Source organism: Molossus molossus, unplaced genomic scaffold (genome assembly GCF_014108415.1).
Source record: "Molossus molossus isolate mMolMol1 unplaced genomic scaffold, mMolMol1.p scaffold_m16_p_1, whole genome shotgun sequence".
Classification (NCBI taxonomy): domain Eukaryota; kingdom Metazoa; phylum Chordata; class Mammalia; order Chiroptera; family Molossidae; genus Molossus; species Molossus molossus.
Genome location: NW_023425344.1, coordinates 17118976 through 17179923, shown reverse-complemented (window position 1 = coordinate 17179923; position 60948 = coordinate 17118976). Strand labels below are relative to the sequence as shown.

The following is a 60948-nucleotide window of genomic DNA, read 5'->3' as shown; positions in this document are numbered from 1 at the left end:
GGTGTTTCAGGCTTCTTAGGGTATATTCCTAGAAGTGGAATCACTGGGTCAAATGGCAGTTCAATTTTTAATTTTTTGAGGAAACACCATATTGCATTCCCACCAACAGTGTACTAGAGTCCCCTTTTCTCCACACCCTCACCAGCACTTGTTGTTTGATAATTTGTTAATGGCAGCCATTCTGGCAGGTGTGAGGTGATACCTCATTGTCATTTTAATTTGCATCTTTCCGATGATTAGTGACACTGAGCATTTTTTCATATGTCTCTTGGCCATTTGTAACTCCTGTTTGGAGAGATGTCTATTTAGGTCCTCTGCCCATTTTTTGTTTTTGTTTTTTGTCTTCCTTTGGTAGAGTTGTATGAGTACTCTATATATTTTGGAAATTAACCCCTTAACTGATGTATCATTGGCAATTACGCTCTCCCATATAGTAGGTTCCCTTTCCATTTGATGGTTCTTTCTTTTGCCGTGTAGAAACTTTTTAGTTTGATGTAGTCCTATTTATTCATTTTTTTCCTTTTGTTTCTATTGCCTTAGGCATTGTATCAGTGAAAATTCTGCTGCGTGTGATGTCTGAAATTTTGTTGCCTACATTTTCGTCTAGGATTTTTATGGATTCATGAGTCACATTTCAATCTTTTATCCATTTTGAGTTTATTCTTGTGTATGGTGTAAGTTGGTGGTCTAGTTTCATTTTTTTGCATGTAGCCGTCCAATTTTCCCAGCACCATTTATTAAAGAAGCTGTCTTTACTCCATTGTATACTCTTGCTACCTTTGTCAAATATTAATTGAGCATACTGTCTTGGGTGTATTTCTGGGTTCCCTCTTCTGTTGCATTGTTCTATATCCCTCTTCTTGTGCCAGTACCAGGTTGTTTTAATTACAATGGCTTTGTAGTAGAATCTGATATCCGGTATTGTGATCCCTCTTACCTTATTCTTCTTTTTCAAGATTGCTGTGGCTATTCGGGGCCTTTTTTGGTTCCATATGAACTTCTGAAGTATTTGTTCTAGTTCTGTGAAGTATGTTGTTGGTATTTTGACGGGGATTGCATTGAATCTATAGATTGCTTTGGGTAGTATGGACATTTTAATGATGTTAATTCTTCCAATCCATGAACAAGGTATGTGCTTCCACTTTTTTATATCTTCCTCTATTTCTTTTTCCAGTGTGCTGTAGTTTTCTGTGAAGAAGTCCTTTACTTCTTTGGTTAAGTTTATTCCTAGGTATCTTAATTTTTTTGCTGCAATGGTAAGTGGGATGTTTGTACATTTTGCATGTGATTGACCAAGCAGCTTTGAAGTCTTCTACAAAGGAAAAGTTGTAAAACTAGTTGCATTTTGGGGATAAGATCTCAACTTATAAGTTTGAAGGCTAATGCTTATTTTTTTAAAATAAGCTAAATCCTCATTATTTTTGCGATTTATCTTTCTGTGTAGTTATACACAGTTCTCAAATTGTCTACATCATTCAACAAATATTTGTTGAACTTCTATTACGTATTCAGTGTGTGCTTTGAACATAGATATGAAATATAGCCCTTTCTAGCAGGAGCTCAGAGTCTAGTTAAGGAAGACATAAAGTTAACAACTGAAGTGCATTTTAACAAGTACCATGGCTGACAAATAGCAGGATGCCCTGGGAACATGAAGTAGGAACACTGGTGAATTGGTACATGTTAAACCACTGACTCCTGGTAGGGTGAGGATAGTAAGGTAAGGGACTGATGTTTAGTGTTTGCTTATTTCCATGGTGTAAATACTCCCACCACAGCCAATTTCAAGCTACCAACATAATGCCTTCAAAAAGGAAGTTGGATAGAGATGTACAGCCGCACACCATTATATCCTATTTCCACTATACAGATATAATCTATGTAAATAATGTCAAAAGCAGAGATAATAGTAAAATAATTAGGAAGTGATGAATTTGAGCATTTATTCCTTTGTTTCTAATATGTTAACTTAACTGTAAACTTATCTAATTTGTTGTTACAAAGCAGCTGCATTTTAGAACCAGCTCACAAAATTACTGAACATTTAACAATCAGCTCTTGCAAAGGGGTATGAACCAGTGAAAATGGGCTTTAGCACACACTTGGACAAGAGCAACGTCATGAATTACTGCAGATTCACCTAAGTTGAAGATTCCAAGGAAATCAAAGGCGATGATCCTGTCTTCTCATTTCTGCATCTCTGGCATCGAGCCCTAGGTGTTGAATGGTCAACGTAAATCATTAATGCAAAAAAAAAAAAAAAAAATTAGCCCTTACTGTATCCTGGGCATTATTCTAGGACTTTGGGGGTGGGGTGGGTATGGCAGTAAAAACCCCGGCCCTGTCTTTAGGGAGTTTACATTCGTGTGTGTGTGAGAACAAATGTCTATCACATAGGTGGTGGGTTGTAATAAAATTCCGCAGTGCAAAGGAGTGGAGAATTGCTGTTTCACATGGGGTTGTGAGACGTTTGGATGTAGGATGAATGTTCTGGAATCTGAGAAACACGGTATAAGGAAGGCTGGAGGACAGACTCAGCGCAAATCTCACCATTCCACAGGAACACAGAGTAACGTGGCAAACTTTTCTTCAGAGAACCCCACTCAGCGGGCCTCTCCTTTCCCTCAGCTCTTCCACAGAAGCACAAACTCCTACCTGAAATCCGCCTCGGAAACGCTAGGGATTAACTGGACCAATCAGAGGCAGCGAGGCGGGGCTAATTTTCAGTACCCTCTGAGGCCGGCTCAACGCGCTGACACCCCTGCGCATGCTCAAATTCTTCAGTTTCTGGTGCACCGTCTGGAGCGGTTCGCGCATGTGCGAGAGCAAGGCGAGCTATTTGACCCAAGGCCTCCCCGTACCTTCCTAGCTGTCTGTTGCGTCCTAATTCTGTCGCGTGTCGTTCTCGTGTCGACTGTTTTCCCGCCACGGTTGCTACCGCCAAAATGAACCGGGAGAGTTTCGCAGCCGGCGAGAGGCTGGTGTCGCCGGCTTACGTGCGACAGGGCTGTGAGGCCCGCCGCTCGCATGAGCACCTCATTCGGCTGCTTCTGGAGAAGGTACCGAGTTGTCGGGCCCGTCCCCAGCCGCCGCGCCCCCCGGCTGCGCCCGGTTCTCCTGCTGCTGCTCAGTCCCCCCCCCCCCCCCCCCCGTGTGATGGCCGAGACCTGTCCCCAGAGGCTGTCCCAGCTCGGTGCCGACTCGCCAGAGCGGGCAGATCCCAGAGAGTGTTGTTAGGAGGTGTGTGGGGTCGAGAATTTGAGTCCCCTTTTGTGAAACTTCGGGATACGGAAGGGAGCGGAAGTCCCCGTTGGCTTTTTTGTTTGCGGAGAGGGCAAAGTTCGCAGCTGCCCTCTTGCACCCTTGCCGAGGACTCCGGGCACACGTGTTTGTAAACCCGGGTGTGCCAACTCGAGCCTGGCGCTGCCCGGGAACAGCGCGGGTCACGGCGTTTCCGAATTTTAATTCCACTCAAGTTTGACAGCTTCTAGTTCTAACACTGAGGTTTGAAGACTCTTCACTGAAGATAAGATTTTATTGGGTTTCAGTCACCTTCACTTACCGCAACTTTAAACCTAAGGACATCTCATCTTCATGTATCCTTTCTCGCAATCTGAAGATGATTGTAACGCAGTGTAACACACGTTTCGCCTATTTGAGGTTTCTTCGTGGAGCTCAGTTTCTGTCTGAATTTCAGACAGCAAGGAGCATGGCAAAATAACGCATTAAACAGTTGTAAAATGCACTGAAATGGGTTCTAAGGAACGATGAAACCGTCTTAAATATAATTATATTATAATCTAATATCATTATGTGTTTTTTGTTGGTTTTAAGGGCAAATGTCCCGAGGATGGTTGGGATGAAAGTACACTGGAACTCTTTCTGCATGAACTGGCAATCATGGATAGCAACAACTTCCTGGGCAATTGTGGTGTGGGAGAAAGGGAAGGGAGAGTGGCATCGGCTTTAGTTGCTCGGCGTCATTACAGGTATTTTTTTCAAATAGCATGTGAAAACATTTTTCTTGCTCTTTTTCTTTTTTTGCTAAAAACAATGGTGGCAGTATTCATCATATGAGATCATAAAATGTCTGTTTGGAACCTACTTCCCTGGTCAAATGGGCATGTAAACTGGATGCAACAATTTAATCTGAATAGCTGCTTTTCAAGATAATAGGGTGAAAGTACTTGGAGTGGTTAACAATACTGGCTATACGTTCTGTTAAGAATAGTTAACTTAGCCCTGGCCAGTTTGGCTCAGCGGTTAGAGCGTCGGCCTGCGGTCTGGAGAGACCCGGTTCGGTTCCCGCTAAGGGCACGTACTTCGGTTGCAGTTTGTGCCCGGCCCTGGTTGGTCGTGCGGGTGGCAGCCACTCGATGTGTCCCTTCACGTCGATGTTTCTGTCTGTCTCTCCCTCCCACTCTATCTGTACAAAAAATGGAAAAATATCCTCGGGTGAGGATTAAAAAAAAAAAATACTTAACTTAATAAACTTATTATTTGTAAGAGTTTAAAATATGTTAGGGTTGCCCTGGTCAATTTGGCTCAGCGGTTAGCCTGCGGACCAGTGATTCGCCTAGGACACTACCTCAGTTGCGATTCGTCCCAGCCCTGGTTGGGGTCGTGCTGGGGCAGCCACTCAATGTGTCCCTTTCACATCGATATTTCTCTCTCTCTCCTGCTGTATCTGAACAAAAGTGGAGAAATGTCCTCCGGTGAGGATAAAAAAATAAATATGTTAAGGTTATTTATAGTTTTCCAAGTTTCTTTTGCAGGATTATTTAGAGAATGATATATAGGTAGAGCTTGAAATCATTGTTCATCTGCATCTAAACGGAATCCCATTTTATAAGCACCTTGCTTTGTTTCAAGAGATGTAGGAAAAGGTATATTACATTTAATTTTAGATTAATAAGTCACTCTTTTGTATTTTTTGAAAAGCTTTTCATCAATTCTGATAACCATTTAATTGACAGTGGTTCCAAATATAATTTATTCTTCAACCTTTCTGTGAAATACAGATAAACTCTTAAAAACTCCTGTCTTCCATGATTTTAAATCATGATGAAATTTCCCATACCATTGTAGAATTTTATTTCAATCAAAACCACCAAACCTGTAGTTCAATAAAAAGGTACAGACTTCAAATTATAAAATAAATAAGTCATGGGATATAATGTATAGCATGGTGCCTATAATTAATAATACTGTATTGCATATTTGAAAGTTGCAGAGAGTAGATCTTAAAAGTTGTAATCATAGGAAAGAAAAATTTGTTACTGTGTGTGGTGATGGATGTAAACTAGACTTGTGATCATTTTACAATAGATACAAATACAGAATCATTATTTTTTATACCTGAAACTAACATGATGTTATATGTCAATTATATGCGTCAGTTAAAAAAAAAAACCCTATTGCAGTTAAAACTAGTGATAATGAATATATAACTTGGGTGAAAAATTAATGTTAAAAGTGGGTTGATAATGGTTGATATTAATCTATAAAAAAGTCTTTGTACATGAGGTTTCAGTGGTAATGAAGTGTGACACTAGTATTCTGTAATAATTCCAGTGTGCAGAATTTCCAATCTATTTAACTATAAATTACAAATAGATTTTTGATTTTGAAGAATATTCAAAGGTATTTTTAAATAGTGTATAACATCTCATTTAAAATGAGTGGATTTGCACATGAATTTTCAAAGAATGGATAAAGGCAATATTTGAAATAGCAATTCATTCCCATTGGAACTTAGCCCCCTGCTGTGGTTAGAGGAACAGGAAAGAAAGGAGAATTTAATGTTGCATTTATTTTGCTTTTCTACTATTGCACAACAAACCACTCAAAAACTTAGTGACTTAAAACAATCATTTATCGTCTCATAGTTCTCTGGGTTAACGGCTCATCAGGGTGATGATTGCTTTGGGTTTATCATGTAGTTGCAGTCAAATATTGGCTGAGGGTTTAGTCATCTGAAGGTTCAACTGGGCAATTTATTCAAGGTGACACACTTAAATTGCTGGGAGCTCAAGTGGCGTCTCCATGTGGCTTTGGCTTCTCCCAGCATGGCATCTGGATTATAAGAGGGAGTCCCTCAAGAGCAAGCCTTTCAAGAGGCTTGGTAGGAAGATTTAAGATTTCTTATGCTCTAACTTAGATCATCCAGACCATCACGTCTGCTAGATTCTGTCTGGCTGATCAAGTTTCTAAGGCCAGGCAAGATTCAAGTGGAGGGAATTAGACCCATCACTTGGTGTGGCAGTACCATATGGGCATAGGGAGAAAAGGAATTAATGGTGGCCAACTTTGGAGACTAGATATCACAGCATAATTGATGAATTTGTTTCAGTAGGATATTTTTATATTATTAATACTTTATGAAATATACCTACAATAGTCAAGTATTGCTTCTGGTATTTTTTTGGTTATTGTATTTGTATAGTTATATAGTGGATTACTTAGAACACTGAATATTTTTGTCCAGTTGTTGGCCCATTTTTTGCTTAGGTTCATTCATGGAATTGGACGATCGGGTGATATTTCTGCTGTGCAACCAAAAGCGGCAGGTTCTAGCCTTTTGAACAAAATTACCAATTCTTTGGTCCTGGACATCATAAAGATGGCTGGTATGTACTGTGTTAATCATAATACTTTTGCCTGACCAGCCACACATGCCTTTGTCTAATTTCTTTTATTAATGTCTCTTTTAAAAAGGATATCAGTGACTTTTGAAAAGACATGTGTGTATATAAAAAAAACACCTTTAGTGTAAGATAGAAAATCAGAGCCATAAGCATGGAGGATGAATTTGGCAATGAGCTTCCTGAGAGTGAATACAGAAGAAGAAGCACTAAATCAACAATTCTTATTATTTGCTAGAAGTATATCATTTCTTCAAGAAGAATGCTGGTTTTTCCAAGGAATAACTAATTTCTGTTTTACTTCTTATCCCTAGGTGTCCATACAGTGACAAGTTGCTTTGTAGTGCCTATGGCAACTGGTATGAGTCTAACTCTGTGTTTCTTGACATTACGACACAAAAGACCAAAGGCAAAATATATCATATGGCCGCGAATAGACCAGAAGTCCTGCTTTAAATCCATGATCACTGCAGGTAAAAGAAAAGAAATAGTGTATGTAATGTCTTCAATATCATAGTTAGACATTTCAAACTTTTTGTGTAAAGAGAGATAAATGAAAAGAAACTAAACCTGTTTCTATTTCTTCTTTTTATTATGATAAAACTTACCATTTTAACTATTTTTTCTTTTTTTATATTTATTGTTGAGAATATTACAAATGTTCCCCTTACCCTACTCCAGTGCTCCCTCTTCACCCGGCTCAGCTCAGTCCTTCACCACCCTGTTGTCTGTGTCCATGGGCAATGCATATGTGCATATAAGTTCTTTGGTTAATCTCTTCCCCCCCCACACACGCACACATCCCTTCTCTCTGAGATTTGTCAGTCTGTTCCATGTTTTCATGCCTCTGTTTTTTTTTATTCTTTAGATTCCACATGTAAATAAGATCATGTGATATGTGTCTTTCTCTGACTGGCTTATTTCACTTAGAATAATAGTCTCCAGGTCTCTCCATGCTGTCTCAAAGAGGAATAGATCCTTCTTGTTTCCAGCTGCATAATATTCCATTATGTAAATGTACCACAGCTTTTTTTATCCACTCATCTGCTTATGGACACTTGGGCTGTTTCCAGATCCAAGCTATTGTAAATAATTCTGTTATGAATGTAGGGGTGCACATATTCTTTCTGGTTGATGTTTTGGGATTCTTAGGATATGTTCCTAGAAGTGGGATCATGAGGTCGAATGGCAGTTCCATTTTTAATTTTTTGAGGAAGCTCCACACTGTTTTCCATAGTGGCTGCACCAGTGTGCATTCCCACCAACAGTGTATTAGGATTACTTTTTCTCCATATCCTCACTAGTGTTTGTTATTTGTTTATTTGCTGATGGTAGCCATTCTGGCAGGTGTGAGGTGATACCTCATTGCCATTTTAATTTGCATCTCTCTGATGAAAGGATATACCATGTTCATGGATTGGAAGAATTAACATAGCCATACTACTCAAAGCAATCTATAGATTCAATGCAATCCCTATTCAAATACCAATGGGCCCTGGCCAATTTGGTTCAGCTGTTAGAGCGTTGGCCCAAGGACCAAGGGGTTGTGGCTTCAATTCCTGGTTGGGGGCATGTGTCTGGTTTGCAGGTTCAATCTGCAGCTGTGGTTAGGGTCATGCTGGAGGCAGCCAGTTGATGTGTCTTTCTCACACTGATGTTTCTCTCTCTCCTCTCTTTCTCTCCTCCCCTCTCTTCTTCTTTCTTCCCCCACCTCCACTCTATCTAAAAATCAGTGGAGAAATATTCTTGGGTGAGGATTAACGACAACAACAACAAATACCAACAGCATATGTCACAGATCTAGAACAAATACTCCAGAAATTTATGTGGAACCAAAAAAGATCCCAAATAGCTGCAGCAATCAGAGAAAGAAGAATAAGTTGGAGGGATCACAATACAGGATATCAAGTTACACTACAAGGACACTGTAATCAAAACAATCTGGTACTGGCACAAGAACAAGCATATAGATCAATGGAACAGAACAGAGAATCCTGAAGTTGACCCAAGACAGTATGCTCAATAATATTTGACAAAAGGAGGCAAAGCATACAATGGAGTAAAGACAGTAAAGGGTGTTAGAAAAATTGGACAGGTACATGCAAGAAAATGAAACTAGACCACCAACTTATACCATACACAAGAATAAACTCAAATGGATAAAAGATTTAAATATAAGTTGTGAAACCATAAAACTCCTAGAAGAAAATGTAGGGAGCAAAATCTCAGACCTCACATAGCAAAATTTTTACCGACACATCGTCTAGGAAACAAAGGAAAAAATATCAAATGTGAGTCGTAAAGCCTTAAAAATCCTGGAAGAAAACGTATGGGAGAACATATTTGCCATTGATACATCTGATAAGGGGTTAATTTCCAAAATACACAACTCAACAAAAGGAAGACAGACCAATTAAAAAATGAGCCCTGGCCGGTTTGGCTCAGCGGTTAGAGCGTCGGCCTGCGGTCCAGAGAGACCCGGGTTCGGTTCCCGCTAAGGGCACGTACTTCGGTTGCAGTTTGTCCCCGGCCCTGGTTGGTCGTGCGGGTGGCAGCCACTCGATGTGTCCCTTCACGTCGATGTTTCTCTCTCTCCCTTCCTCTCTCTCCCTCCCACTCTATCTGTACAAAAAATGGAAAAATGTCCTCCGGTGAGGATAAAAAAAAAAAAAAAAAATGAGCAGAGGACCTGAATAGACACTTCGCCAAACATATAAATGGCCAAGAGACGTGAAAAAATGTTCAATGCCATTTTAACTATTTTTAAATGTACAGTTCCATAGCATTAAGTACATTCCCATTGTTGTGAAACCATCATTACCATTCCTCTTCAGAACTTTTTCATCCCCTTAAACTGAAATTCTGCCTATTAAACAGTAACTGCCCCCTCCTGCTACTCCCAGTCCCTGGCAATCATCATTCTCCTTTCTATTTCTATGAAGTTGACTAGAGTATTTGTCCTTTATAACTGACTTATTTTACTTATGTCTAAGATTTAATCCATGGTATAGTATGTGTCAGAATTTTCTTTTTTAAGACAATGCGTGTGTGTGTGTAACCTACATTTTATTTCACCCATTAATTCATTGATGGACACATAGGTTGCTTCTACCTTTTGGGTATTGTGAATAATATGGATGTGAACATAGGTATACAAATACCTGCTTGTGTCCCTGCTTTTAATTCTTTTGGGTATATACTCAAAAGTGGAATTTCTGGATCATATATCTCTGGTCTTTAAAATGTGGTTATGATTAGCTCCTCCCTAGATTGTTTTGAGAACTAAATGGGGTGACATAAAATGCCCAACAATAATCCCTGGAGCATGAAAGGTGCTTAGACATGTTTGTTGTATATACATGAGTGGAGTACACCCTAATTGTTACCATGAATCAAAGTGCAAGGATAACAGGTGTCATTAAGTATAGATGAGACAAAACTTTATATTGGTATTTTAGTATTTGGCTTGCTTAAGTCGAGTCACATTTGAGAATTTAAGGTTATTTTTGAATGGCTTCAGTCTATTGTACGACATGAACAATATTGGGCTGTAATTAAACTGCATAAATGATCCTAAAGAAACTCCTGTAAATGGATTTATAATAAGGACATAAAGTAGAAACTGATAGACTTTTAAACATATACTGATTTATTTTAAGTGGTATAAAGTTGTCAAGTCTGTTAATTTGCATCCTATTTACAAAGAATTGATAACCAAATTCTTGGAATTTGGAAACCATTGCCTTAGTGAAAAAACTGGAAACTTTTTTTCAAAAGATGTTATGATTTGGACTATGATTTACAGTTTATTCTTTTTTAGCAGAGCATCTATTCTTAGGAGGCAAGATCGTTGTATTCTTTTTTAAAAAAAAAAACTTGTATGTTAACTGTTTGAAAGCCAAAATATGATTGGATATGGAGAATTTGAGAAATAGTAGAAAATTAGCTGTCCTCAGGAGTTTACTTATTAAGTTTTGTATGTTTGCTTTAATAGCTGTGAAGGTATGCATTAAAAAATCCTGGACATCTCTGAATCCCATATTTGAAATGATGATTTTATAGTGGCCAAGGTTTTATATTTCTGTAGAGAATGCAGACAACTTGATGTGGATTCTAAACCACCAAAGAAAACTACACGCTTGTAACTTTGCTATAATTTGCTGTGTAACCTTGGGGAAACCACTTAATCTCTCTGAACTTTGGCTCCCTTATCTTTGAAATGAGTGAGTTGAGCTAAATGGTTTCTAAATCCTTTAGGCTTTTAAATCTATGAATCTAGCCTGCTGCTAGATTTAGTATTTGGGAAGACTGAAGATATGCCTACATAATAACTTAATATGCAAAATTTCCCAGGTTTATTTTCTATCTAATTTCTGAGACCTAAACCCTTAGGTTTTACTTTTATCCTAAGTACTTAACTAGTATCACAGAGTACTTAGTTATATAAGTATTTTGTACATTTAGTGTATGTATTGCTTGTACAACTTTTAAGTTTACAAATGCCTAAATACTTGCTATACAAGGTTACATAGTTATTATTTGGGTGGACCTTTGATCACATGCTAGTTAAGTGTACTAATTCAATTGAAAATTGAAAAACAATTTTTTTTTTTTTTGCATTTATCTTCAGATACAGTGGGAGGGAGAGAAGGGGAAGAGAGAAAAAGAAACATCGACATGAGAGAGACACATTGACTGGTTGCCACCCACATAACCCCAACTTGGGTGGGGACAAACTGCAGCCGAGGTATATGCCCTTAGCAGGAACCGAATCCGAGACTCTCTGGTCCACAGGTCGACACTTTAACCACTGAGCAAAACCGGCCAGGGTTGAAAAACAATTTTTATATTTAGTTTATAGAAGGCCCTTGTAAGTAAGATGAGTCGGTGATCCCTAGGCTACTTAAATTCATTACCCTTTTCTTTAGAGGTAAAACATTAAGTTGATGATTGTGATTTGTTTCAATACTTGAGTTATTTTTGTTCATCTCTGAGATAAAGTGAACTTTAAAATAAAACTTAAGGATTGCCAGAAAATGTGTTGATTTACTTTTCTGTGGACTGAAATTGAACTGAATTAAGTGATCCTTTTTGTCATCAATGACTTTTACTACTTTTATAGGTAACTAACATTTGTTCTCCTTACTCCCCATAATTGGTCTTTCTTGCCATATCAAAGTGCTAAGTAGATTTGTGGTCCTAATTGTGGTCTAATGGTCTTTCACATTATTTTGACCTTCCTTTGACTCATTCCAGTACTGAGCCAGGTCTTTGTTGCTGCTAGAGGAGGATTTATTGACCAAAAGAAGTACTTTAGAGTTCCTGTGTAGAACAGTGCTGCTTCCTAGAGTTCCAGGATCTTCTCTCATTTTAGTTTTACACTAATATTTTGATTTCTGGTTGGCTTGGTTAGGTTTTGAGCCCGTGGTGATAGAGAACATTTTAGAAGGTGATGAGCTGCGCACAGACCTGAAAGCAGTGGAAGCTAAAATCCAGGAACTTGGGCCTGATAACGTGCTGTGTGTTCATTCTACTACATCCTGTTTTGCTCCAAGGGTACCTGATAGGTAAATGATTCGTGTATATTATCCTTTAGGTATTCGTCAGACTTTTAAATAAAGTGTACATATACTAATTTTCAAAGATGCTTAGGTAACATTTGGCGGTAAATAGTTGAATGAACTGTTCTAAGCGATAGATTGACCTTGTGGAGAAACAACATCATCTCTTGAGAAAACAAAAATTTGACTTAGAAGAAGGAAAAACAACTAATACTACCAAGTGGAGATTCTCTTATCACCCGACTAGATGCAGATCATTTGTTTTTTTGCTCTTTTTCTGGTTCTGATCTCTTAGCATCTTTTCTCTTGTTACTTAATAGAAGTTTCTAAGTTAAATATTGGGTTTCCTTATTTTCATTGCTATTTCTACTTCTTTGATCTTACAGTTAGTTTTCCTGTGTAGGAACTATCAGTAGTAACAGATTTTAAACAGAAATTTTTAGAATTATTTACTGTCCTTTGGATATTTGTAAATTAGAAGATTAATCCAGATGTACACTTAGGTGTACATAGTGGTTGTCTTTGCATTCTGAGAAAAATGCAAATGTTTAAGAAAATAAAAGCAAAAAGGAAAAAAAAGCAAATGTTTACTTTTCTAAAGGATGGACACATTTTTATTCTGAAAATGTAATAGGCTGAGTTATAGGGATACAGATTTCTAGTTTTGACAATAAGTCTTTGTTTCATTTTTAACATTTTGAATTGTTAGTAATTTGCTAAAATTGTATTGACTTTGTACTATTTTTGTAGCATCACGTTATACTTTGGTTTCCATGGAATCACATAATTTGGCAGTAACGAATGCATCTTAGCTTTTACTATTTCATAGACGGACTTTAAGAGACAGTTTTAAAACCATGCTCTTGAAAATTTACCTTGCTTCAATCACGAGTCTGTGAATTCTATTTTGAGATTATATTGAAAATAATAACAAGAATTAATAAATGATAATACAAGAATAAACTCTGTTTCACGTACTCACAACTGTAAACCTAGTCTTGTCCCACCCTGTATTGTAGATGCTTTATTTATTACCAGTTATATTTTAAATTTACATGGAAATATTAAACATCTCTATTCTTTCTTCATTGATGGTTTGCTATCTAGAAAAATTTTAATGTGATAGAAATAAATCACATTTCCAAAACAGCACACAGATATTTGTTAGTTAGATTATTTATCCTTGAGGATAGTATTGTTTTTGTTTCATCTTGAATAACTCTCCTTGGATGTTTATAGCGTGCCTGGTGCAATATTAAGTATTTTACATGTATCATGAAGCTTTTTTAATTAGTAAAATTCTCATATATCACTTTCTAGTGGTATTATATGATGAATGTTTCTTCTAAGAGTGAACTTTAGGAAAATGGTGATGTATCATTATTAGTAACATATTGAATTTCTGATTTTATTAAATTTAAAAATACATTTTGATTACATTAAGCTTAATTCTTTTGTAGTCTTAATTTGAATGGGTAGCTACTGTCTTTATTAATTCATTAATTGGACAGAGAGCATTGTGGGACAAAAATCAGCCAAGGGAAATGTTAAAAAAAAAAGGAAGGGTATCATGACTTTAATTGACAAACATTTTAAATTGGCCTCTTAAGTTAGAATAGAGTTTGATTCTCATGGAAAATATTTTTTCAGTATCTCTTTGCCTTTTACTACATACCTTTATATACACTCTAAATATTAGCAAATTTGATTAATTCAGAATATTTAAAACTACTCATAAGTGATTTATTTTTATTTTTTTATCCTTACCAGAGGACATTTTTTCATTTTTTGTTCAGATAGAATGGGAGGGAGAGAGAGGAAGAGAGAGAGAGAGAGAAACATCGACATGAAAGGAACACATCAAGTGGCTGCCACCCCAACCGGGGCCAGGGACAAACTGCAACCAAGGTACATGCCCTTAGTGGGAACCGAACCCGGGTCTCTCTGGACCGTAGGCCAGTGCTCCAACTGCTGAGCCAAACCAGCTAGGGCATAAGTGATTTTTTAAAAAATAATTGTGCTTTTGTTATTATTGGTGCCTTATTCTCAAGGAAGTTTGTTCTTAAGGAATGCTTTTGTTAGAACACAAACATCTGAAAGTGCCTTTTTTGAAGAAAATACTGTGTATCTCAGAAAGTCAATTTTGTTAAAAACAACTCAGATTAGTTTAAGTAAGGTGTTCTGTGTTGATTTATGAGATTTATGAAAATGAGTGATAAAATGAAATTTTAATTCATAAACTCTAAGGAAATAAATTGAAAACTTCTGACAGGTGAACAGAATAAAGTTATTTCTATTTGTAGTTTAAAAACATTGATGCACATTTATATAAAAAAATGAATTATGCATAAATGGATAATAAAACTATATAATATATATTTGAAATACATCCGGTGGGAAGGGGCATTCATGGTATAAAAATGTTTTGCTTCCAAATTCTTTATATAGTAGAAAGAATATTTTTTAAAAGTTAATTTTATTAAACCATAGCTTTATAGTGTGAACATATTTTTGTTAAAGGTAACTTCAGTCATAGTATTTGATTTTGTAATGGAATATCATTTATTCTAATTGAAATTTAATGACCTTATTTTGCATAAAGTTAGACTCTCAAATTGTCTTTTTTTATGTTTCTGTTTTTAATTGAAATTTTATTTTTCAATTACAGTTTACATTCAGTATTATTTTGTTTTAGTTTCAGATGTGCAGCATAGTGGTTAGATAATCATACACTTTACAAAGTGCTCCCCCTGGTTCTTCCAGTATCACCTGGTTCCATACATAGTTATTACAGTATTATTGACTATACTCCCTATGCTGTACTATACATTCCTGTGTCAGATTGTCTTAATATAAGGAGGGTCAATTTAAAAGTAAGAGTGACTTTAAAACCAAATTCTTTAGTATACAAGTTGTTGGAAAATATTATTTTGGTACTGAAACATTTTAATGTTCTGTATTTATTAATACATTGAAGTCTGTTTGAAAATGTGTTTTTTACATTATAAGCTGTTTAATGTGAGCTTTATTAAGATTTCAAGATATGCTCATTATTTTGTAAGTACATATATAGTTTTTAATTCTCACCCATTTTTAAAAATTAGTTTGAAAGAGAAAGGAATGGAGAGGGACAGAGAAAGAGACATTGATGTGAGAGAGAAACATCAATTGGTTGCCTCCCATATGCACCCCTACTGAGGATCGAACCCGAAACCTGGGTATGTGTCCTGACCAGGAATTAAACTGGGACCTTATGGTTTATGGGACAACACTCCAACCAACTGAGCCACCCCAGCCAGGGCTGCAGATATTTTTAGTATGGTGAACAACCAAAAAAGCATTTAAACATGAGCATACTACATCATAAAGGGTCATAATAAATAATCTGCTTCTTGTTTTTATATAGGAAACTTCTGTTGTTGTTAATTCTCACCTGAGGATATTTTTCCATTGATTTTTTTTAGATGGAGTGGAAGGGAGAGAGGGAGAGAGAGACAAACACTGATGTGAGAGACACACATCAATTGGTTGCCTCCCACATGACTCCAGCCAGGGCCAGGGTTTGAACCTGCAACCCAGGTACGTGTCCTTGACCATGAATCAAACCCTCGACCCTTGAGCTGATGCTCTAACCATTGGGCAAGACTGGGCAGGGCTATAAAGGAAATTTTAAAGTGACTTAAAAGCTACTATCTATACAGATTTTTATAAATACACATTTTCTTATTTTTTGGTAACATTATAAATTTAAAAGCTTTTAAAAGTTTACCCTAAAGTGCCTGCTATAGCTTGCCAAACTGCCAAATCATATGCTAAAATACTGCTGTAGAAATCTGAGTTGTCATTTTTTTGCTTGTGTATATTAACAATAACTATTAAATTAGTTTTTACACTAATTTATAAAAGCACAGTATGAGTGTCTCTTTATTGCATATTTATGTTTATAGATTAGAAGAACTGGCTATAATTTGTGCTAATTATGGTGTTCCGCATATAGTCAACAATGCTTATGGATTGCAGTCTTCAAAGTGTATGCACCTCATTCAGCAGGTAAGAGAGTTTAAAAAGTATGTATGTCAAGAAAAATATATTTTAACATATAGGATTATTACTTTGTTTTTATTGCAATCTAATATAGTAAAAACAGTTATCTAGCATCTTCTACTTTATGGAGCATTAGAAATTTGCAATATTCCCTCAGTAAAAGTTGTATTTTGGTAGTATGGTGGTAATTGGACTAATAGCTTTGGTCAGAACCAACATAGAAATACTTTAGGAGTTTAGTTATTAACTTTCTGAGAGTGTTTCATAACCAGGATTCTCATTTTTCTAATATACTGGATTATACTATTTTTAAAACTTAAATTGATGATTTTTTTCTATATATACTATTTAAGAAAATCACTTTACCTTATTATCCTAGACTGGAAATGACTTACTTCATTTATAAACATTTTAGCATATAACTGTGGAGTAGGTAAGTTTTAAAAAATGTTATGACTTATTATTTTATTTTTTTATTTTTTCTGTTAATCCTCACCCATGCTCACCCAAGTATGTCTTTCCATTGACTTTTTTAGAGAGTGGAAGGGAAGGAAAGGGGGGGTGGGGAGAGAGAGAGAGACATCAATGCGAGAGAGACACATTGATTGGTTGCCTCCCCCATGACCCCGACTGGGGCCAAGGATCGAACCTACAACCCAGGTATATGCCCTTGACTGGGAATCTAACCCTGGACCCTTTGGTCCAAAGGCTAATGCTCTAACTGATGAGCCAAGCAGGGCAGGGCTTATTTTATTTTTATAAGCATCAGCTAGATCCTGTTCATCTGTTTTAGATTCTTTTTTTTTTCATCCTCACCCGAGGATATTTTTCCATTTTTTGTACAGATAGAGTGGGAGGGAGAGAGAGGAAGGGAGAGAGAGAGAGAAACATCAACGTGAAGGGACACATCGAGTGGCTGCCACCCGCACGACCAACCAGGGCCGGGGACAAACTGCAACTGAAGTACGTGCCCTTAGCGGGAACCGAACCCGGGTCTCTCCGGACCGCAGGTCAACGCTCTAACTGCTGAACCAAACCGGCCATGGCTGTTTTAGATTCTTATTTTGAAAATGTGTTTGGGTTTCCCATCCCACTCAGAATAAAAGTCACAGCCATGGCCTGCTAGGCTTTGTGTATTTAGTCCTCTGCAGCTTCTCTGATTTCATTCCCTACTGTTCTCCTCTTACCCATTATCTCTCTCTTGGAACGTGCTTTCTTTCTCTGTCGTGCCACATGTGCACACCACCCGCCTTTTGCTCTTGCTCATCCCTCTCACTGGATCGCTCTTGTAGAGAGTTGCATGGCTTCTTCGATCACTGGCCCTGGTTGGGTTGCAGCTTCTGGCCCTGGCCGTGGTTATGGGTCACTCTTCTTTAGGTCAATGTGACCATCTCAGACACCCTATCTAAAATAACACCTTCCTCTTCCTTGCCAGCATTTCTACCCCCTTTTCCTGTTTTACCATTTTCATTGATTTTAAGGTGCATATTTTTTCACTTTATAACATGTTGAAATTGGGATGTTTTACAATCATTGGTATCTTATAATGTTAATTGGCAGTTCTTTTCTTACCTAGTTAGTGGTGGCTTTTTTTTTTTTTTTTTTTATCCTTAGGATAAAATGTACCTGAGGACATTTTTCCATTTTTTGTTCAGATAGAGTGGGAGGGAGAGAGAGAGAAACATCGACGTAAAAGGGACACATCGAGTGGCTGCCACCCGTACAACCCAACCAAGGATAAACTGCAACTGAGGTACATTCCCTTAGCGGGAACTGAACCCGGGTCTCTCTGGACCGCAGACCGACGCTCTAACCACTGAGCAAAACTGGCCAGGGCAAGCTTCTTAAAAATTGATAGCCTCATGTTCTTTTATTCCATAGGACTTAGTACCATTAAATAGGTTATTTATTTATTATCTAGTTATTGACAGTAATTAGAATTAAGTTTCTGTTAGGGCAAAGACTTTGTTTTGTTCTTGCTATGTCTTCAGTAATTAAGAGAGTACCTGGTACATAATTGACACTCAATAACTAGTTACTGAAAAAAGGGAATGAATAAATGAAGTATTATATTTACTTACAATGATTAATTATTCATACTGTAGTAGGATATGGATAGATATTATCCCTGTATGACATGAGTTACATAATTTGTGTGCATAATCACATATTCAATTTCGAAATACATATGATTTATATCATGTGGACACAGGCTATTTACAGATTATCTGTGGTCTTCTCCAACATGGTGGTGAAGACTCCTTAGCCCAGTAGATCTTTTCTAGTAAATTTTTGTTTTTTATCATTTGAAAATACTAGTATCATCTCCAATATAATGTAGTTTATATGATAGTAATGACTGGTTGGCTGATTTCTTTACTCAAAGGTTATACAAGTGAGGATGTAATTGGCTGCAGGTAATAGAAATTCCAACTCAAATTAGCTTAACCTATAAGGAAGTAGACTTGTTTACATAAGAATTCAAGGGCATAGTACACTTTAGACACTGTCTGTCAGCATTTCATAAGATCTTTGGAGGAGAACTACCATTTTCTTGGTATTCTTTTCTATTATTCCCTAGCTTTGTTTCTTTTTAATTCTCACCTGAGGATAAGTTTTATTGATTTGAGAGAGAGAGGAAGGAGGAGGGGGAGAGAGAGAGAGAAACATCGACGTGCGAGAGAAAGATGGATCCACTGCCTCCCTTACGCACCTCCACTGGGGATTGAACCCACAACCCTGGTGTATGCCCTGACCAGGAATTGAACCCGTGGCCCTTTGGTTCGTGGGATGACACTCCAACCAACTGAGCCACACCGGCCAGGGCTTATTTCTTAACTTTTAAAGGCTACATCACAATTCTAAACTAGATTGTATCTCATTTAAATGGTAGCAGAGGAAGGTTGTATAATTCTCTACTCTGGAAATCTTAAAAATAATTTTATTTCAGTGATTCATTTTTATTCCATCTCCCCCTTCTCCTCCTCCTCAATTTTTAGCAACCTCAATACTTTTAAAAGTAAAAAACATCAGCATTACTAAAAGTTTAGAAAAGTGAGGAAGGAGTAGAAGCTCATTCATGACCCTGTTACCTTAACAAATACTCATAGTAATTTTTGTATCCACTTTTCTTTTATATACATTTATTGCTCTTTATATAGTTGTAGTTATTGTGTACTAGATGCATTAACTTTTAAAAACAGTAAACATGTATTTAATTTTAAACTTAAATGTAAACTTAGATTATAGTTTTATACTCTCCACATACCTGTAAAGTTTTTTTTTTTTAATCCTCACCCGAGGATATTTTTCCATTTTTTGTACAGATAGAGTGGGAGGGAGAGAGAGGAAGGGAGAGAGAGAGAGAAACATCGACGTGAAGGGACACATCGAGTGGCTGCCACCTGCACGACCAACCAGGGCCGGGGACAAACTGCAACCGAAGTACATGCCCTTAGCGGGAACCGAACCCGGGTCTCTCCGGACCGCAGGCCGACACTCTAACCGCTGAGCCAAACTGGCCAGGGCCATACCTGTAAAGTTTTATAATGATTGCTTTAATGGTTCCTTTGCATTTACCCAAATGTTGTTTACTTAACCTGGAAGTGCTCCATGTTTTGGTGCTCACACATATTTTTGAATACTAGAAATCTGGTGGCATACTTGAAGAGATTAAGATGAAAAGAAAATGAGCTCTAGGATATGATATGGTATGAGCCCTTGTAGTTGTGTATCAGGAATATCCTACTGTGTTATCACCTCTTTTCATTTATGAGGTGGACTTACTAAATATTTAAGTAGAAAATAACACTATAAGATAGGTGAATTAATTTTTTAAAATGTAGTTATGCTGTTGTTGCAGATACTGTATTACCTTCTAAATTGTCATTTATTCACATTCAGAAAAAGCAGTACAAAAGCATTTCATTTTTAAAGTGCCCCTCGCAAATAGAGGTGGTGGCACAGTTGCTTTAAGTCAAATAAGTACTTGGGTCGTATTGTGTGCTGGTTGCTGTTTCATGACATTCTAAAAAAATTAGTTTTAATTCTTCCCAGTAGTTCTTATTAGTATATATATCATTTACTGAGCACTCTCCATGTGTCAGTCATCCTGCTAGACTTTTGAAGTTTATTAACGCAACCCTAACAATTTAAGGAGTACTTATTGTTTTCATTCTACAAATGAAGAAACAAACTCAATAGGATTAAGCGAGTTGCCTAAGATCCAAAGCTACAAAATGGTCCATGTAGTTCATTGTGACTCCAAAGCCCTATATTTTACTTTAAAAGATAAAGTAATAAAACTGAAAATACTTTATTGGGGAGCTTATGTTATAATAACGAGTCAACCAGTGATGCAAGAGCTATAACCAAAATGTGTCAGGCTTTGCTTTATTTATTTTAGTTTTTGCATTTTTTTTTATTAATTTATGTTTGTTATAAATGTTTGTACTTTTTCCACCCTAGACACTCTCCTCCTGATCCCGCCTCCACCCCCAGAGGATTTGCTCTTTTTTAAAGGGCAGTGCCCCAAAATGACTTAATGCTGAACAGATAGCTCATTCTCTATGTACATGTAGTTCCCAGGAAGTTAGCTTTGAAAAACCTATACTCTGTTTATATGCTGAACTGACTAATTTAGGAGAAGCAAGGAATATGGATGTTAGGACAGCTTAATGGAAGGAGATGTAGTAGAATTACAAAAATACATAGAATTAATTATTTTAGAGTTAGAATGGATCGTAAAGATTCAAAATGTAGGAAGCAGCAACTTTACTTATTAAGAATTTGAGAGAAGTAGGTTTTATACTACTTATTCACAAACCTAATTGTCAATTCCTTCAGCAGATATTTGCAGGGCTCCCACTGATGTGCCAAGCACCAGGATAGGTGTTAGGAAAGCAGTAATGAATACAACAAAATCCTCTCCTCATGGAGCAGAAGCAGACAGGAAACACTAAGTATGACAGGTGTTAGTGAAGGCTCTCATATTTTGCGGGGAGGGGTGTCGGAGTAGATGGAGTGATCCACATCCTCTCCTGGAGTCAGGCAGTTGGGAATCTGCGTATGTGGAGGACCAACTTAAGTTATTCGCAGATTTTCAACTGTGCAGGTGCTCTGTACCCCTCTTCCCCACGTTGTTCAAGGGTTAGCTGTAAGTATTATTCACAGCTGCTATCCCCAGAACCTTGAACAATGTTTGGCAAATAAGTGCCCACATACTTGTTTTATGAATAAATGAGTAAATGGATGAACTGATAAATGACAACTCTTTACTTCATAGAACATGCTTCTGTGTTTCCTATTCTGTTTAAGCACTTCCATCCTTCAGGTTTTTTTTCCCCCCTGCTCTTTGATAGCCTCTGACTTCAGTGTGAGGAGTGAGGTTTGTTAACTCTTCCTGAGATTGGGTCCAGCCTCTGTTTCTTGCCACAGAGTGTGCTGCCTTCTAGTGCTTTCTGTGTTTTAGTGATGAAGCAGTTTAACAAAGTCGGGCACTGATTGTTCTCTTAGTAATCGTGCTCCCAGTTTAGGTTCAAGTTTCTCTCAGGAAGCCTTAGACAGTAGTTAATAAAAGGCAATTGTAACTGTTCCACCTTATTTTTATGTGCTACTACTTTGCATGTTTTTCAGTTATTTATTCTACCAGTCATGTATGCTTCTGTTTTCCTGTGATATGGTGAGATTTTCTCTGATCACAGTTCATGAGGAAATTAGAAGAATAATGGCAAGGTTGAGATTTAAACAATCATGTGATAGCCGCCAGCCCTTGCTGCTCCTGCCTGTTGCCTGGATCTGGTCTCTTAGATTAGGGCAGCTCTCTGCCGCTTCCATTCTTTCCGAGATATGGACGTGGAGAGAAAGTGTGAAGCTGAAGGTCAAATGCGGTTATCATATTAATAGGAATGTAGATTCTGAATACAGATTGAAAATCTGTTACCACAGATAAAGGAAAAAAAAACTATCATCCTTGAAATTTAGATAGTATCTCTATTTTTAAGAGGAGAAAATTGAAGCACATTAGGTAGAAGGTCATAGACTGTGTTGGATGGGGACTGGAACTTGGTTTTATATTTCTGGTAAGTAAGTATTCAGTTTTTCACTAGAATATTAGATTTTCACTTGAAGTTCATTTGCAGTGGAGTGAGATCATCTAAGATAATAACATTAGGAATCATGAGTTAATGTAGAAACATTGCCAAGAGTATACAGAAAGAAATCTCCATTAGTTGATGTTAAAAATAAAATTTTCCCTTTTCTTATCTGAGAGGTGGTAGGAGCAAACTTATTCCTTTAAGTGGTCGTGCAGGTGTAGTAGATTATCCAAGAATCAAAGAGAGGCACTTAAATGTGTAGCTAATTGATTTGGCAGCTGGGTGACTGCAGTCCATTAGATTATGGTGGCCACTCTTAACCTCGCAGAGGGTGTTTACAATTACTTAATAGTTTTAGGGCCCACTGTTGACATTGCCAAATAGAAGATCACAGATGAGAGGCACAGGAGGAATCCACTCTCTTACCCAATTTTAAGGTGAAAAGCCCTGTTTCAATATAGTTCACCTGAACTGATACTGAAACCCTGCCTTTCTCACAGGGTTGTTGTGAGGACTAAATGATTGTTGTGTGAAAGAAGACTGTAAACTATAAAGTGCTTTTACACATACAAGGAGGAGCATTTAAATACTCAGTTTAATACTTAAAAATATATTACTAGCACTGTTGCAAGGAAATAAAAATATTTTATCTGTTTTTGATTTTCATATGTTATTTTAATGGTATTTATTTGTTAATAGCTATTGTTGTCTCTTCTAGAAACGAATATATAATACTACATGTTATTTCATTCTAGGGGGCTCGGGTTGGTAGAATAGACGCTTTCGTACAGAGCTTGGACAAAAATTTTATGGTTCCAGTAGGTGGCGCTATAATAGCTGGCTTTAATGATTCCTTCATTCAGGAAATCAGCAAGATGTATCCAGGTAAGTAAATTAGTTGCTCTTCAGAAAAAGTAACTAACAAACAAAAATCCATTTGTACGTAGGCTACTATAATAAATCTTAATTTCCAAAGCTTTTTAACCATCTTTGTTCTTATTTCAGGAAGAGCTTCAGCTTCACCTTCTTTAGATGTCCTTATTACTTTATTATCACTTGGCTCAAATGGCTATAAGAAGCTATTAAAGGAAAGAAAGGTAAGCTTTTCCTTTAGGTATAAAATAATACTCCTGACTAGAATGGTACTCCAAATTACTGGCGTTTTTGCCCGTTGGTCTATCACTTTGGATTATAGATATCTAGTACAGTCCTACGGGATATACTCTAATCTGGAAGCACCATATGGGTCTGCAGTTAATGCTTGTCATCTTCTTTATACAGATATTCTGAGGAATCTTGGACAGGTGATTTTGCTTTTTTTGTTTGTTTTGAGAAACTCCTACATCAGGGATTCTTATTAGTTCAGTAAAATTCAATTCATTTATCACTTAGATAGAGGTTCTTGAAAGACAAATGGCAAAGGCATTTCTTTTTAGTTTTTGGAAGCCTGGAGACTTGTTTAGATGTGAAATATTAGTCAAAGAAGGAAGAACCAGGTCAGAGGTTGGCCAGCTTCTCATTCGAAAATAATAAACTTATCCCTTGCCATTACTGGAATGTTGAACTCATCGGTTATATTGACTATGAAAAGAAAAGTAACATTGGTGCTTGAAAACTGGGCTTTGTCTCTAACACTAAAAACTAGCTTAATTCAGGACAGCTCCAAAATTGTAGATAGAGATAGTGTTGGCAGGGTGAGTCAGACTAAGATGTTTTATTCATCTGGGAGAGCTGGAGATCCCTGGTGCAGTGTTTGTATCCATATAACTTTTTAATACTTAGTAGCAATTATAGGACCTTGGATTTTCTAATAGTACTTTACATATTTTAAAATATTTTTATCTATATTATCAGATGGATCCTCTCAACAGCTTTATAAATATGAATACGTTTTAAAAATGTTATGCCTTATTTTACCCTATTTCCCCTACCCCCCAGTTATTCAGTCTATAGGAAAGTAATTATTTACTTTTTATTGTGAGGATATCTTTTTTTTTAAAATCCTCACCAGAGGATATTTTTCTATTTATCATCAGATAGAGTGGGAGGGAGGGAGAGAAACATTGATGTGAGAGAGACACATCGGCTGGCCACCTCCCACACAACCCGACCAGGGCTGGGGATGAACTGCAACTGAGGTATGTGCCCTTGACTGCAATTGAACCCACAACTCATTAGTCCATGGGCTGACGCTCTAACCACTGAGCCAGACCAGCCAGGGCTATGAGGATATCTCTTAAGATTTTCATGATATAGGAAAAGATGCTCAACATCATTAGTCATTAGGGAAATGCAAATTAAACCCACAATGAGATACTTAAACACCTCTTATACACCTATTAGAAAGGCTAATTAAAAACAAACAATACCAAAACTATGAAATATTGGCCAAGATCTCAAGCAAGTAGAACTCAGACATTGCTGGTAGGAATGCAAATGGTACAGCAACTTTGGAAAAAACTTTGGCAGTTTCTTATAAAGTTAAACGTACATACACTTACCATGTAAACTAGCCATTCCAGCCCTTACTACTTACTCAAGAGAAATGAGAATTTATGCCTGTACAAAAACCTAGACATGAATGTTTATAATGATTTTATTCATAATTGCCAAAACCTGGAAACAACTCAAATGTGCATCATCTGGTGTATAAACAAACTGTGGTTCATAAATACACAGTAATAAAAAGGAACAGACCACTAATATATGCAGCAGCATAATGACTCTCAAAGGCATTATGCTAAATGAAATAAACCAGATTCAAAAGTTGTACATATCTTTTATATGATTTCATTTATAGACCAAGCTAGAAAAGGCAAAAAATATCAGGACAGACAAAAGATGAATGGTTGCCAGCAACTTTGGTCGGGAGAGGGAACTGTTGTGGTAAATTCTGGGAGTAGTTTCATGACTGTTACATGTTTTTTAAAATTCACAGAAGTGGACACCTGAAAGTGCACATTTGAAATTTTATTATGTGTAAATTATGCTTTGATCATTTTAACCTGAAAACTGTTTTAGGCTAAGGGGAAAGTACCTGGGTGGGGAACAGATATTATTATGAATGTATGTGGTATTCCAGAAACTCTGCTAGGTTTATTATATTCATTATTTTACATTAATCAGTGTAAGTTTATGAGGTGTACGTATTATTCCCATTTTACTGACGGAATTGAGGGTCAGAAAAGTTTAACTACTTACCTAGGGGCCACATGTAAGTGCCAGAACTGCCATTGAAACTCAGGTCACTGTGAGGCCGAAGCCTCTGCTTCCTGTCTGACCACTGCTCTCCCTGCTCCAGTGCCGAGGGAGTTCACCTGCTCTGTGCTAGGCGTTTGAGCCACGAACATGATGGTCTCATGACCACCCCATTTGTATCTAGTGGAGGTATGTAAAACCCCAAAGGCTCTGTTGTATTAATGGGTTTTATTTAAAATCCTTCGTATAGAATTTACTTAGAATAGAGACTGTCTGCGGTAGTAACCTTCAAAGTATTAGAATGCTCGTTTGAGAACTCTGTCACTGTAAGTGAATAAAATTGTTCTTTAACAACTTCATTCAACAGGCAAGTCTTTTCACTGAAAAATGCCGATGTCCTCCATAAACCATAATTGCATATATGTAGCATAAATATTGTTTTTTATTGGATTTGTTGCAGAAGTAAGGGCCTCTTTTGTTTAAATGGACTTGCTTTTGAACTGTGAAAATTTAATCGTGATAGTTTATTGGTTCAGCTCTGGAGAAGCTGAGGCAAAGCTATTTTGCTCCAGCCAGAGCTATTTATATACCATCACTGAGAGCTCCTTTTTATATTATTGGTGTTATTGCGTACTAAAAAAAGGAGTGTTAAAAGAAAACTTAGGATATTTTTATTCTGTGCCTTTATTCACCACAATGATATTTTTAGAGGTTATTTCATCTAGTCTATCTCTTCAGAGAAGGCTTTATCTTTTTCACAGTAGAGGCAGACAAGAACTCAGCTTGAAGCCATTCCTTCTCAAGCTGTCTTTTTTGAAGGGTGAAAGGATCAGAGGAAGGGGAACTATGTGTGTGAATTGAACCTCTCTGCCCTTCGCCCCTTCCTGATCAACACAGCTGCTTCATCGAGGGGAAAAATGACCATGAATTTAACTGATGAAGCCTTTAAGAAAAGGGGTCAAATTTAAGAGACTGTTTCTTTGAGTTTCTCTAAGCAAAAAGAAAGATCAGTCTTAGGAGTCTATCCTTACCTGTTTTGCTTCTGGAGAAGACCATTATTCTGCTTAGCTTTCTCTTTAGAAGAGTGCTTTGTTGAACAGGGCAGGCAGGTAATCGTGGTTGCAAGTATCTGCTGGATTAGGCAAGTGCAGAAGAGGATGACAGCGGGACGGCTGCTCCAGCGGCTGGAGTTTGTTAGCTGAAGCTCGGAGGACAAACTACGTTCTGAAAGAACATCAGACATTTACTTCAAACAAGGTCCGATAGCAAAGCCGGGTTGGAAACAAAGTAGGTCTGCAGCCCTAAAAGTGGAGTGGTTGAATCTCAACAAAAGCATGAGATTCCAGGCCTGGATGTGGGGCCTCAACAGAAGAGTTTGAAAGCAGTGCTTTAGCCTGTGATGCAAAGGCTGCCGAGTGTGCCTGGATTCTGTAATCTGGCCACAGTCATAGAGAGCAGCACATTGCATTTGTACTGTTATCTTCAAATATGGACATCTGTGCATGGAAATGTACCTGCAGTTTGTAGTCCAGCCATCCTTTCATGTTGTCATTGAGATATTAGATTACTCGTTATGTTTCCCTTTTGATTTATTACCCACTTTAAGGGGCATACTGTAATACTATGTGAAGTTCTATTTACATCTTATCCTGTAACATGAAACAGCATTTTTCAAAAAACATGATTACATAAGACCTTTTTTCATTAGAATTTAGTGAATTATGCACATTTTGGGTTATGGGGAGGGACAGGCTGAATGTTGGGCTTTATGACTGCAAATCAATTTGCAAAAGGCCATAGGGAAGGTGATGCTTAATATAATTCAAGTTTTCTTCCATTAACATCTTGAACTATGGTATAAAGTTTTGTATTTTTATTCTGGGAATATAGCTGACATTAGCATTCAGGTATACAGCTCAGTTTATCTCTAGTGAAGAGTCCTTTAAAATTAAGTTAAATACAGCAAAAATGACATAGAAAATCAATAATATTTCATTTCTTTTAGTAAGATATTTCTATATATATTTGCTTGGGGTGCTAATAAATTTCTCCCTTTACAGAAGTATTTTATAATAAATGTCAGTTATAGATTTAACTGTAGCAAAAAAACAGGCAGGTTCTGTAGTGCCTTTAATATATCAGGCAAAAAATTGCTTAGCTAAGTAAGTATTAGTGTAGGAAATAGTGGTACAGTCTCCTAAATGATGTATTTTAAATGTAATGATATTAATGGGAGAGCATGTGGAATATTGTAGGATTCAGTATATTGTGCTTTCAGATAATTTAAGCTTCTTTGCTTATTGGATTACCTATCATAACCCTTTACACAGAGTAGAGATACTATAAATATTTGCAGATGGATGTGAACATCACTCACAAATATTTTCTTTTTTGTCTGATTATTCTCATAGTAGTGATATGAGACTTATCACTTATGAGAGTTACCTTATATTATGTTTATTGTCTAAAGATTTTTATTCTAATGTTAGCTGTAGTTAAAGCTGAATTCTAGTGGCATTAGCAAGTGATTAAAAGAACTAATTTGGTTAAAACTAATTTGTAAAAGTATTAGAAATTGAACATTGGGAAAAATCTCAGTTTTATAATAGACATGTATATAGTAGTAAGTTTAAAAACACTACTAGGGGTATTACTAAGGAAACATATCCTCTCTTTTTAGGAATAGCTAAGTACAAATTAAATACAATTAACTCTAGAATAACTTCGGGGTTAGGGGTGCCAACATCCTGTGTAGTAGAAAATCCATGTATGTATAACTTTTGACTACCTCCAAACTTAACTATAGTGGGCCCTTGGTATCTGTGGTGGATTGGTTCTAGGAACCCCCCCCCCCCCCCATTGGTATCAAAATCTGCAGTTGTCCAAGTCTCTGTATAAAATGGCGTAGAGCAGTATATATAGTAGGCCCTCCATATCCACAGATTCTGAACCATGGATCAAAATTATTTTTTTCAACCCGTGGTTGGTTTAATCATAGATATGAACTTGTGAAATAGAATGCCGACTGTATTTATTGAAAAAAAAATGCGTTTAAGTGGATCCACACAGTTCAAACCTGTGTTGTTCAAGGGTCAACTGTACTCTACAAATGTGACCACATTGATTGTTGTGGCAGCCATACTAGATAGAGTAATATTTTAAATTGGTTGTCACCTCTGAAAAAACTTTTTTGTTGTTACTATTGGGGGGGGGGGGGGACGTAGGAGTTTGTAAAAGGTATTTCTGAGCTATCAGATTTATTTCTGCTTATAAGAGGTTGATGGATATGAGAGTAAGAGAGAGGTGCAGATTAAGACTCTGGTTTATAATATAGATGAAGAAAAATCAGCAATCAATATCTAAAATGTGACTTAACACTGGTGTGGTACTAAAAGATTACAAATTGTTTCAGTTGCTGGAAAAACTCTTAATTCCTTTATTCCATTTGATTATTGATTCACTTTCTGAAGTGGATATTGAAATATTAATTAAAGAAGGAGTGGTCAGAAATCTTTATATATCTAAGGAAAGATACCTGCACAACTTTTCTTTTTCTGTTTCTGGTGATACTATTTGTTTCCTTAAATATTTTTGTATACTTTTTTTAAATGACTAAAGAAAAAGATATCACATGTATTAGTAGATTCAATAGGTATGACAAATGGAGGTTAACTTTTTAAATATAAAAAATCAATTTCTTTTAGTGATCTAAGTTTTTATAATTCTGACATGCTAAGATTGATTTTATAAAATATCCTAAAAATTCAAAAACAACAATTAGTTAAAAATTTTTTCAGGTTAGACTATAAAATAAACTGTCCCAACATGGGTAAAAATGTTTGTGGTCTTCAGTCGACTCGTTAATAATTTATAAACTGGGTAGGAATTTTTCGTCTTTTAATCTTTAGTACCTAACAAAAGATGGAACTAGCCATCAATGTGCTTTAGACATGAAAAAGCTATTCTGTGTCCCAGTGTGGGATCAGACTCTGCAAGCCTTACTGTTCAACACCGAAGCAGCTTTTGTGGCCTTTGAAGTTGGAGAAGTATCATTTCCTGCTGTTTCCACAAACTCTGTTGGCCCTTGTCTCTTAGGCGTATCTTTAGAGATTATAGGTTTTGACTACGGCTGGGTTGTTCAAGGGCAGATTTTTGCGGGCAGATTTTTATTTCAGTACTTTTGAAAGGGCTTACTAGGAGAAGAAAGTATCATTTTAGGTCAGACAGTTGCCAACTTAATATTTATTTGTAAGTTGATTAAAGTCAACTTTTACATGTGAAATGAAATATTATACTTATAAAATATATTTTTATTTTATTTTTCTATTAGATACATTGTTTTCTAGGGTAGGATCATGAATACGTTTTTAGTTTTTAGTTGCCATAATTTTTAAATTGAGTTTAGAGAATTGTTAATTTTAAATTTATATAATTTAAAAAGAAGTGCATTAAATTTTTTTTTTTCTTTATTGAGTTTTAAAGAGAGAGGAAGGGAGATGGAGAAAGAGATAGAATTGATGAGAGAGCATCGATTGGCCGCCTCCTGCATGCCTGTCATGGGGATTGAGCCCACAACCTGGGCATGTGCCCTGACCAGGAATCAAACTGGTGACCTTCTTTCTGGTGCATGGGTCAACACTCAACGACTCAACCACGCCGGCCAGGCAAGAAATGCATTTTTAAACTACCTCTTCCTAAGTTACTTACATTCTAAAAGCCTAGCGTATTTTTTCTTGGTGTTGAGAAAATAGTGATAAAGACAAAGTCTCTCCTTTCAAGGAGTTTTTCTGTTCTGGTAGAGTGTCATAGGCAACATTCCTATAAGCAAATAAAGGAGATAATTTTGATTGTGATGAGTGTAGTGAAGGAACCAAAATAGGTAATGGTATTGGAGATTGAGAGCTGGGAACAGAGTCATAGAGCTACTTTCATAGGGAAGTGATTAAGGAAGTTCTCCTTAGTCTGTGCCAAAGGGACCACTCATGGAATGACCTGGGAGAAGAACTTTGAGTCCAGCCAGGGGTAGTAGGCATACAGGTTCTGACAGGAGAATGAGCTTGGGCTCTTCGGCTGCTGGGAAGGAGGCTGGTGTCATAATAGGTGGGGGTGAGGACAGTTGCTGAGTTGGGCTTGTTGACTGGGCCAGATCATTTGGGGCCTTATAAGATAAAGAGTTTGTTTTTTTTATATAGTAAAACCTTGATATAATGGGCTAATTTGGGTGAGGGAGTGTCTGTTAAAGCAAAAAGTCCATTATATAATAAAGTAGGTTTTCCGAATGCATATGTTAAAAAATTGACAAATTAATTAGTTTACCTGTTTTTACTTATGTAGACACACATTTGTATAGTTAAAATTAAATATGTATGAAAAGTTTAATTTCACAAAAATGTTTTCTGTATGTATTACTATAATTTTAAATTTATACTGAATAGATCTAGTAAATGTGTGCATTTACCAGTCACCTCCAGTAAACACATGCACATGACTGGGGCGTGGCTTAGCACACAGATGAAATATCAGCTGGCATATGTTAAAACTGCTGCAGAGCCCTAGCTAGTTTGACTCAGCAGTTAGAGTGACAGCTCGAGGACCAAAGGGTCCTGGGTTCAATTACCGGTCAAGGGCGTGTACATGAGTTTCGGGTTTGATCCCTGTCCCTGGTTGGAGTCGTGCAGGAAGCAACTAATTGATGTGTCTCTCTCACATCGAAGTTTCTCTCTCTCTCAGTGGAAAAATACCTTCAAGTGAGGATTAACCCCCAAAAACAAAAACAAAAACAAAACTGCTGCAGAAAGTCACGCCGTGCAGCTACAGTGCACAGTGCAGTGTGATCACTTATTAATTATTCACCAAACATTGTTTATGAGCAGTAACTCTTGGGTTTAAATATGCGGACTATAGTTGTAGATATGTAATATTTATTTATGTCAGCAAAATTACTACAGTTTTTCCAACATGTGGCTTCGAGGGTTTACTGTACTTACAAGAGGAAGTCATTGGGAGGGACATGATCTGATTATGCTTTTGTGGCCTCTATGTGTAGATCAGATTGTAGAGGGGCAGGAAAGGAGGCAGAGGAATCATTTAGAATGTATTGTTGTGATTCAGGGCAGAGGTTGACAGCTGCTTGGACTAGAGCAGTAACCCTGGAGGTTCTGAAAACAGGATGGATTTGTGATAGATATGTAATAGCCCCAAAGCAGGAAATGTGCTGGTTCCCCTCCTTCTTTACCTAAATCCCGTGGTTTCTGATAATTGTGGCAGCTTTGAATCGCACTATAGTGCAGCAAAGGAAAGAATTGCTCCAAGGGCACATGGATGAGTTTAATTTAATTTACATTACAGACTTTACACCAGTCAGATTTTATCTTAATAATTTGGCAAGTTGCAATACATATTTATTTGATTTTCTTTAAGTGTAACATTTTGTTATTGCAGGAAATGTTTTCATATTTGTCCATCCAACTAAAGAAGCTGTCAGAAGCCTACAATGAAAGATTGTTGCATACACCTCAGAATCCCATATCTTTAGGTAATTTTTTTTTCTTTTAAAAAAAAATCAGCACTTCTGAACCATCCCCAACAGGAAGCTAGTATTTCTAGAACAAGTATGAATTCCTTCTGGTTACAGTGATATTTCTGAATTTATTACAATATTAATTTGTAGATTTAAAAGGTTTAGTTAGCCTTTAAAAATGCTTTAATGTATTTTTAAGATAAAAAACTATATACTGAAAGAATCCAAATCAATATTAAGTATTATAACGAATAGACAGAAAATAATACTTCAACTCCTGCTTCTAATAAAAATCATTTGGTTACTAGTAAGGACTCTATAAATATATATATTTTAAAATATGTTTTTATTAATACCAGAGAGAGAGAGGGAGAGAGATAGGGAAACATCGATGAGAGAACCGTTGTTCGGCTGCCTCCTGCACACCCGCTACTGTGGATGAATCCTGCAACCCGGGCATGTGCCATGACTGGGATCAAACCGGTGACCCTGGTGCACTGGACGACGCTCAACCCACTGAGTCACAGTGGCCTGGCCAGACTCTAAATATTAAAAAATTTCTGCCAGTTAATAGAACACCACAATATTAGAAGTTAAAGCTATTCTTATGTTGCTTTTAATGCTATTACTGTTTGTTTTTGTGAAGGTCCCTATGTTAGAGAATTCTGTATTTATGATAATTTCCTTTGTTTGTATAAGGACTATGATTTTTGTCATGTAGATGAGAACTGCTAAATAGGATAAATTGAATATTGACTTTTATGCATTTAAGTAACTTTTAAGCTTCAAAATTATCCCTTCTAATTTGTGAATATATGCAGTGTAATATGCTTCATATTTCATGTATAGCTGAGGAAAGTAAGTAAATAGCAATTTATAACTGAAACTTTTTTCAGGAATGGCCTTCCATGGAGAACTATTTGGCTATTAATGTATCATAGAACCCATTCCAGCCAGTCCTTTGCTGGTTTATAATCTGTGTAGACGTTGTAGAAGGCGATATGGTATGGTTTGAATCCCAATTCTGCCATGTACTAGCCCCTAACTTCCTTTCCCCTATCTACAAAGCAGAAATAATGATCCCTCACATGCAGAATTGGTAAAGAATGGTTGAGATTATATTTGCAAACGATCTAGAGTGGTAAATCCATCCTCAGGAAATGGTACCTAGTATCGGTTATTTGTTGGTACAGTTTACCCACATAACCTCAGAAAGTAATTTTCATTTCCATTTACAGAAGTTGATCTTATGTAATCTTATATATGTGCTGAAATATATCTCACATTCTCATTTTACAAGTTGTTGTATTTTTTAGAAAGGCAGAGTGCCCCAAAGGCTACTTAATTGCCAAACCCCATATCCAATCCTCAGCTACTTGAAGGCTTGGGAGCATTTTTTTTTTAGTTAATTTATTTTTGTTACAGATGTTTCTCCTTTTTCTCCCCAGACACCCTCCTTCCTATCCTGCCCCCGACTCCCACCCCACAACCATCATTTTATAAGTTCTTAAAACATGGTTGAATTTGAATAAACTGCTGTATTGATCATGTCATAGTTGCATCTGTTTAATTAGAAAATTCACTCTTTAGAGAGGTAGTACGGAAATTCTGTCCGATTCTGAGTATGTTAATTTATATTAATATATTTTTGTCTGTTATACAAATAAATCCTTACTATAATATATTAAGTGTGTTCAAGTAAAATCATGCCACTTGACAAATAAGTAAAAATAATGTCTCTGTGAAATAAGCCAGTTAAAAAAAAAGACAAACACTGCATGATTTCATTTATATGAGGTACTTAGAGCAGTTAAAATCATAGAGATAGGAAGCATAATGGTGGTTGCCAGGGGTGTAGGGGAGGGGAGAATTAGGAATTGTTTTTTTAATAGGTATACAGTTTCAGTTTTACAAGATGATAAAAAGTGTAGGGATGGATGGATGGTGGTGATGGTTGCACAACAATGTGAATGTATTTAACAGCACTAAGCATACCCCTAAAAATGGTTAAAATGGTAAATTTCATGTTATGTGTATTTTAACACACAGAAAAGTATTGTCTCCATTATTAAGTGTTGTTTTTGAGTGAGTTCTGTGCGGGCGAACCAAGGCTCATTGGGTTACTTTTTTCTTCTTCAGCTGTGACACTTAAGACACTAGATGAGCACCGTGACAAAGCTGTCACTCAGCTTGGCTCAATGCTTTTTACCAGACAGGTTTCTGGAGCTAGGTAAGTTTGTTTAAAAGAGGCTCAGATGTATTGGGCTTTTTAAAGTTATTTGGCCAATAAAGTACCTTTCTTTAACAACAGTCCCCCAGTTATATACTGAATTACCCCTGAGAATTTATTGTGCAGTAAATAATGACAAGGTAGAGAATCTGTAAGTCCATTATATGCCTACCTGTGGACTGCCTACACTTGAAATAGACACAGAAAGATAAGAATCTTATTTATTTTAATAGACATACAGAAACAAAAGTTCATTACCCCTCTCTACAAATGTTTGTTTTATTTCCTTTTGTTAGATAATCTTCAGTGATGTCACTTAATGGTGTTAGAAATAAGTCATCTTCATTACTAAATTTAAGTGAAAGTGTTTTTAAGGAAAACCCATATTATAACCTAAAAAGGTTACATAATTCTTTTCTAAGTTCTGCCTTTGAAAAATGTACATTTTACTCTTTTATGTACATGGTTTAAAAATTAATTTCGCCCTGGCCGGTTTGGCTCAGCGGTTGGAGCGTCGGCCTGTGGTACAGAGAGACCTGGGTTCGGTTCCCACTAAGGGCACGTACCTCGGTTGCAGTTTGTCCCTGGCCCTGGTTGGTCGTGTGGGTGGCAGCCACTCGATGTGTCCCTTCACATCGATGTTTCTCTCTCTCTCTCTCTTCCTCTCTCTCCCTTCCTCTCTCTCCCTCCGGCTCTATCTGAACAAAAAATGAAAAAATGTCCTCGGGTGAGGATAAAGAAAAAAAAAAAATTAATTTCATTGCCCTGGCCGGTGTGACTCAGTGATTAGAGTGTTGTCCCACTGACCAAAGGGTCTCCAGTTCAATTCCCAGTCAGGGGCACGAACCTGGGTTAAAGATTTGATCCCCAGTCCTGGTCAGGGTGGGTGCAGGAGGCAACCAGTTGATGTGTCTCTCTTACTTCTATATTTCTCTCTGTCTCTCTCTCTTCCCCTCCCTCCCTTCTACCCTCTCTAAAAATCAATGGAAAAAATATCCTTGGGTGAGGATTTAAAAAAATTTAATTTTTTAAAAAATTTAATGATGTCAGAGAAAAATGACTTGAAAAGAGATATCTTATTCTAAATATTCCTATTTACATTCTTTTATTATTTTTCTCTGACTACCAGAGGTTAGAGATTTCACATCAAAGGACAGCTTTTTAAAAGAAAAAAATCTTAGATTAATTTGGATTTTACCTTGATGAACTATGTGCATATAACAGCATAGTTTGGCCTTGTTTTCAGTGTTGCCACTATTTGTCTTTATGTTTAAGTTTATCTTAATTGACTTCTTTGAAAAAAATGGACTCTTAGAAATCTGCTTATTTCAAGTATGCCAATGAAATCAAGCTTAAAAATTCATGTGCCATTGCTGAATGTTACTGATTGCTGACTACCCACTGTTAGGAGTTACATAATTTCTTCTCAATCCTTGCTTTAAAACCCTTATTGCGTAACACTGATCAGATAGGTATAATTTTAGTTTTTTGATTATTTGAGGTGACACATGGTAATTAATCAAAGTGGTTTTGACTTAGTAGTTTCACCATTCCATTCAAATTCATATATGTGAAGTTTGATTCCATATTTGGTACAAAAACATTTTTCTTTTTATCTCTTTGAAGATGTACAGGTGTTTATACCTCTTTAATAGAGCTTATACCTCTTTAATAGACGATAAGTAAATGGTAATCACTTCTCCAAATGATTTTTAGTTTAAGGACAACTTTTTAGTTTAAGGCTAACAATCTTTTTTCATAGGCTGTGATTTATGGCTGTTTATAAACTTCTTAATAAGTAGATACAAGGCTTAGTAACACAGATATCTTTTATTTATGGGTGATATTCTAATATCACCAGATTATATTAAATGGGTAATTTTTTTTTCATTTTAGAGTTGTGCCTCTTGGGTCTGTGCAAACCGTGAATGGCTACACTTTCCGAGGCTTCATGTCACATACGAATAATTACCCCTGTGCTTACCTCAATGCTGCATCAGCCATCGGAATGAAGGCACAGGATGTGGACTTGTTCATAAAGAGACTGGACAAGTGTTTAACGACAATAAGAAAGGAACAAAATTGTGAGAGTGATGTATCTAGAGCTGACAATGATGAAACTGAAGATGTGGATATTGAAGAAATGGGTTTAAAACTAGAGAATGTAATTCTTGACACACCCCAGGATTCTTCTTCATGACATGTTACGGGTTTCTTTTTGATAATTTGGAAGAAATGATGAGGTGACAGTATAAGCATAAGCAGTTTAATAGACAGGACTTGAGATTTTTGAATTGAGAATGTCATGGAGAGTGTTTGGTCAGGGAATAGAATATAGTCTGATTTAGTCATTGATGGTTGTTACATTTTTTTATTCTTACACAGCCCCAATCATTATGATCCTTAACATATTATAATACACAATTAGCATTTTTTCTAATTGTGAGAATATTTGTCAGTTAAGTATTATGATTCAGATAATTCTAACTAATATAAGGGCAGCGAAGTTACCACAGTTCTCTAAATGTGTGGACTGCTTCCTAACCATTCTGCACCATTCACAAATTACCTATGTTTCTGGTCACACGGAATTTAGAAAGATCTCTAATGTTACTGATGACCAGATGTTTGTTGATGAGTGTAAGTGACAGTGTGCCTGTAATGTGGACATTTCCCAGGGAAGCGTAATCAAAGGGTAAGCTTTAATTTTCTCATAACAGCAATGGTTCTTGGCTGGGGATGATTTGCTTAAATCTAAGCAACATCTGGGGCATTTTTGTTGTTACTACTGGTGGGATGCTATTGATATCTAACATCCTACTGTGGACAAGACAACTTCCCAAAACAAAGGATTATCCAGCTCCAAATCTCAGTAGTGCTGAGGTTGAGAAACACTGCTGTAAAGTAAATGAACTCAAGTGAAGAGTTTTCCGGAGCAACTCTAATTATTCAGTTATGCTTCAAAGAAGACAGCTCTGTAGTGCTTTCTCTCTCTCTGGTGTAGACTCTTTGGTAGTAACCAGGGTTACCAGTTCTAAATATGTAATTGGAAATTGTGTTATATGGCACTTGTGCATTTTCCCATTTGGGCAAGTGAAATCTATTCCACTGTTTTTGCTTTAAACAGCCTTTGTAAATTGGTTCGTTTGCCCAGGTGTGCACAGCCATTGGCAAGAATGGTTAGCCATGGGTATTTTTCAACACATTTTGCTAGGGAGGTGAAACTGATCTAGTATGATAAACAGGTGTATTCCCCTCTTCCTGCCCCCATGCTCACTTTCTGAGCCTGAAATTCCAGACCATTGGCTGTAACAATTATTTTCGTTGTTAATTTTAAGAAATAGACTGATGTCTCATAGTCTGAGGAATTAGTGATGCTTCTGAATACACCAATGGGGAAGCTGTTTCTCAGGACCTGCTCTGTGGAGCGTTGTTCCCAGGAGGTGCTCGTGAGGGTAACAGATCCTGTGGACAAATAACCTGGGGACTTCGCAGACCTGCCTGTTGGCATGTTAAAGGCTCTAAGCCATTTCCTTGAAACCAGCGTGAACATATCCTTGTCTAAAGACTCATTGCCATCACTGAACATATGTCTGAAAACACTACAGTAGAGAATGTTGCCTTGATTTCTGGGTTGTGTTTTTCTCTTGATTTGGCAGTATGAACTGATAAACAAGAGCACAGACAGATCCACTCCTATTGATGTGTAAATTCGTGTACTTTTTAGACTCTGGTTTGACAACTTTGGAAGTCAAGACTATTGAGATAAAGTACTCAATTATAAATATCATAAAAATTACTTTTTAATTAGCATTATATCTTCAGAGTTCAAAGATTTTAAATACCTGTTTTGTAAAAATAGCTTTAATAACTTATTTTAAAGGAGTAAATCCTGGATTAAAAAGTCATGTAATGTTTTCTATATGAGTTTAGGACTGAATTGTAGAACCATAAAACTGGTCTCCACAGAACCTTGAGAGTCTCTGAAGGGTAATGAAGTGACACTGCCAGTGTATATGCTGGCGGTGCGCTTGCTGTCCACACAAGCCGGAACTGGTGTGTAGAACAAGTGATCCCTGTCGTGTGATCATCATTTAAGAAAGGCCAGAGCTGAGAGACTAGCAAATGGCTCATCTGCAGTGTATCAGCAGTTCTTGGGCTTCAGCTGCTGAATAGATAATCATTCTAATTGAAGATAAATTACATGAACCCACATGTGAATGATAGATATAACATTTCATTCCTGGTGCATAAAATTGGCTGCAGTTTTTATTATTAGCACTTTCTTTTCAGAGGTTTTGGAATTCCAACTCTGTTCCTGCTGGTTTAAGTTTGACCTTGAGATCATAGAATTCCTAAGTTTCTTTGAAGGGATGTTGTAAGTTCTGTATATACAAGCTGTCCTTTGCCCCCACCCCAGTGTTGTTTTCCATGCTCTCTTTCATTTCTGCATATAAGTATAAAAATCTATTTACAGTACTTGTTTATTTAGCTATCTAGTACTGATTGGTGACCCTCCTCTAATTGGCCTTAATTATCCTGGAACTATGGCAGAGAGACAAAGGGTGACACATTTCCCAATCAATGACTAAGATGACCTCTTCTGTCTTTATGATCTACCTGCTCTTCCTCAGGCTATCAGGTAGAATTTGGGAGTTTGGTTTTAAAGTCATTGGGCTGTGGTAGTCTGCCCAGGAAAGAAAATTGAATAACATAAGATATCCTTTAGGTCACTACACAGTGTGTTCCTTATACGCACAGAAGGGAAAGGTATTTTAAATCCAGCTCTCGATTTGGCTCTTATGTTCTTGGCTGATGAATTCTCACTCTATCGGGGAATGATATGTGATACCAGCCTTAGGAGCTCGGTGTTCAACTATAAATCTTTCTAGTTAGCTTTGTGTATTAGTTGAATGAAATTATAGAATATGAATTATTGAATACAGTTCTGTTCAACCAATAGGCACTTGATATACTGTATGACACATTTAAATATAAATTAAAATTTTTCAGCATTTTGTCCCAGCACATAACCACATAACTCTACTGTGGCTCTATTCCTTTAACCACCTGTAATAAGAGCTTTAATGATACCTAAGCTTTAGGATGTGCTGTTATTTTCAGACTATATGCCTAGGATAGGTTTTAGTAAAATCTAAGTTAAAGAAAGGTAATTTTTTTTAAACCAGTGATGTTATTTTAGTATTGAAATAGTAGCTTATCGTGAGAGTTATGTTAAAATCTTAGGGTTTCTCATGGAGGGAGCTAGCCAACAATTGACAACACCAGCAAATGCCGATGAGTCTCATTCATGTTACACTTAGAGAAATGTTTTTGAATACACATCCATTTGGTGCATTTAAAAGCTATATTTTCTTTTTCCACTTTCTAAGATGTACTGATTTCTGCCAAGCCCTTAAATGGTTTTGCTATTTTGTGCATTTCATGAGGCCAATCCTATTTTGTAAGTAAAAAATAATCCAGTTTATGTACACAGAAATTTGGTCATTTCAGAAGTTTGATACCCTCTGAATAATTTGGTAAGAACAATTGAATTTGCGGTTAACAGTAAAAAAAACAAAACACCCGCCTGTAAACTGTTTTTTTCCTTGTTGGTCACATTGTGTTGATTAAATGTCTTTTATGGCCCCTCATAATATACAGGACTAAGACTTATCCACTGCATCCTTTTGTGCCTTTTTTTTTTTTTTTTTTCCTTTTATGCTCCTTTTGGCCGTTATGGTATATATTCATGTAAGATGATGAGTTCAAGACTAACAAATAGCCCGGGCCGGTTTGGCTCAGCGGTTAGAGCGTCGGCCTGCGGTCCCGAGAGACCCCCGGTTCGGTTCCCGCTAAGGGCACGTACCTCAGTTGCAGTGTGTCCCCGGCCTTGGTTGGGTTGTGCGGGTGGCAACTACTCGATGTGTCCCTTTCACGTCGATGTTTCTCTCTCTCTCTCTCCCTCCCACTCTATCTGAACAAAATATCAAAAAATGTCCTCGGGTGAGGATACAAAAAAAAAAAAAAAGACTAACAAATATATCTTTATAATTTCCCATCTAACCTTCTACAGTTCAATCTAAAGCCTTAGGCAAAATGGAAATGTTTATACTGTATTGTTTTTATCAAGTGGTATCAACGTGAACTTTTAGAGAAATGTAAAGAAAGGCTATGTTTAACTGTTTAATTATGGGGGATTTTTAACCATTAGAGAAACTGATGTCAGCCTGCTAACCTATTTGTTTTACCAGGAGAGAAAATGTTTCTAAGAATATTTTTTTGCTGTAGACTGTTTAAAAATAAAAATGAATTATATAGTTTATTACATGAAATAAACTTTTAATAAATCATTGACAGTACATTATATTATTTTACCTAATCATTGCTACAGATAAAATTTGAAAGTACAGATTAACTAACACAAAATTACTTGTCCATTTTTTTTTAATTCAATCAATATCACTTTGCCTAAATATCAGCAAGAAAAGTCGTACCTATAATGAAAATCATGATTCATAGGGAGTGGGGAATTGATTTTAGAGAGAGAGAGAGAGGGAGAGAGAGAGAGAACATCGATTGGCTGCCTCCTGCATGCCTCCCACTGAGGATCAGGCCCACAACCTGGGCAAGTGCTCTGACTGGGAATCAAACCAATGACCTCGTAGTGCATGGGTCGACGCTCAAGCACTGAGCCACACGAACTGGGCTGATTTTTTTTTTTTTTTCTTTTGAAGAGGAAGGAGCCCTGTCCCGGTTTGGCTCAGCAGTTAGGAGTGTCAACCCGTGGACCAAAGAGTTACGGGTTTGATTTTGGCCAAGGGCACATACCCAGCCCTGGTTGGGTCATGCGGGTGACAACCAATAGCTGTGTCTCTCTCACATCGCTGTTTCTCTTTCCCTCTCTCCCTTTCTTCTGCTCTATCTGAAGATAGATGGAAAAATATCCTCGGGTGAGGATTAAAAAATAAAGAGGAAGGAGATGACATTCCAGCAACCATTTTGTAAAGAATCAATTGACTATAGAAAATTGGATTCATTGATGTTAATCTTTTCTGAAAGAAGCACTTGGTCTTTTATTTGAAAATAAAATAGATTAGTGTCACCTTCAGATTTCATTTCTAAATTGTGCTGTTTGAATTGTGTAGGTAGTTCTCATATCATTTGGAGTTAGATTTCTGCACTGGTATTATTAACCATGTGAGCTCACATATTTAACCTCTCTGAATTTCAGTCTCATCGTAAGTGAAATGGGTACAACCTTATAGGATTGAGGACTAACTGAGATGATAGTATATGTAAAATGATTAGCTCAGTGCCTGAAACAGCACTTAACTGTTAACAACTGCTACAATGCTCTGCATAGAGTATACTGTACCAAGTGGTGCTAGATTTCAATTAAAATATATTCATTGTCTAGTTTAGTAAAACTTTTATTTTAGATTTGTTTTGAGAAGGAGTAATCAGTTTTATCCCTTCTCCAATGGAAATTAAAACGTATGTAGTTGATTTTACATGACATTTTTTTTTTTCAGAGTTTTTCAATTTCGGTTTCTATGATTTACCTTTTGTTTTGCATTTATATTTGAGAATATTCTAAAGAAGCCCATATTTAAAGTGCATTAACTGTTTTATGCACCTGAAATGTCAGATCACAACCTAGGAGGGATGTACAGGAACAATGGGCTTCCACATCTATTGTATTATCTGACCAATGTGTTTGGTGTAATAAGAACTTCTGCAAATATGGTTGTGGTTCATTATATTTAGCCCTGTTCTTAGATGACTACAGTGGAATGATTGATCATGGCTCCCAAATTTACATCTTTAGCAGACCTCCTTCCTGAACTCCACACTTGTGTGAAACTGCCTGATCGTTTCTTGGGTGTCTGGTGAACATCTCAATTTCTCCTTGACTCCTTGATCTTCCTCCCAAGAAACCTGTTCTGTCCACAGCCTTCCCCACTTGAGTTGGTCACATTTCTGTTCTTTCAACTGCATAGGGTGAAAACCTTGGACTTATCCTCAACTACTGTCTCATCCTACATCGAGTCCATCAAGCAATCATGTTGGATATACCAGAATCAACCACTTCTCAACTCCTGTGCCACCAAGCCGGTCTGAACTACCCAGGTTTCCTGTCTGGGTGGCTAGAGTAGCTCCCTCCCTGCTTCGTGCCCTCAAACACTGCAGGCTCTTTCTGCCTTCAAGCCCTGATTGCAGCTGTTCCCACTGCCTGCAGCATCTCGACCCAGATGCTTGGCCAGCTCCCTCATCGCCTTTGTGTTTCTAATCAGAGTTTCCCTCTCCAGTGAGGTCTACCGAGACTACACTTTTTCATATGATAGTTAGTTCCCCCACTTTAATATTGTCTAAAAGTGGTTTTAAAATTGGGAGTGGAACCTCAATCTCACTGTGCATAAGAATCACGGGGGGCTCTTGGTAAAATGCCGATTTGAATCCAGTAGGTCTGCGTGAGGCTGGGGTTTCTAGCAAATCCCTGTGGGGTACTGTTGGCCCATGGACCACACAGGAGCAAAAGTCCAGCATACAATGTAGTTCACATATACCTTATGTCCTGTTGTTTGTCTCCCTCTCTGTAGAACATAAGCTTCACAGAACAGGATCTTAGCTCTGACCACTCGTGTGTCCCAAGCAACTAGACCCCTGGCACATGACCAACACACAAGTGTTGTGTGAATGATTCAATAGGCATTATTGAATATTCACGTAACTATGAAATTCCATCTTGTCTGATTAAAACTATTCAGTGGTTTTCCACTGCTTTTAGAACAGAGCCCTAAATGTTCTGTTCCATGGGGCCAACACAAACAGGTACTGCTCTACTCTCCCTTCAAGAAGAGACCTGCTACTCATTGCAAGGAGTGTGCTTAGCTGACAGCCTCCCTGTTGTTAGCTCCTTCAAGTTTGGCTCAAAACCATGTTTGAGCCAGTCAAGCTCTTTGGTTAATTCCAGAGCAAGGTGGTGGTATAGGGCCCTGACTGTTTCCACCTGATGCGACTCCTCCAACAGGTAGTCTACTTCAGAGACCCTGGGGCTGGCCGAGCTTTGTGGGGTCTGCCTCATGGACTGATGGCACCCCTGCCCCCTGCCCCAGTCTGCTTCCCCCTTTTTATAGGGTCTTGCTCCCCCATAAACCTTTTGTACTCTATTTATTTGCTTTAAAAATTATTTGTAAATTATAGTTGATATACAATATTAGTTTTACGTGTACAACATAGTGATTAGACACTTACATGCCTTAAGAAGTGATCATCCTGAGAAGTCTAGTAGCCATTTGTCACCATACAGAGTTGTTATGATCTTATTGACTGTATTCCCTATGCTGTACTTCACATCCCGTGACTTATTGAAAAGCTGTTATTCTGCACTCCTCCCTGCAAAAAATTTGGTCATAGAGGCGGAAAGTACTTATAGTTAGAAATCTGTCAACACACACACACACACACACACACACACACACACACACACCTCTCCTTGGAGAAGTGAACGTGGAAACGTGCCATCCAAAGCTACTGGGTTACATTGTTCTAATGAAACTCGCCCTTTGAAGCTGTCCCCGGTAAGAAAACAGGTTCCAAGAAAGACTACCCAAAGTCACGGGGCTAATTTCAGGTCAAACTGAGTATGGAGCTGCCAGCGGGCCAATGACAAGACAGGGACTGGTCTGCAGCAGGTGGAGAGACCCTTGGGAAGATAATAAAAAGTGGATCCAGAAAACATCTCCCACCTTTTAGATAAACTTTGAGTCCCTGTCAAATGCATCCATTTCCCCACGGCCTGTGTGGCTCAGTTGTTTGAGTGTCCTCCTGTGCACTGAAGGGTCTGGGGTTTGATTTCCGGTCAGGGCACATACCCAGGTTGTGGGATTGATCCCCAGTCGGGGCCTGTATGGGAGGCAATTCTCTCTCACATCGATGTTTCTTTCTCTCTCTCCCTTCCTCGCTCTAAAATTAAAAAGAAAATCAAGCTTTAAAAACATAGCATCAATTTCTCTTTGTGCCTTCAGTTTCCCGTGCTTGCTCTCACCGTGCCCGATGTATCCCCTAGTTGTCATTGCTGACTCAAACCTTCCAGGTGGGAGTGTGTGGCATTCGGGGTCGGGGGTGGGAGACAGGAGCCTTTTGCACAGCAAACCCTCATAACTTTTCTTGAAGGCCAATAAAAATACTCTTCAGTTTTAATCTGCTAATTATAAGTAAATGGACCTTTCAACATTAGGAAATTCAGCATTTTTTGTTTGCATTTATGATCATTGTCTATTTTCCATTTATTCCCATCTATTTGCAATAAGTGTATTTTTGAGCCAACTTGGTTTATGCTGTTCCCCAGGAAAAAAAAGAAAACCCCACAACCAACCAAACGGCTTCTATACCATCCCCACGGAGCCCAGTGCTTCCTAGGCATGAAATTGACTGACGCACACACAGGCGCAGGTGCGGGGCCACGTGCCACGTGCCGCCTGGTTTTTAGCCTGTGTTTATCATCAGTAAATGGCCGTGGATGTTTAAATGGTTCCCTAATACTGATGGAGAGCGGATGCCATTATCACTTGAACTTGTATTGCCACACAGATGGTGGAAATAAACATCCAATTCCGCGCAGTTTCGTTGGTGTCTTGCTTTTGGAAGGTCCGCCGAGCGTCAGGCCTGCCCAGTGCCAGCAGGGGCACTCGGGCAGGGCTGGGGCATGTGAAATTCCAGACTGGCTTTTGTGTTGAGAGCCTCCAAGGCAGCAGGTTTCCAGTAAGTCGGAGGGGGTTTCTTGCGGTAGTGGACCCCACCTGGGGTACCAGGCAGCAGCTCCAAATACCCCTTCACACTCAGGCTGTGCCTCACACCCCTGACCTCTATTACAGACGAATCCAAACCTAACCATGCGCGCTGGAATGCTTCTTATTCATGGCTCTCCACCTTCCGCTGTTTTAGACGCCTTGGAAAATAGGGTTGGTTCAGCACCGTGGTGATGCCCCCACCTGGCCTCCCCGGCCTCATCCTCAGGTTCCTTCCTTCTGGGGACCTCTGATCTACTTACATTTCCCTCCGCACAAGGGGAGACCGTAGTAAACATTTGTTGAACCAATGAACAACTAACTTGGTCACACTATAGTAATAATCAACAGGGTTTAAAGTTAGCCTATTCCACACATATTTGTTTCAACACGTTCGGAATAAAGATGGAAGTGAATCTGGGCATGTTTGGGGAAGGTCCTCCTTGCACCTTAAGATTCCCTGGGGTGGGGGTAGGGTAAGGAGGATGAAGATACTCCTTGGGAGGACGGCCAAGCCTGGGAAGGCTGGGAGCCATTTCTCTGGGGCAGTGGCCCTGGCCCCAAATGTAAATACTTAAGGGGTGATTCCAGTCTTCAGGGCCAGAGAAACTGCCACATGAGCGAGGAGCCCGGTGTTTATGACAAAAGCCATGTCTAGCAGGTTTGTTCTGTTTTATTAACGAATCGTGCAAAAGGCAGGCAGAACTTCCCCTCCCCCAGGGGGCTTATTTCCTTTATCCCAGCCTCCTTTCTCTGAATCAAATCATGCAATAATCCTTCTCGTTTCTATGGAGTGCCTTCCAGATTACAAAATGCTTTCACATACATTATCTTGTTTTCATCTTCTGACAGTCTTTGGAGCCAGGCAGGGCACGATGATGATTCCTAGTTTGCAGTTAAGCCCCAGAGAAGTTGAGTGACTTAGATGGCTTATCTGGCCTCATTCCAGGGGAAGGATCAGAACCCCTGGTGCGCAGGGCTCTGAGGCCAGCCTCGGAGCTTTCTTGGAAACTTGGAATAAGGGTTAAGATCCTGCGGCTTGGGAGCAGGGATAGGGGAGCTTTTATTTTGGTATAGGGCCAGGTAGTAAATATTTCAGGCTTTGCAGGCCAGGCTGTTGCTACTACTGGAAAGCAGTCGCAGACGGTGTGTGAATGAATGAGCATGGCTGTGTTCCAGTGACACTCTATTTATGGACACTGACATTTGAATTTCATATAATTTTCATGAGTTGTGAACTATTCATTTCCATTAGATGTGTTTGGTTTTTTCAATCATTTAAAAGTGCAAAAACCATTCTTAGTTTGTGCACTCTACCAAAACAGGAGGCTGGTTGGATCGTGCTCATCGGCCATTACGTCCTGACCCTCCTATAGAGCCGGTCGCCGCTGGGGACACAGGTAACTTGGGGCAGATTTCCTAGATGAGCCTCAGTGTCTACAAGTTGGAAGAGAAGTGATTTTTACCTTCAGGGACTGGAGGGTGAAACCCAATGGCCGCACAGTGTCGAGCACAGTATCTGTTACTCAGTTGGCCCTCAGCAGGTGGGAGGTGTCGTGATTCGACGATGCCAAGTTCGGGAAACGGTCTGCCCTCCCACATCGCATGGAAAGGGGATTCTGATCTGTTTACAACCACCTCAGCCTTTTCCGCACCTGGTGCTAGGGAAAAAATGTGTGTTGAAGGGAAATCTAGACATGCCCACAGGACAGAGATACTTTTTGTTTTTAACCACAGATAAGTCTTTAAAAAATAATAACTTGTCAGTGACAGAAAGGCCCAAACGAAATGAAAACAGGCCACACGTTTGCCCCATCGACAGGAACTCAGGATAAGGAGTTTCCGGCCTTAGTGTCTTCATCTGCAAAACGGGGATAAGAGTAACAGTCTCTACCTCGTAGGACCGAGGAGAAGATGACTAGGAGAATGGGTGTCAGGTGCACGGCATGGTGCTCAGCACTACGGGCACAATCCCAGGGCGTTTGAGAACTCCCTGTCTGCACCTCTCTGTGCTCCCTCCAAGCTCAGGTTCTGAAGGGATCAGCGTTGGTATTCACGGTGCCGGTAGGGGCAGAGGGTTGTCTATTAGCCAAATATGCACCTTTTATCGGAGGACTAAGAGACGATGCCTTTGGAAACTCTCCGCGCCTGGCACCCAGAGGTTGCAGCCAGGCCTGGGGTCACCGCCCACGGGGCTGCAGCATCACCGGAGGAGGAGGCTGGGATGGAGGCAGGCGGGCGACGCCTGGAGCACAGCAGGCTGCTGAGGAGCCGAGTGCAGGAAAAAGCCCGAGTGTCTGCTCAGCATGTGTGAACCCGGCCTAGATTTGCCCAAAGCTGGCTCCCTGCTCTTCCCTTTCGGAAGCAGAAGCTTGTGACTTGGCACCTGTTCTGGAACCCTCTGTAGACCAGCCTGCTTGGGTGATTCTACACCTGGAGGCGAGGAGATGCGATCCAGAGGAGAGCAGGGCCCTTAGGACCCAGGAGGCCATTTGGGTGTCTGCTCTCTGGCCTACAGTTCCCCATCCGTCAGCTGGGACCCGTGCACCCGCCCAGAGGACTGCTGACACTCCCCTGACCTCGGCCACAAGGTGACATTTTGCATCCTGAGTTGGTGGATGATGAGAACTGTCACCAAGAAAGCAGACGAAGTCTTGGGGTGAAGTGCAAATGACGAAGGTCAGCCCTGTCCTTGGCCGTCCCCACTCCGTCAAACAGCCTCACTGTCCGTCAGTCATCCCTTCCAGACCCGAGGACAGCTCTGGCAGTGGTTTGGGGCCTTCTGTGTGGGCTGGAGAGGAAAGCCAGGGGTTGAAGTGGGGTGCTTCTGCCTCGCCCATCCTTCTGTCCGGAGCCAGCTTCCTACCTTTGGACTCCCAGTCACAGGCAGCAGTCATCGCCTCGTGTGGGCAGGGCTGGTGCAAATCACAGGTCAACTGGCCTTCAGGTCGGTGGGACTCCCGGGACACGGTTGAAAAAGGCAAGCTGCTGCACCATTTATCTGTCTGACCAAGATTTCCTGAGCACTGGCCAGAGACTGCTCGTTCATCCCATCTTTGCCTGGGAATAATGGCACCTTTCCCATGGATTAAATTTCCCAGCTTGCCTTGGAGTCTGGTGTAGCTGATACCGTTGCAATTTAACCCAGTTATAAAGGAGCAAAGGGAAGGCCAAATATTATAGGCACGCCCAGTAAAGTCTGGGTGAGATAGGGAAGGTACTTGGCTGCCATTCACACCTGAGACCTGGTTATTGGCTAGAGTAGGTGTGGCCACCGCAAGCATGGGAAGATTTGATGTTTAAACTCCTACACAAAGGGGCTCTCTCTCTCTTGCTCACACTTGGCTCCTGGCCTGTGGAGTTCTCGAGCTCCTGCCTTTGCCATGGGCCATGTGGACCCCACACACATGGGCTTATGGGCTGCAACTAGCCTGTACCAGACCCAGCTCCACCATGGAACGGAAACTCTGGACACTGGCTTTGCTTCTAGCTCTACTGCAACCCCAGCTGCCTATCTTCCAGGACCGGATCAAGGGAAATGGGACTTTGGGAACCGAGGTGTGTAGTTCCACACAAAGAAAGCTTTCTACCACATCTCATCCTCCCGTGGGGGCCTCCGGAAATGCTTATTTTAGCAGCACCCCAAGAACCTCATCCCACTAGCAAAAGAGAAAGACCACACATTTCTCCGGTAACAGCCACCTAGTAAGGTCAGGCCAATGAGATGGAAGCTGAGTTACTGTGTGGGACTGCTGAAAAGTTTCCTTAAAAGAAAAGCAATACACATTTTTGTGTTTCCTTATTCCTAACACAAGATTCAGATATGATGGCTGGAGCTCAAGCACCTATCTTGGACCACGAGGTAGACATGCAAAGCGTGATGGGGAAGCTGGTTAGAAATAGTTTGGCCCTCTGATGACGGCAGCTCCACAAAACTTTCCCCGGGCTGCACACATCCAGACATTTTTCATGAGAGGCAGATACACTATTTAAACTAACTACTGTTGTCATGAGGTCATGTGTTACATACAGCCAAACCCAATCTGAACTGATATGTGTCCCCCCGTGTGCCAGACCGTCTTCTGAGTGGCAGTGACACAGCAGTGAGGATGGTACACGTGATGCCTGCCCTGTACACTCACATTCTGGTGGAGAGAGAACTACATACGAGGAAACAGTCATCCCGGGCAGTACTTGGTGCTGTGAAATCAAGAAAACAGCACAGTATTGAATGAGACGCAATTCTAAGCTGTCACATTTTAACCCGTATAGTTTTCGTGTCAGCTCTGTGCTGTAAGGGCTGTTATTATCCCCATTATACACATGGGGAAAACAGAGGCACAGAGTGGTGAAGTTGCTTGTGTGAGGACACTCAGCCAGTGAGTGGACAAAGCAGCACCTGAGTCGCAGCCTCAGCAGCCCATTTGTCACTGCTGTCCCTCAGCAGGCCAGCAAGAGGAAGCGCTGCTGGGGGACTGCCGCTCAGCTGACACCAGGCCCCTGAGTCCCGACCAGTGGTCTTTATACCAATGCTGTTGCCCTCAGCTGTGGCATTTCCAGCAGAGGGGTCCTGGGTGTGAGACTTCTGGAGTCGTGCCTGCCCCTCAGAAGGAAGCATCCCTAAGTACCAGCTGGAAGCTGCATGACCTTCCTGAGCCGAGTCAAGCTGCCTTTCTCCCATTGAATTTTATTGGTAACAAGTGTGTCACCAAGGTTGGCCCACATTCAGGGAGAGGGGACACAGACCTCCACCTTTCCAGGAAAGAATATCAAAGAGTTTGTGGACATGTTTAAAACCACCACACATATCAATAAATCTCAGCAATGGTAACTCTGGCTTGGGAGGTCCCTGGGAACAAGAGGAGCACAGGTGTAATGGCTGGAGCTCAAGCAACCATCTTGGACCATGATGACTCCACAGAGACACCGGGAGCCAAGAACATGGCACAAATAATAGGGATCATGTACAGCCAGTCTTTCCAGATGTAACCTAACATGGGTGTGTTCTGGGATCTGGGACGCAGAGGAGGCCTCTGTGCTGCCCTGGGCATCAATATCAGTAGTCAGTGCTGGCCAAGTCCTTCCCGTCTCTGTGAGCTGCCAACCACTGCACCAACTGACTTGATGAGAACAGAGGGGCTGTACTCAGTGCAAATTTGCCCAGGCACAGGGGAGTGTCTGTGCTGAGGCAGGGCCAGCCCTGGGAAGCGGGAGCATCTACCAGTCCCCGGGTAGGCAAGACCACTCACAGATGAACTGATGGGAACAATGACATTTTGGAGTTTGTGGTCATTCTACTTTTATAGGAACTAGCCTCAAATCCAGGAAAACCTTCTAAGGGGAACCTGTGGAGAGTCCTAAAGCTGTGGAATTGCCTGAGTTTTGGTGGTATGGACCAGTACAAGAGAAACTTGGGGTTTGCTCCAAAAGTCTTTCTAGTTCCCCATCCCATCACCCTACCTAGAAAACGCTGGGCCACTGGCTCTGAGAAATATCAGGGGTGGTTCTTGGATCAGCAAACATAGGAAAGGATGTTATTTATTAAGGGCCTATGCTTTTCATATATTACCATATGTTATCTGGCTCAGTCATCGCAACAATCCTACAAAAGAAATCATTATTCTCCTACAGAGAGGATAATGAAATTGAGAAAAATGTAAATCACATGCCTAAGGACACAACTGAAGACAGCTCTACCTGGCTGTGCGTCTTACTTCCCTTCCTCTGCCCTGTTTAATCCTCACCCCTTGGTGCGAAGCAGGGAGCTGGGCTCGCACAAGTTTGGGGATCCTTGAGTGATGGCAAATACATGTCTGCAGCAATCTCCAGTCATTCCAAAGAATAAGCTCAGCCAGGTTCAAGGACAAATCCGATGGGAGGGGAGCATTCTCTATGCTTAGCCAGTCTCAGGAGATGCCCTGGGGTTCCGATGGGTGTTCCACCCAGACGCTGCCCAGACCACCTGCAGCTCCGGGCAGCTGCTAAGATGACTGGGGAAATGTTTCCCAGAACAGAACAATGGAAAGGGGGGGTTATTAGGGGGGAAAGGTGGAGAGGAATCTGGAACGAAAGGAAGGATTTGATTTTCAGTGAGAAGTCTTCCCTCTGGCCTCTCATTCTTCAACTTGCTTTGACTGAGAACAAAGCACTTTTTATATGTTGAACAAAAGCTTTGTCCCCAACAGTGTCTTGGGAAACCCCCTCCCTAAACTCTCCCTGCTGTGACCTTAGAACACAGGGGCAGGGGAAGGGCTCTTTGTCCCCAGCATTTCCCTTCTTGGAAATGGGTGAGATTCTGTCCCAGCCTGGCTGTGCACCACCATGGAGCCAGACTCTGTTAACATTGTCCTAAACCCAAGAGCTCTGAAAACCTAACGTTTAAAAAAATCTGACTTGACACACTGTGCAAGGCCCTTTTCAGTCTTCATTGATCCTGCTGTGAACACATATTCCTCCAGTTCTGCTGCAGAAATATCAATGTGTTTGTGGACAGGATTTCTTAAAGCCCCCAACATTTTGAGTATGGGAATACCTAGCCCCACGATATCAGATAAGGAACTGTAAATCCACACCAGAAACATGGTTGGGTATCATTCTTCTCACTTTTCTTTCATTCATTCTTTATCTTTCTTCCTTTTCTACTTTTTACCTTCCTATTTTTAAATTTTATTTTTATCCTCACCCGAGGACATTTTTCCATTTCTGTTCAGATAGAGTGGGAGGGAGGGAGAGGGAGAAAGAGAGAAACATCGACGTGAAAGGGGCACATTGAGTGGCTGCCTCCTGCACGACCCCAACCAGGGCCAGGGACAAATGGCAACCGAAGTACTTGCCCTTGACCAGAATCGAACCCGTGACTCATTTGTCTGAAGGCCAACGCTCCAACTGCTGAGCCAAACCGGCCAGCGCTACCTTCCTGTTTCTTAAAAATCCTGTTTCTTCTTCTCCCTCTTAGTTCTGGGGCTCCCCTCCACCCCACCCATGCACACATGCGCCCATCCATTCACCTATGAGATGCACGGTGGGCCAGGCACCGGTCAGCCACGCAGGTACCATGGTGACCGAGTGGTCCGGTCCTGAGGGTTGAGTCCAGTGGGGCTGACACGCAGGGACCGCCATCAAGCCGTGTGCGGGAGTAAGCTCGGGTGCTGTGGAGCGTGGGAAGAGCATCTCTCCCTGACTCAGGTGGGGTGGGGCAGGGGAGCCAGGTGGGCGCCTCGGGGTGGCTTTTCTTCCTCCCAGTTTCACAATCTGTCCACCCGAAGGCACCACAGTAAACTACTGGCACGTCACCTTTGTAGCACCCAGGTCTCAGCACTGAGCCCGGACTGGTCTTCGCGGGAGCTGCCCGGGCTCCTTCTGTAAACCACTGTAGGGCTGGGGAGGCTCCTGAGAGAGGGGCATCTGAGTGAGAAGTGGGAGGATTTCATTAACTGGGGTTTCCTTCTTCCCTCTTTGTTATTTAACAGCCAGTGTATTCTTTTGCTAGGGCTGCAGTAACAAAGTACTTAAATTCTGCTTACACAACAGAAATGTATTGTCTCCCAGTTCTGGACGCTGGAAGTCTGAGATCCAGGTATCAGCTGGGTTGATTCCTTGTGAGGGAGACGCTTCTAGGCCTGTCCCCCAGCTCTGCTGCATCACCCTGACCCGCGCCTTCATCTCCACGCCTCCTCACGGCCCTCTTCCTGTACGTGTCTGTGTCCAAATCCCTCTTTTCATAAGGACTCCAGTCGTGTTGGATTAGGGCCCACCCTACTCCAGTGTGACCTCATCTTAACTAATTACATCTACATCCACCCTGTTTCCAAGTAAGGTCACATTCTGAGGTACTGGGGTTAGGACGTCAGCATACGAATTTGGGGGGATGTAATTTCTCCTACAACACCAAGCCTTTCCTTGTGGGTGATGCTTCTAGAGAAGGGGCTGCTGTCACCACCGTCGACTTAGGTGGGGCCTGTGGCTCTGGAGGGGACTGAGGCGAATGAGTCAGGAGGCAGGAAAGGGGCCTGATTGGCTCTCCCGGTAAAGAATGGAGAGGGCAGCTGTGCCTGTGATAGGCTGAGACGGGCAAGGCAGGGAGGGGCTCTGCTCCAGGAGCTCAGGAGGCCAGAAGCCAGGGCGCTGGGGGAAGAAGGCTAGACCTCCATAAATGCGGGCCCATCAGTGGTGCTGGGGTCCCCTGAAAGGGCTGTAAAATCTTAACAGAAAACCCAAAGTCATCTTCCATAATTCCATTGCACAACAGAAGGCTTTCTAATCTCAGTTCAGAAAAGTGTCAAAATATGAGCAGACTGGTGTAGCACAGAGGTTCAGGACATGGGGTTGAATGCCAACTCTGCCAAGTATTGGCTGTGTGACCTCGGATAAATCACTCAGGCTCTCTGTGCTTCATTTCCTCATCTGCACAAGAGGGTTAACAGCTATACTTAGTTCACTGAGCTGTTGCAAGAATTGCTTGTGAGCCGGTAAGCAAAGCCCTCAGAACAATGCCCAACATACCGATGTTCTTCAGTAAACGTAGCTTTTATTACAAAGAACGTGGGCAGGTGAATGTGAGGCCCGGAATACACCTGACCACATTTACTTTGCCTGTAGCTTCTTCAGAGAGGCTTGCTTTCAAACAACAGTCCAGGAAATGAGTGAACTCATTTTTAAGACCAAGAGAATCAAGAAAGTCTATCAAACTACTCTAGATTAATGCCACTCCTAAGGTTCAGCTCAATTGCAGCCCAGGACACTGCAAAACTTTGCCACAGAACTGCTGTCGGTGTTTCATAAGGAATCGAGATCAGGGAGTAGTGGGACAGAGCCAGAGGTGAAAAGCGTTTTTCTAGTTCTTTTTTTAAGGAGAAAAGGGGGACTTGTAGAAACCCCAGACTGGTGTGATGCTATCCCTTATAGAATTATTAGACAGTTTGGGCATACATGTAGAAGAAAGGAGTGATCACCCTAGTACTATCATGGGTTCACTATGAACAAGTCATGCCAAACCCACTTTAACTTTTTTGGTGATGGCTTAATATAAATTTGGAATAGGCTAAAGACCTGGTGGATCTTGACCTTGTGAAATATTTATCAGAGACACTTGCAGTAGTCTTTTGGACAAGAAGGAGAAATACAGTCTGGCTATATAGCACAGGTAAACTGATTCGTCTTCGGTTGTAGTCAAAGAAGGTTGAATAATGACCTGTTTGAGGGGAGTTTTTAAGAGCTGAGCCCTGGGCCCAAACATCTCCGGTTTGCCTTTTAGAAATAGCATCCTCCCCAGCATGGGACCTTATTATTCTGCCCCCCCCCCACCCCCCTCCTCAATGTCCACCGGTGTGGCTCAGTGGATTGAGCTTCCTCCCAAGGACTGAGAGGTCCCAGTTCCATTCCTGGTCAAGGCACGTGCCTAGGTTTCCGGCTTATCCTCAGTAAGGGGCTGCAGGAGGCAGCCCATAGATGTTTCTCACTCCCTAAAAAAAAAAAATCAATGAAAACATATTTTTAAAAAAGGTGTTTGTTTGTAGAAGCACCTTAAAACTAACAACACACATAGGGTAGTTTTTTATTTGCATTTTCCCTTAAATTTTCTCCCAATGGTGAAAAGTTGCATCAAAATTCAAACAGTTTGTGCTCATTTCACGGTTCATTAATACTGAAATCCCTGAAGAATCTGGCCGATGAAGAAGGAAGCCACTTGGTCCATAGGCATTCTCTTCTGCTGCTATTCTTTCAAAAAAAAAAAATTTTTTTTTTTTTTTGCTTAACACCAACTATGTGCCAGGCTCTGTGCTAGGCACGCGAGCTCGGGGGCGGAGGCACCGGAGACGTTGGGCCCAGCGCGGGGCACCGGGAGCCGCGGAGCGGAGACGCCTGGATGCAGCCGGCGCTGCACGGCGTTCGGCCGCCGCAGGTCCGCGGGCTTCCTTACCCTTCGTGCGGGGCTTTTCTTTGGGAAATGAAAGCTGATCTCGAGGGGGAGAGGCCACAAAAACAAAACTGCAGTCCAGGCACTTTTCTTTAAAACAAGGAAGCACGTTCCGAAAGGAACTTCTGAAGGATTAGGTTGTTTGGCCAACCTCGGAAAACAAGCAGCCGACCCCCATCCCAGCCCCCACTGCTCCAACAACTAAGACACCAAATGGAAAAGCAGACGGGGTGTGCCGGCCGGTCCCAGGCTGCCCCCCGCCCCCGGGCCCTCGCGGGCACCGCTCCCTGCACCCCGGGACCTGCGTGCTTGCACGCGGAGTGGGACAGAACGTGGATAACGGCGGTGACAAGCCAGGAGGCACCGTCCCGCGGAGTCTGCCTCTGCAGCTGCATTTTGTTACTTCCTAGTACCATAAAGCTTGTCCTCGGACAGGGACAGGCCAACTGAAAGGAGAAGCCTCCTCCTCTTTCCCCCATCCCATCCCCCACCCCCTCTGTGCCCTCGGGGTCAGACAGCAGTTTGACCAGTCAGGGGCGGACTGGACCCGTGTAACTCAGACGGAGGTGTTTAGTCACACTCAGGGCTGCCCGGAGCTCGGGAGTTTGGAGTCACAGGGTTTTGTGCAAAAGGCTAAAGCCACCTGCGAGGTAAGAACTGGGTTCTGCCTCCGGGCTCTGCGTCCTGGCTGCCCACAGGATAGCCGGGGAGCTGCAAAAACTGTCACTGTGGGGCCCCACTCCTGACCCAGGGGCCCAAACCTCTAGATTTCTGTACTTTCTTAGCATCTTCCCAGGTGTTTCTGAACCAACCCCCCGGACGGCAACAGCGTGGGGTTCAACACCAGGCCAGATCTGGGCTCAAAACTTGATTTTACTGCTGCCTTCTGACGGGGCCCTTGAGGAAGTTTAAGGGCTTTGAGGCCGTTTCTCAGCTGTAAAATGGAGGATAACAGAAACCACGTTCAAGGTGGAGAGGACTAAAACATATGGTAGTGCCGGACTCACAGTGAGTGCCCGTAAGTGCTGTGGTTGGTGTTATCATCGGGTTTCAGTGATCACCGGGGGCTTGTGCTCTTGGGCTGGCAGTCTGTCTCAGCCCCCTCTGCGCTCTGTGGGTTGTTAGAAGGTGCCAGGACTCATCTTCTCTCCCTCCCTGCTCTGCCCGCCGATATGTGGGCTTCAGTCTCAGTCTCCATGGGGACATTAGCTCTCCTATCTCCCTCAGGTTCATGGCCAGCTGGAAGAGTGAAAATCCAGCTCACCGAGTATCACTGGCCCCAGTGGTGTCACATGTCCATCTTTGACCAATCACTCCACCAGTGAGAATGTGAGGCTCTGATTGGCTCAGGACTGGGTCACATGCTCCACCTTAGAGCCAGTGGTAGAGAGCAAACTGAAGAGTACGGGCTGGAATTGGAGAGGGAGTGGCTTTCCCATGAGAAACCATTGGTGGAGTTTAGTGGGTGCTGGGTGAACACAGCAGGTGCCTGCCTCCCACAACCTACCTTACTCATAGTTAACTATAGCTGTGCAAAGAAATAAGTCAGCCGATCAGACTATAGCAAACAGAAAGGTGGAATAGGACATGGAAGAACCAGGGTGCAATGTCCTTTGTTTACTCTGCTGGTTGCCTTATTCTTGCTAATTCTATACACAACTACAATAAATTCCCGGCTGCTCCCTGAACAGATTCTACTCTCTCTTTCTTTGCTCATGCTCTTCCATATACTCGGTGTCATGTATTTTCCTTTATCTGTACCCATCCAAGTTCTATTAATCCTTCCAGATCCCGCTTCAAATTCTCCTCCTCCAAAAACCCTTTCATGATACCCTTGCTCCTTCAATCCTGCCCCAGGGCCAAAAGAAATGCATTCAGATTTCAGGCTGTTATTTGCATGCTCTTTTATAGTACACTGCACTTTCTACGTTGTGCTGCTATTCTAATACACACTGCTTCTGTACTACTAGTCTGTGCTTTTTGGGGGGCTGGATTTATTCACCTCGGTCCCTTCATTATCATAATTAATTTTTTGTGTCAATTTGCCTGGGACATGGTGCCCAGATATTTGGTCAAATATTATTCTGGATGTTTCCCTCAGGTGTTTTTTGGATGAGATTAACATTTAAATTGGCTGACATTGAGTAAAGCAGATTGCCCTCCACAGTGTAGGTGGGCCTTAACCAATCAGTTGAAGGCCTGAATAGAACAAGACTCACTTCCCCTGAGCAAGAGGGAATTCTGCCAGCAGACAGCTTTCAGACTTGAATTGCAACATTAGCTCTTCCTGGGTCTCTAGCCTGCTGGCCCACCCTGCAGAGTTTGGACTTGCCAGCCTCCACAATCATATGAGTGAATTCCTTACAATCAATCTCTCCCTTTATAAACATGCATCCTATCAGTTCTGTTTATCTAGAGAACCCTTGCTAATACAATTATGTAGCGGAGTACCTGGAAAAAAGTAAGAGCTCTGTGTTTGCAAATAAGTGAATGAATGAATGGATGGATGGATGGAGGGATCCTGCATGGCTCTTAAGTGCTATGAATCTGAGGAAAAGATTCAGATGCAACTGCAGCTAATGGGACTGTATGTGGAAACACGCTTTGTAAAGGGCCAACCTCTCCACAAATGTTACTTCCACTACTTACCACCACCACTGTGGCTTTGGGTTCTAGGACTTGTGCCAGTGCTGGCCTTAAAGTGGTCTGCAGCTCTTGCCCACATGGAGGACCAGATACCCTGTTCCAAATAATGATCCTTCTCTTTCCCCAACTGCGTAGTACTGCTTTGATCAACTGGTGTTTAATTTCCAGTCTCCTCCTCACATCTGGGCCATGTTGTTTGAAGTTGTGGTTCAGTGTGATGGAAGGAAGCCATGGTGGAATGGAGAGGGCGGGCTCTTCACTGTCATAGCCTTTTCTCATGGGCAAATTATGTAGTCATGAAGAACCAAACTACGTCAGCAGATAGAGGGGGCCTCTTTTGCCAGTGTGTGTGGTGGCAGGAGGAAGCTTGCCACCATGCCAAACTACATCGTTGCCAGGATGGCTTACTGTCTCCACTGAAAAGCCTTTGCTGAAACAATGGAGACAATGAAGAGATCTGTGGGTGCCAGGGGTGGACTTGGGAAATGAACAGGCAGAGCACAGAGGATTTTTATGGCAGTGAAAATACCTATATGATGCTATAGTGATGGATATAGGTCATTCTACATTTGTCCAAAGCCATTGCGTATACAACACCAAGTGTGAACCCTAAGGTGAACAAGGGCCTTCAGATGACTACGTGTCAATGTAGGTTCATCCTTGGTGAAAAATGTACCACTCTGGTGAGTGATGCTGATAACAGGGGCGGCTGTGTATGTGGGGGGACGGAGGGTATATGGAAATCTCTGTGCTTTCCTCTAAATTTATTGTAAGCCTAAAACTGCTCTAAAAAAAAATAATTTTTTTTTTTAAAAAAAAGCTTTTGCTGAATGAGAACAGTTTCGGAAACCAGCTACAAGCCCCAGATGAAAGATTGCCCTGCTTTATTGCAAGTCCAAACAGCCTGGCCCAGATGAGGCTGGCACCGCGTTTGAACAACAGCTGTGTGATCAGTTCGGGTATGGCTTTATTAGCCGTGAGTCGGGCTTGGAAAGGCATCCTTGGGGAAAAGGGGTCTTGGGCAGGGGTCTCACGCTCCTGTGAGCAATCCTGACAGCATTCGAGGTTGCTGGGGAAGATTTAACTGCCTCAGCTGTGCCTTATCCATCCGCCAGTTGAGCGGAGCCTCTGCACCGCAGAACCAAGGAGCCAGGGCCAGCCGGCCCACTCCCAGCCGGCGCGGCCCGGGTCGGTTTCACCCGTCTGATGGCTGCCTCAGCCTCTTAGAGCCTCCGAGTTGCAAGAGGCGCAGGAAGGCCATGGAGTCCAGCAGATGTCGGATTAGAGGACTTTCCGAGGTGGGTGTGTCAGGAGGGCAGCGAGCACACAAAGGCATTCGCTGTCATGGGGTGGCTGCCATGTGCCAGCCCTGTCCCTACCCTCCAGGAGCTCAGATCCTCCCAGGGCAGAGTTGGGGGGCGTCAGGTCTTCTGTGAAGACTGTTTTGCCTTCCCAGGCAGTCAGTCGTTAGTTCCGTGGTTGAACTTTGATTTTTCGTCATTCATTTATTCATTCATTTACTCTTTCATTCTGTGTACAAAGATAATATTTGTATTTTGTGTATATGCTCTTGCAGAAAATGCAAATACACGAAGGTAGAACGAAGAGTATACAACTGTCCACCAACCGGAAACAACAACTTGAACATGTGACATTGGACAGCGATGCTTCCGACACCTCTCTCTGTGTATGTGCTCATGTTGGTGCTGGTGTGCCACTCCACATAGGGGGACCTTTTCTGTTTCCCAATTGGCATTTTTTTATTCAACAATGTCACAGAAACATTGAAAAATGACTGCTTATGACTATGTGACATGGTTATATCAAAACATCGTGTATGTTTAGGTTGCTGCCGGCCTTTTGCTTCGAGAGACCCCCCAAGGAGATTTTCCTGGGACCCTTCACACTCTGACACCCTCCAGCCCCCCAGAGTTTCAATGCCCAGTCCCTAGCTCCACGCCCTGTGCAGAGTAGGTTCTGAGTTGGTGTTTGGAGACTAACCCAAGCAAACAGTTTTGTATCCTCATTCTATGATCTCCTTAGGGAAAGATCCCAGAACTAGAATTGAGGATCAAAAGGAAGCGGCATTTGGATTTTAGTCACAGATTGCCAGAATGGTCCTGTACACACAGTCAGAGCTCCGCCCCGTGCCCAAGCTGGGTGCTTCCCTTTCTTAACCTGGCCCAATCTGATAGGTTTGGTGCTTTGTACTCTAAGCACCATTTGTCAACTTGGGTTAAAATTATTTGTTACCTTTTTTCTTCTCTTCACTAGCAGCTAGCTTAGGGTCTGAAGTGAGGCTAGTGTTACTGTAGATCTAATGCAGTTGCTCAAGAATATTTATAAATCTCTGCCCTGGCGGGTTTGGCTCAGCAGTTAGAGCATCGGCCCACGGACCAGAGAGGCCCGAGTTCGGTTCCTGCTAGGGGCATGGTTTGTCCTAACCTCGGTTGCAGTTTGTCCCCGGCCCTGGTTGGGGTTGTGTGGGTGGCAACCACTCAGTGTGTCTCTCTCACATGGATGTTTCTCCCTCTCTCTTCCTCCCTTTCTCTCTCCCGCTCTATCTGAAGATAAATGCAGAAAAATGTCCTCGGGTGAGGATAAAAATAAATAAACATATATATATTTATAAAGCTCATCACTATGCTGAGCACCCTCGGACATGAGGAGGAATAGGGCATCATTTCTGCTGCTGCCCACAGGGCGACCCAGTGTGTGACCTTGACGTGGGGGCACCCACCTTTGGGAGAAAGAAGCAATACTGCAGGAGGGAGATGAGCAGGACAGTGAGGGTTATCCCATGTGGTGGATTGCAGAGGGTGTGTTCTGGGAGCCTGGGGGGTGGGTAGAGGGCCTCAGGGGCCATCTCAGAGTTGGCATCCTTGCCACCACCCGAAGGAGAGCTTCAATGCCAGCAGAGGAGACTGTGTGTGGCAACCACACCTCCTAAACTATGGCTGACAACTACCTACCAGAGGAACTGCAGAGCGCTTGTTCAAAATGCATTTTCCCGAGTTCATCTCAAAGCAATGGAGTCAGAATCTCTGGAGACTGGACAGGTCTTGACACAGCTACCAAGAGATTCCTTTATGCACCAAAACTCAGGCACCATCACTCAGGGTGACACCCACCCTATAGGTGTTAGAGTGAAATCATCGAAGAAGAAAAATTTGGGGTTCATACAAAAGCACATCACCAGCTTTGTGGCCCTCAGTTACCTGCACCTACGTCAGCCCCCGTAGCTGGTGTCAGGCACACGCTGTGCCCCGCCCTGGCTCCTGTGTACGCTTGCAGTGGGCGA

At 40.7% G+C, this 60948-nt stretch overlaps 1 protein-coding gene across 1 annotated transcript; it reads left to right on the top strand.

Annotated features, from left to right (window-relative positions):
- The first annotated feature begins 2844 nt into the window (after positions 1 to 2844).
- On the top strand, positions 2845 to 36735 carry SEPSECS (Sep (O-phosphoserine) tRNA:Sec (selenocysteine) tRNA synthase). The gene is made up of 11 exons (XM_036240983.1): positions 2845 to 3059; positions 3835 to 3989; positions 6511 to 6629; positions 6959 to 7117; positions 12058 to 12211; positions 16153 to 16255; positions 23100 to 23229; positions 23350 to 23441; positions 31984 to 32077; positions 34202 to 34292; positions 36189 to 36735. The coding sequence occupies exons 1-11, from the start codon at positions 2946 to 2948 to the stop codon at positions 36490 to 36492; spliced, it is 1515 nt and encodes a 504-aa protein (XP_036096876.1). The 5' UTR covers positions 2845 to 2945; the 3' UTR covers positions 36493 to 36735.
- The last annotated feature ends 24213 nt before the right edge of the window (positions 36736 to 60948 follow it).

Bases quoted from the DNA above. Each gene is read 5' to 3' on its own strand.
- SEPSECS (XM_036240983.1), top strand. From the start codon at position 2,946: ATGAACCGGGAGAGTTTCGCAGCCGGCGAGAGGCTGGTGTCGCCGGCT. The intron at 3,990-6,510 runs GTATTTTTTTCA...TTTTTTGCTTAG, and splicing joins GTTGCTCGGCGTCATTACAG to GTTCATTCATGGAATTGGAC. The intron at 34,293-36,188 runs GTAAGTTTGTTT...TTTTCATTTTAG, and splicing joins AGACAGGTTTCTGGAGCTAG to AGTTGTGCCTCTTGGGTCTG.